Raw genomic sequence first — 60,948 nt, 5'->3', positions numbered from 1 at the left:
TCTACCACTGACGCTTTATTCAACTTCCTGCGTCCACTACCTGCACAGATACCAACTGTGCAGCTGGGTTGCAGGTTGCACTAAATGGTATGTGGGTCCATTTTAAATCCTGCCGGTAATATAAGCATAGAACAGCCACAGTGAACTGATAGGGACTGCAGAGTACAGGCCGGCACTACAGATTGTTATTAGGAGCATATACACAGAGCACAGATCACACACATCTGACTCTTTCTTCATACACTTAAAAGTCCTAGCCTTCGGAGTTGTTTTTTGAAGTAAGAAATCTTAGATGCAAATATAAGTTATTTAATAGCATAGTCTACTTTATTCTGGTTTAACTTTGCAAAACTACATTTGACGGCTTTCTGACACTAGCTTGTTTTACTGAGAATTGTTTTTCAGTAAAGAGGGATTTAAAAAAAGACCACAGATTAGGAAGACATGACATAACATAAAACAAAAAGTATCAACAATTGAAAAATGTGCCCTACAGGAAAAAAAATGTCCATTGTTTTTTTACATCGTGATTCCATACCATTTCAAAAAATGCATTAAAAAGATACACCTTGTCAGTTCTCAGTTTATATCGGCTCAGAAATAAACCAGCTTGTAAGGATATGGTATATATGTATTTTATATGGTTAAAGGTAGGCATGGTATATGGTAGGCATGGGGAGGGGCGGTATATGAACAAACAAAATAAAAATCCACAACACATTGTACAGGATGGTTAGGACGATGACTTCGCACACTCTGCAACATCCAACTTCTTGCCGCTGTTGCACATTTTGGCCAGATTCTATGAAATGCAGAAACATGAATTACAATTTAAGCAACTTATGAATGGAAACAAAGTTTCTTTCAAATAAAACTTACATTAGCTGCTCGGATGATGCTGTTTGGAGACTGAAGTGCTGCGAGGTCTGTTAAGATCTTCTTGAGATCATTGTTACATAAATACTCTGAAAAAAGTGAATTGAATATCAGTCATGTAGTGAACAGGGAAACTGGCTTCTGAGTACACTGACTTTGTGCTGATGAGTGGGTGTAACCTGGTTCAGGTGATCCTTGAGGCTTTAGCTGTAGGTATGGATGGTCCAGCAACTCTGCAAGAGAGATTCTCTCTCTGGGGTTTCGTACCAAGCACCTCTGAGCAACCAGAGAAACAATAGAGCTTAGTAAATTTTATATCACCAGTATACCTCTAAGATCTGACACTGTTTAAATCCATGGCCTTGATTGGTGAGTAAATAGGTATGAGTATTTTAGCTATATCTATAACAAAGACTCATTTTTTAAAGAGAAACACAGTCCAGCTTTGCTTTGAGCAAATTCATCATACAAAAATTGATCCAGATTTCTTAATCTTTCAGCATCAATATAACAGTTGGGCACAAACAATGGAAGCATATATCAGCCATTACACACTTTATTTACTTGCAAAGTGCACTTATTTATTTGTTTAATTTTTATAGAATACCTGTAAAAAGCACATAGGATATCTTTAGGATTTCTGTTACTGAACAGAATGACATATGTGGAAAAACCAGACTGATATTAATAACTGACCAGCAACTATTCCCCCAGAACAATTTCTTCTGATAAAAAAGAAAAACATACATAAACATCCTTTGCGTAGAAATGTCTGAAGTCAATATGGAGTTAACATGATCAGTTTAAAAGCTTTTATGCAAGCAAAGTTATATCTCTTGCAGCGATGATAAATTGACTGACTTATCTTTATGAAAAGGACAGTATGTTCCAAGCTCATAGACCAATATATCAGTTAAACACAAATTAAGTCAATATAAGATGGACCATTTCAAAATAGTGGATATCTTTAAGTGTAGTGAACTGTTGAGCATTTACTTGTATGTTTTATGTTCACATTACACTAATGTAGTATATTTGTGGTCTCACCTTCAAAACATCCAGCAAATCCTTCTCAGAGATGTCAGGAAACTGGATCTTATGAGAAGGATCGATGATAGCCTGTAGCTTGGTAATCTGATTGGTGATGCTTTGGAATGGAGTCTTCCCATAAGTCATATAGTACAGGATGCATCCAAGGGACCACACGTCACCTTTAGGACTAATCTGTGCAACAAATGATGTGTTTAACCTCATCACTGAATTCATAGCTTACTGTACAGGCTGTTGAATCTAATAGTGAGCAAAATACCTTTGAGCGTGCTTTTCCTGGTTTTGATGACGTATCTTTGATGGCTTCAGGAGGCATGTAGTTCAGGGTTCCAACCTATGTTTGGCAAATACCATGTGTTACAGAGTACAGACTGTGGGATGCAGGTTAATAGTATAGGCAAGAGACTCTATACAACAAAAATCTTACTTGTGAATCCTTCATGATGCTTGTTACATCTGGCTGGATTCTGTTTGCAATGCCAAAGTCAATAAGCTTCAGTGAACCATTCACGATGACAAAATTAGCTGGCTTCAAGTCACTGTGGACAATTCCTGCAAAGATGACATGCATATTTGTAACGGTTAGGAAGTATCACCGGTGTACCATTTATAGCCCTGAGCGCTTTAACAGGAGCACAACCATGTTTGTGAATGGTATGGACGGCCTCCAGCATGTTCTTCCAGTAGAACTTCCTATCCAATGGATTCACAGTCTTGCGGTTTCGCAACCAAGTGTTCAGATCCAAGTTTCCACACTCCATCAGCATGTAGATGTAGCTGTTGGTTATTTCACTGAAAACACATATAAAATAATCAGCATATTTGTTTCAGAGATCATAATTACAAGGAGAACTGACTTTCTCTTAAATCATTTAGTCTGGTGGCAGTGCAGTGCTGTTCAACTCAAAATGGTTTGAAGAAAACCAAATAAAAATGATATTTCATCTGTTCATTTGGCCTGGATGTCGTGTATTAGCAGTATTTGTGGCCATGTACTCACTAATCATAGAGCTTTATAATTTGATCGCTGTATTGCTGCAAGTGGTTCAGATGTCCAATCTCATTTTTGTAACTTTCTATTGTCTGAGCATCAGCCTCCTCAAGGTCCACGTATTTCACAGCAAACAGTTGCTTCTTATGATCGAGGACCTGGTAGACCTAGAAAGACAGGTATAAGCGTGTTAACTCAACCATGGACAATAACACATGGTTATAGTTAAGACATGAAGGAAAAATAAAATGATAAAAGGTATCTGTTTCTTTTTTTTTTTTGCATATATAAAATCAATAACATTTTACCTTGCTTGATCCACCACGTCCAATCATCTTGAGGATGAAGAACTGCTTGCCCTTAATGGTAATGGATTCATTTGATAATGGAGTAATGGATGCCTAACATTAGATTTAAAAAGAAAAAGATACATCCAGTTACTACAGTTCTGAATGATTCTTTGAGTAGCAAACCTTAAAACAGAAAAAGTCCTTTTATAGTCCCATAGAAAGCATTTTAACATCAAGACAAGCTATATTGATTTCTACATGTCCAGTTGTTTTTTTAATGCTTCAGAAAAAGGAACATTAAGAGCCCAGATCTCTCTTGATCATGTGACTGATTTCAGGTTATTGCTGTTGCTGTATATTTAACACAAACATCAATGACTCTTGGTTGAAAAAAACAGATGTGTTCAGACTGGTAACAGCTAGGTACATAGTAAAAGGCATGCCTCAAAAAAAAAAAAAAAAAAAAAAAATTTTAAAAAGCTTTTCAGTTGATTAGAACATACTTTACCTGTGGGGTTAGGAAACCTGCATCTTGCTTTAGAGGTGTGCTTGGCTGCTGAACAGGTCCAGCTCTGTGTGCTGCTGCAGAGGAAGACACCTCGGGCACTCTCTTTACAACAGGAGTAATAAAGCTGAGGGAAAGAAAGATGGAGTATGTGTAACTGGGCAGATTTCTATTGGTATAAATATGCACATAAAGAAACAACAATTCCCAGGACCTTTAAAGCTAATTAAGTGCAACCAATAATATTCTCAACATTACCTGCTAGCACAGGGGTTTCTGTCACTGCTCGGTGTCTGGCAGACTGTTTGCGGTTTCATCCTGGATGAAAGCTGGAAGGATGGAGTGGGAAATGGTTCCAGTACATGAGGAATGGGTCTGGGCTCAGGTGGGGTTGTATGTTTATCCTATGAACAAAATCATTTGGATTTGTTCAACACTGGGTAATGTTATAAGATTAAATCATGTTCATTTGAAACTCACATGAAATGATTATAAATGATACTGATATCCCAGTGATGAATTAATAATATTAGCAATTAATAAAGGGAATGTGATGCCCTCATTTGGTAAACTGTCCTCACAATTACAGAAAAGAGAAGACAGTGCCCAATTCTGCCAGCTAGGAGCAAGGACAGAGAACTAAATAAATTAACAAGGTAAGACTAGCCAACACTGTAAACAATACCCCCAAATAATAGAACCTCTTACAAAGGATAGGTAAAAATGCATCACAGAGAGTAGTAGCAGACAAAGAATTTTAGCACACCTCTGGTGACACATGCCGGCTAATGAGAACTGACATCTTCCGGTCTGATAGGGGCTCCTTGCTGGTGTTTTTAGGTTGCTCCACTGAGCGAAAAACACGAGCAGGAAGCTCAGGTTCATGGTTTCCACCATAGCTTGGCATACTTCCTCGCACAACTGTTTGTACTTCTAGAAAAAAAACAAAAAAAAACCAAAATGAAACACGAGTGACAACAGGAGTTGCAGACCGTGTCCTTTCCGATGATTTGACCTTTATAACGACAGAATCTTCAATTAATGTCTACCTGTGGTTTGCTCCTCTTCCTTGGTGAGCATTATCTCTTTCTCCCCAGCTTTCAGCTTATGCATGGCCACCTCCAGGTGCTCAGCTGGCCTGGCATTTAACGCCTGGGCTTTGTGTAAAATTGAGGTTGCTTTCATCACATTTCCTTGAAAGTAAAAAACGAAAGGGGGGGGGGGGGGGGGAATCCTTTTTTAACTGCGTTTTGCAATAAAGGATGGCACACTGGCAAATCCCCAACAAATTGCCTCCAGTTTGGGAGTCGTTCTGATCACAGCTGGACACAATAATATAGCATGTATTCCATGAAACACTATGAATTGCAAGTCTGATTAGTGTCTGTCCATTCTATAGGCCAGATCTTTGGGGAATTTTAAAAAAAAAAAAAAAAATCTAATACCTTGAGAGAGCTGAAACTGGGCATGTGCTATGTGGACAAAGGCAAACTCTTTGCAGTTGGATGTTGCAACTATAAAGTAGTCCAGTGCTTCCTCTGGGTCTTCAATCCTGCAGAAAAAGAAATGTGGTTACACGTAAATAGCACATGACAAAACTTTGATATACTTTTAAAAAATAACAGTAATATTAAAATAGAACACAGAATATTTTCAGGCCTCTTAAACATCAGACAAAGTGAAAGGTTTAACATCACAATAAGATGGATGCCTTTCACACAGTCAGTTTATACCATTAATACTGCATCACTCTTTTCACATCCAGTCAAATAACCGTACTGTGACAAAACTCAACTGCAAAAATAAAATTTGCATTCACACTCACCCCTTGAGCTCTGCATATCTGACCAGTATTTTGGCATAGCTGGCATTTTTGCTGTACTGTCTGATAGGCAGCTTGGAAAAGACTTTTGAATAACAGTGCTTGAGTTTATTGAGGAGGCTGACATCTATGCGTGGGTTGCCTCTTTTCTCCAGGTTCATCAGATAAGTCCAACATGACTCAGGGGAATTTCTTTTTAGAACCTGGTCAAAACTGTAAGTTACATCTGCCAGAGAGAAATATATAATTTAAACAGTAAAAATTGTCCATACAATAAACACACACTGTTTACAGAGATTTTTGTAATTCCTTAAAGAGCACAAAAATGAACCTAACATCTTTTCAAGGTTAGACAATACCTTCCAGTTTGGGATTATCTGCTGTGGCATGGGTGTGAAGGAATGTGGTGGTGGATTCTGCAGCTGCCTGGTCCTCCTAAGAGCGATGCAATAATTGAGGAGAAAGGTAACACACTTTCTTCTGCTCAGGGTGAACATTTTTTGTTGAGCACAGACAACAAAGGCTGACATTGCATAGACTGAAACTAATATGGTAGGTTTATACTCACTTCAAGATTGAGTAAATCTCCATCTGCAGCATTTTTCTTTGAGGATGACAGCCCAAATACAGGGTTCACGTTTGAACCAGATGTTTGCCTAAGGCAAAATTAAACAATTAAAGTATTTACCATGCATTACATTGTTATTACCCACACGCACCTAAAGTAGATTTTGTCTGTGAGGTATGGCATAAATGGCATGTGTGTGTATATTTATTTATTTATATAATTAAACCAAAAAAAAAAAAAAAAAAAAAAGAGGTTCCATATGGCATAGCAGACATAAGCACATTAAACATGTTCAGAAATAATACCGGAACAAACAGGCGGGGACTGATGCATCACTTTTAGTCAAGGGTTTTCCATGACTATAGTTGGCATCATCATCATCATCACCATCCTTTTCTGGGATTGAGAAGGGCACTACAGGAACTCTCCCTGGCTGTAAAGCAGATGATGAGAATACAACTTTAAAACTTCTAGGTCTAATTTGAAATAACTTCATGTCAAAGAAAAACATTCAATACATGTAAAAGTAATTTCTGGTAACGCAAGCAGGGTAAAATGTAACTCACCACGAAAATTGTTCTCTTGCGTTGAGATCCAGCTCTCCAGTCTGGCAGTTGGTCATATGATGAGCCACCCAGGGGCTCAGTCCTCAAAGCCAGAAATCAGCATAAGATGTCAGACATATCACAACAGAAGGGCTTATGTTACCTCTGACTTCTAAAGTTTTATACTTACCCTGAACCAGAAACACCGGAGAGCTGCAAGTCTCCTGTGCCATCTGATATCCTGCCTGCTTTTTGGAATTCTGAGCCTTTTTTCACAGGATCATGCATGTTAGCATTCTGCAACACTGGCATAAAGATAAGAAAATGAGATAAGCATTAGAAACATATAAGAATAGTAAATTAATAATGTTATATAAGGAAATTACACTGTAATGGTAAACTTTGAATTTCTGAATTGCCGTACACGAGTCTCATCACATCATGCCTTGGAGTAAAATAATAAATACTCACATGGTGCATTTTCCTTATCCTCTGAACAGAAGACTTGTCTTTTCCCTGACTGCATGCTCTGCAAGGTAGCTTCCAGCACCTTCTTTGGTTTGGCACCCTGTTCAATAGCATTCTTTAATATGTAAATGCCTCTCTTTGTGTTGCCTGGTAAGATGAAACAGCAGACACTGTTAGGTCTCAGATAAAATGTCATGGGAATGTATTTATTTTTTGCAAGAACAAGAAAATATACATGTCTACCTTGAGAATGCTCAAACCTTGCATGTGCTATGTGGACAAATGCAAAGTTTGGGCTGTGAGATCTTGCCACATTGAAGTTGTCTTCTGCTTCATTAATATCTTGAATCCTAATAAAAAGCAAAAATAATTAAATAAAATAAAATAACAGAAAGTGCAGCTAATACACATTCTTTTATGAAATCTTGTGATGCCTAACCAAAACTGGAAAGCAAACAAAGGTCTTAGGAAATAAGCCAAACTTTGGTTACTTACGCTTTCAGCTCTGCAAATCTGACCAGCATCCTAGCATAGCTCTCATTTTGACAGTATTTTCCCAGTGGCATACTGAAGAACACTCTGGTATAAAAGTCAATGAGTCTAGTGAGGTGGTTATGATTCAGGTGAGGGTCCCCTTTTTTCTCCAGGTCCATCAAATACGAGAGGCAAGATTCAGGTGAGTTTGACCCGATCACCTGGTTAATATTGTCTGTGTCATCTGTAAGAAGTGCATGGTTTCATGATAACTTCATAACATATGAACATAGTACGAACAGCTATATGAACCATTTACATTATTGCCAAGATTACTTGGTATGCTATTACCGTCACTGAGATACTTCTTAATTTTGTTGAGCCTTTGAAAAATCATGGCAAACTGCTGCTTTCTGTCTGTGTGCTCCTCTTCCTCCATCTGTAATGAAAGACACATATTCTACTGCACAACCGGATTACAGTATGTCTGCTCTCTTCACCAAAAACTGTTCAACACAACGAGCATTTAAACGTAAATGTACATCAGCCATGGATTTCACTTATATCCCATTAAAAGGTGCAGTCTTTTGAGTCGTTTGTTCACATTTTGGCATCAAAGTATTAGCGGCTTTGCTGAACTATAACGTTAGCTGGAACTTACTGAGAAGCAGGCTAGACTGACAAAGGACAACCTATCGGTCCTCTTTAGGTGAGAAACATAGTTACTCCCTTTGTTTACAGTTTGAATTAGCCTGGCTAGCTAACCTTAGCTAACATGTTAGCTGACGTAATTGCTAACCGTTGTATGCGAGTTCGTTCTTTTGTGATTCATGCAAAATCTAGTTCAGTTAAAACATATATATTGGCATCTTCAACTACATTAAAAGAAAAATGTTACTGTCACAAACATCTCACCGTATTGACGCTTTTATTAATCCCTTCTCTCTTACGGGACACGAAAATAAATTTCAACAGAACTCCCCGTTTTCAAATATGCTACTTCCCTCCAAATCCGTGCGTTGATTGGGTGGTTTGTGATGACGACATGGTGCATTCGCGTTACAGATTAAACTGCCGTTCATTATGCTGGTCTTGAAATTACACTTTTATCCATATAACTCATTTTCACAAACAAAGATGATAGCAATAATTGTCTTCGTGTGTTTGGGACAACCCATGAAATACTGTGAATAGTCTTTATAATCTGCATAATGATAAGAATGCAGACTATATATCGGAAAATATATTTAATTAAAAAATATCTGCGTGGAGAATATAAATTCTGAAAGGTGAATAGTTAAATGCATGTTCTACCATAGTGTCTTTAAAGATGATTCACATGTCCCTTGGATAAAGTACCAAATGTCACTTCAATCTGCATGAGGTGAAATAAGTCTACGGAAAACACAAGGCACATGATGCAACACCAATTTCCAACAGCTTCTGAAAGTAACAGGACCACGCTGTACTTCCCTGTTTCCTGCTCCTCCCAGCTCAAAGATGGCAGCCACGGGACAGAGATGAGCGACGACGCTAATTTTAGGAGTGTTGTCATCAAACCACATTGGCGTTTACAACTCTTATATGCCTACTTTTGACACGACAGGGATCTGATTTGTCACCGTCAATGTGTCCACTTACGAAGACGGTCAGAGGCTTCAGAAATACCATGTTCTCCTGGGGGCTAAGCTAGCAAGCAACGATTAGCAAATAAATGAACTTGTGTGTTGAAGCCCACGAAAAGAAACTGCTGCTCTGCAAACGCTGTCCTGACGTCTTGCAAGGCGAGTGTTTGTTTACACGCTGTGGAAAAAAAAATCATGCGTTTATGTTACAGAAATATCGGTAGTGGTTGTGTTATATCCATCGTTAACCTAAGCCTTATTGCGATCTCTTGTTTGTGAAAACTTCCTATTAAACAGAAGAATATATATGTCGTTGGTGTGTCTGCGATTACTTGTGAAATTTCGCAGTCTCTTCTCTCATCTTTCCAGATGATGAATCCAGTGGTTGGACATCATGTTCATATACGCCAGCAGGACTCCGGGCAAACTATTTCTCCTGCAGAAATATATGTTTGCTGAAGACTTGGGGTCACTACACTAAAAACAAGACACACGCACATCGCAGCAAACCCAAATGCTAATGTTTTTGTTTTTTCTTTCCCATCAGCTACATCTCATCATGGCCATCACTCAGTTCCGTCTCTTCAAGATCTGCACATGTCTAGCCAGCTTACTTTCCTTTTTTAAAAGGTTGATATGTAGGTAAGGGCTACAGAACACTTAACAAATGTCCAGTGCCACTCATGAATGCTATATTCAGCATAACACTGATTTCTAAACAGAGATACATTAAAAACCTTGTCTGAAAGAAATATATTTGTTTAAAAATACCACAATAAATTTGTGGTACTTGACCTGCGTTTTGGTAAAACATTCCACACCCACCTAGCTAGCCCTCAATTCTTGCTATAATTCTTGTAATCTCTAAATAATATTAACTTGGCAGAGCTTTTAGGTCGTGGTTAGTAAAACAGTCTTTACACACTAAAGAGGTCTGATTTGCTGACTTTTACACTATCAGATTAGTTTCTTTTGACTTTTTTTTTTTTATTATATTACTCTGCAGGACTGGCAGGGGTCGCAAACTCAGCGGTGATCAAATAACCCTCCCAACAACAGTGGATTTTTCAACATCAGTACCAAAGCAGGTGGGTATTGCATCAATTAGCAGCATCTGCCCTGTGGAGCTCAGAGACAAGAATTCTATATTTGGAAAGGGAAATACTGGAATAATCATCATTTGAGTCATCTCTGAATTTTAATGTACACGTGCTTCGGAAAGTATTCAGGCCCCTTCTCCTTTTGCACACTTAATTGTGTTGTGGTTTTGCTTTTCAGTGTTAAGCTTATCCCAGCTCTCTTTGGGTGAAAGGCAGGGGTACACCCTGGACAGGTCACCAGTCCACAGGGCCACATAGAGACAAACAACCACATATACTCACCCTCACTCCTATGGGAAATTTAGAGTCACCAACCTGACATACATGTTTGTGGACTGTAAAAGTCATATAACAACCTGCTTGGAGCAAACCGTATTTAAAGTACTCTGAGACATGGGGGAAAATATTCTTTGGTCTGATAAGACAAAATGTCATAGTTTAGGCAGAAGTCTAAGGGCTGTGACCAGTAAACACCAGGCACTGCTCATCACCTCGCTAATACCATCCCTACAGTGAAACCTGGTGGTGGCAGCATCATCGGCCACTTCTCAGCAGGAGGGAGAAGTAGGGTAGAGACTTACCCACAAAGACTCATAACTGTTATTGTTGCCAAAGGGGCATCTACAAAAAGGGATTTGAATGCTATCTAAAACCACTATATCTGTTAATACACATTCATACATACACATACACATTCATTTTCTACTGAAATGCATGACTTCAAATGATATTTTATGTTCTGGTCTGCACAGCCAGAGATTGAAGAATGGAGCTCCTGGGACGAAGAAGCTCCGACAAGTATTAAGATTGAAGGTGGAAATGGAAATGTTTCCCCTCCACCCAACGATGCAGATGATGAACCCGACTATTTCAAAGACATGGCCCCCACTATCAGGAAAACACAGAAGGTATGCCAACCGGACAGTGCAGCACAGCAAAATGAATGATACACAGGATGTCTTGAATATATTTTTGCCAAGCTGGTGACATTCATTACATGTCATTACGTTTGCAGAGCTGGTCTTGTTAGCTACCAAGTGTGTCATTATGTAGGGTGAATTGTATTTAGATTTAATGAAATCTAATGATTTAGGTGTTAAGGTGTTAAGTCTTCTCCTCTGTGTCTGGGCTCCATGCTACAGATTGTGCTGAAGAAAAGGGAGCCTTTGAACTACCTAGTGCCTGATGGCTCAGTGGGATTCTCCAGCAGACTGGCAGCCTCTCAGGATATGATGACCTTCAGTCCTCCCTCGGTGAGTTACAGTTTTACACTCTGACCTTGCAGAGCAGAGATGGGGACCTGCAGCTCAGTCCTAATACATACTCCGGCCCTGGGTTTTTACATGTTTCGATTGGACAGCTTTTGGAAATGTAATATTTGAATATGCTAGAAGAGAAATGGATTCAAAGTAAAACTTGTTGTGTAACTTGTTAGGTTTGTAAAGGCGTTAGTGAAAGTGGTAGGAGGTTAGACTTGTATACAAAAAGAAAAAAATCAAATTTCTTCATTTTTCCTTGAATCTTCTTGTGATGTTAAATGTGTTAAAACACATTTCTACAGCAGAAGCTCAGTCCTCAACAGTTATTACTCCCCATAGTGTGTGTCTATTAACTTGTACAGCCATCTATTGTAGTTACAGTAGCATCTTCACAGAAATGAATGGACACTGCTTTTGTACAGGCTGAGTTGGGAGAAATGGACAACTGGCAGGAGGATACAAACGCATGGGAGGATGAGTCTGATGCAGCCTGGGAGGCAGAAGAGGTGCTCAGGTAAAAATGACTTGAATCTGTGTCTACATACAGTGTAGTACATACATATGCACTACTGTCTGTTGGTCAGGTGTTATCAGGTCATCAACATTCATCATTATTAATCCACTTGTCCGTTTAAAACAGTTACAGCAACAAGTATGTAGGTTTCGGCTACTTTTGGGCAACATAAACAAGTTATTAACAACAACAAGCCATATGCTTTTAACCTGATGTGCAGAAGTTATGAGGAAAATGTTCTTATTTACCTGAAATTGTATTTCTGGCTTCATGATGAATCTACGCTCTGCTGCTAAATGCTCCAAAATGTTCACTAGCTTGTCTTGAACTGTATTTTATTGTAATAGGCAGAATTGTAACAGGTAAAGAATATTTTCCATGATCTGCTTCTTGTTACTTTTATTTAAGGACTGTAGATTTACCCAGTGGCCAGCAGGTGGCAGCATCCACCCTTTTTATTTATTTATTTTTTTCGGACTACCACTCTAGGCTTACTCACTCTCAGCTGACCTAGCTTCTGCTGATGTGCTCTGTAATGACATTGTTTGCATCCGTGCATTTGCCTTCGTTTAACAGACAACAGAAGATGGCTGAGAGAGAAAAGAGGTCCATGGAACAGCAAAGGAAGAAAATGGAGAAAGAGGTTCAGAGAATGATGAAAAAGGAGCAGAAGATTGCTGTCAAGCTTTCATAACGTTTCAGGATTGCTCACTGTCGGGCCATAGGGATAAAAGGCGCAAAGACACTGAATCGATCTTTAAAGTCATCAGGCTGACCAGGATTATAATCCCACACAAAGGTTCTTTCTTATCCAGCCTGTTTTCATCAGCAGCCATTTTAGTCTGTTTTCCAGTTGCAGCAGTATGAAATGCACCATCCTTGAGGACAAATAACACTTGGAATACTCACTGTTCATGTGGCATTTTGGTCTTAAAGGGAAGGTTGTATTTATACAATCAGTTTCACCTTAGGTTAAATGGTAGATGCAGCATTAGACAGCACCCTTTAGATAAAATTTGTTAGGTAGCTTAAAAAACATGTACTTTCTTGTTCTTTTTCCCCAGGAACATTTGTAAATAAACTGGTACCTGTGCTACCTTTCAAAACTCAAATAGGGAGTACATTCCTCCTCTTTGTCTTATTTATAACCTCAAAGGGCAAAGGCGTGTAAAAACTTTAACTGTCACTGTATACCAGTGACATCCCTTGGTTCGCTTGATTTCTTTTTATATTTATGTCTTACATTGTTTGAAGTCTGATTTTTTTTTTTTTTTCTAATGAGTGTTTCTTCAGGTTATCTCTCTGTGTGGTGCAGCCCTTATTACACTGGAAATCTGCATTAAAATGAAAGCTGAAGGGTTTCAAAATGAGCGAGGAACCGAACTGTGGGTTCCTCTTGTAATCTCATGGCTGGTGATCTGCCATTCACTCTCTTCTCTGTCAAGATGCCATCTTCATAAGAAGTGGATTATCTTGGCCAGTAACAAGATGGAAAATAAAGTCTTGCTTCTTTTCTCTGAAAACATAAGGCTAGCCGTTGACATTGATGGGTTTTTCTGACCATATTGTTATGCATAATTTTAACGAATTTAATGTCTGATGGTGTTGGAAAAATTGAATAGTTCCAGTTAGTGAGCTGTTGTCATGGAGACATTGGCAGAAATATGTAGACATGATAGTATGTCTTTGCTGACTTATGATAAAGGGTTTGAAATGAGGAGAGGGAGTTAAATGTCTGTACTGAATGTGAGAATTAGAAAAGCTCTGTGAGCAGTATGATTTCCTGCTACTTAAGAAAAATTGAGTTAATATTTATCGAATGGGTTATTGATACTGAGGTGCTGATTCTGTGAAAGCTTTGATAATGAAATGACTGTTCGTGCAAGATCATGGTTAAGAGTTAAATTTAAAGCAAGTGTTAATTTTCAGGGAATTTAGCAGACAATGTGGATTAGTCTTTACTTTAAAATTGTGCTTTGCCCTACAGTTTCCATCGAGAAAAGCTGCATGTTCCTCTGTCTTGTCATCTTGTAGTTAAATTTGTTTTCCAAAAATGAATCACAATGATCCAGCTGTTTTTCAATCCTTTTATTCACATTGGTGTGTATGACTTCATGTCACAGCATTTTGTAATGATTGAGCACAAACAGACTTTTGAGTCCACAGGATTAATCTAAGATTTGGCAGAGTGTATACCTGCGGTATCACGTCTTTTAAATATAAAGTAATTTGATTTATACCTTTAGAGCTGATGACGACTTTGGTCATGAGTTTGCTGCCTGATGTCTGGGAAACACTATCTAAAGTTATAGTACTGTGGTAGAGATGACATGATGGGTGGTTTGCCATTAAATGTTGTAATTTATGATCCTCTTATGAATTCTGATTTGAAGGATCCCCTGACTTTCTCTTGCGTCATCGAGGTTGACATTTTTGTTTTGACTAAAGATCAACTATTAAATGAATTGCCCTGAATTTTGGTAAAAATATTTGTCTCTTCAGTTTGTGTCCTATAGTTTCGTGTTGACAAACACCTACATACCTTTGAGATTCCCACTATACAAGCTGTTTTATGCTTGTTTGAAAATATTAACATGCTAATTGAAGTAGAAGATAGTAAACAACAGAAAAAGTTTTTTTTTTTTTATTGTGACCATGCTGACATCATCCTAAAGCATCACAACACTTTGCCAGTTGCCACCACTCATCTGACCCCAGCTGTCTGAGGACACTGCCTCCCTGTCAAAACCCTATGATTTTCCAAAAGGGAAAATGCCTATGATCAGTTTCCAGAAACAGAACAGAGTGAAAGTCTTTCGTAAAAGGTTTGAGAATCCTGCTTTATACCACGATTTCACAAAACTTGCACATTTTCAGACTTATTAATACCATTGGTGCTAATTTAGGCATTGACACAGTAATACATCTGATGATTATACAACTTAAGGATAATACCATATGGCAGTGTAAAAGACTTCACTGCAAGATGCCAAGTGTTAGTTCATTTAGACAGTTACTTTAATGTGCATTCAGTATGGGTGGATGTTATGTAATTACTTTAAAAAAAAAAAAAAAAAAGTGGTTGTTTTTGCCAGTAGACTTAAAACTGTTCTGGCTCAGAATCCACTGGTTTGTAAAGTGGTTCTAATGCACTTTACATTTTCAGCTCCACAAAACCTAAGTGACATCTGCAAATTCCAGCCAGGAAAGTTTTTTTTTTTTTTTTTAATGTAAGTAAATCTATCATGAGAACACTGGTTGGTTGCACTTGCATTCAAACATTTGCTTTTTTTTTTTTTTTTTTTTTAAATTAATTTATGTGAACATCGTGCACAGATGGAGAAACTTGGCTACATTATTACTTTGAACAGTCAAACCTCAATGGCGGTTCTTTCCCTGCATAATAAACCTGAAAAATCAGACATTACAGGCCACCACATGTCTGCAGAATAACATGCTTTAATAATAAAGGACATTTGATGTAAACCACCAGTGTTGCACATAGCTCAGGCACATAAGTGTCAGCTGCTTGGAAGCATCAACTTATACTTCTATGAACAATACACAGGCTGTATCAAATAAAGCTGTTACACCCAGGGAGGAAAAATATAGATACATCTTCACAAAACAATGACGGTGAACTCGCATTAAAGCTTTGGTTGAAGGTTTGTTTTTGAACAATAACCCAGCTGATACAGAACTCATCAAAAACAGCAAAAATGTTAACATAGAACTTTTTTTTTTATATATATATATTTTTTTATACACAAGAACAATTAGGGGACACCACAAGACAGTAACACTTAACCATCTACCCAGATGATTAGCTTATGATTGGAAATAAATAAATAAATACATAAATTAACCCTGTTATAAATATTCCCTCTTGTCTACATTAGTCTTCAACTCCTGATAACTGTACAGTGCAAAGTAACAGTGCTGATACCAAAATCATTGATAGTGTCAAAAGAAAAAAAGAGAAAAAAAAAAAGAAAAAAAAAATATCGAAGCTTTTTGAAAAGATGCTCTGGTGCTTTTAGTTCAAAGTTAGGCATGCGCATGTGGATTGAAAGCCATTAAGCATCTGCGCTGTGAGCGACATGACGAAGAGAGTGCAATCCAATGACGCAACAGCCCCTGATAAGAGCAGCAATGTTATACACCGGAGAGCTTCCGTCCACGCCGTGCCGTGAGTACAGCCAGGCCACAGTGGGTAACACAGGGGCTGCTACTGCCACCAGATCCACCAAGAAGCTCCTGCTCCAGTAACGCTTGCTGACCACATCCAGTCCTGGTGACAGGCATGGTTGCTCCTCACAGACACCGAAGTCTAGCTCCTCCATGAACCGTCGACTCTCAGAAAGCTCTGAGCAGCACATGCCAGAATCTGTGGAGATGTTGGGGGTCTCTTGGGGATCAGTGCTGGTAATACCAGGTAGAGGTGGTGTCACCTTTGGCAGATTGGCAGAGGGGCTAGGCAGGTTTGGGAGGTCTAGGAGACTGTGGGAGGCTGGGAGAGGTGCATCTCCAGCTGTTGTCCCATGCAACTTCAGCAGCTGGAGGAGCAGAGCCTGCAGGTCTGGAGACGTGGGCACGATGTCGGTCTGGATTACTTTATCCACTGCGGTCTGCAGGGGAGGTGTGCTTGGAGAGCTGCTGACAGTGGTGGGAACCACATTTGGTAAAGCTGGTGGGAGTTTAGTGGATTTATCACTTAACTGTCCCTCTTCTGACAATGCAGACACTGCAGGCCCAGACTCCGTCCCAGCCCTCAGCTTGCCACTGGAGTCCTGACTAAAATCCACCACTGTAGACATGAAAACCTGCTCCAGTATGTCTGCTCTGTTGGCCATCTCATCATTTACCAGCAGCCCACTGTCCGCCATCGCCTCTGCCCCTTGATCTCCTAGTTCCATCCCACATTCTTCCTCCCCTACCATCTTTTTCCCATCTCTATCGGTGCTGTCACAGATGAAATCCAAAGTGTTTTCATCTTGAAGGTTGGTGCCACTTTGGGCAAGCTCCATGCTATGTAGCAGGGATTCCAACTTCCTGTTTTGGATGTTGATGTCAATGAAGTACTTCTGTATTCCCTTATCCTTCTCCATCAGACTACTCTTCATGGTCTCTACCACCTGACGCAACTGCTTGATCTCTTTGCGAGCCTCTTTGAGAGACAGCTGAGCCTCTACCCTGTGACACTCTTCTTCTATCCAGTCTTCCCTCATTCTGCTAAGCTGAGCCTTAAGTTCCTCGATCTCAGTCTCTCTAATAAAGAGAAGAAAATGACCAGTTTCTTAAAAATATCTTATTTTAAATATTTTGAGAAATATGCTTATTCACTTAATATCATGGTGTTTGTTTTATATAATACTCATTGCTCAGTGGGTTCACATTGCAGGAGATATTAAGAGCTGAGCAGATTTTGCATTACACCCATAGTACCACTTAATCCTGACAGGACCACCATCATGCTGCCTTAAAACTACAGCCAGAAAAAAAGAAAAAAAAAAACAAAAACAGATACAATCACAGGAACTACTGTGCTGCCAAATCTCAACTAACCTGTCCCGAGCTCTGTTTTCAGATTCCAGCAGTTCAGTCTTCAGGTGTCTGATGGTCAGCTCCTTCTGCTGCAGAGGGGTGAGATACTGTTCAGGTTTGGGGGGTCTGATGCCGTGGTTGTCTCCACAGGAATGGTAGTGACCAAGGCTCGCTCTTCTGTCAGGCAGAAATACGATGATGATAATATTGAAGAAAGGCCAAATGTACCCCTCTGAAACCATCTCAATCAATGTCTAACAGCAGCAGCAGAAAATAAACCAATTTAATGCTTAAAAGTAAAATGGTTCCTTACAGAAGGTAATTAGTCTAGCTGAGAGAGTGCTGTCAGGACAGATGCTCCCTGAAGCCTGGAATTACAGTCTGACAAAGGATTACTGGCATGCAGACGAGAGGCAAAAACCCTAAAATGCTGGTTTATCTAAATACAAGCAGAGTTAGCAAGGAAAGAAATCACCTTATTAGAAAAACATTAATCTACAAGCTAATTGCATTAGCATTCCAGTGTCCTCTGCATGCCCCATGATCAGTGTCTCATCATGCTCAAAGAAGGATTCCTGTAAAGGATGAGAGGGTGGATTTTGACAATATGCTAAACAGCCTGGTAAGCCCCTCTCTTCCACTAACACAATATCCTAGCAACCTGGGATATTTGCAGCTTTGATGGGAGCACTCTGCTTCGCCAGAAATAGAAACAGCCCATGAGAAGGTAGCAAGATGTCATAGGAAAGCAGACAGCCTTAAAGTGGTAAGTGTGTAGGGTTATAATCTATTTATGAAAGCGTCAGATAAAGAGGGCAGATTCTGCTGCTGCAAACTCTAAAGGGCTTGGGGTTGAATGTTTTTTGTATATGTAATACTTCTGTGAGGGTCAAACTTGATGTAGGGCTGAGCAGCCAACAACCAGAAAGGCAAATTCAACCTTCCAAATTACATGCATCCTGAAGTACCATCAGAAAATCCTAGTGGTCCTAAACACTTTTAAACTTTAAGATATTCAGTTCACACATCAGTTCTGCTTGTCTGAATTATTTGACATTGTTTTTCCCTCCAAACCGAGATGAGTTCACTCTAATCCAGTTCCAGGTTGTCTGCAACTAGTACGGTCACTGTCTGGGTACCGCAATCAAACATTTGCTTTATTAAATCCTCATTAATCCCATCCACAGCAAAATCATGACCCATATAATCCCAGGCTGGTGCGAGGGAGGAGATGACATAACAGTCCAAGCTTAATCCAAACCCATATACACAGTTATGCTGCACATTGTCTGAGCCCCAATCCAAATCTGTCACTCTCTAAAAGCTTGCTTCCCCTTCAAACAGAGAAGGTTGGGATTGTACTGAATATTAAAGACTGGAGGGTTACTGAGTAAAATAGTTCTACTTCAAAACCCAAATCCTTGTTCTGGGATTATTAATATCTCATGATACCAAAGTAACATTTGGTACCTGGAGGTGGGGCTGGAGTTGCAGCTGCTGCTGTTGGTTGAGGAGGCCACTCTGGGAGGAGTCCTGTAGGGAGCGTAGAGATCTGCATTGCGGTTGGCTGTAGGGGTTCCGGCTGGCTTGAACACTGGGAGCGGTCTGATGTGGGTACTGCGACTTGGAAAAGAAAAAAAAAAAAAAAAAAAATGAAGTTGCCAATTCCACAAAGGAAAATTCATAACTTTAGGGCATTATGGACACTTTTTCCATGGTCCTATTGTAGCTTAACCCATTTAGTGTGGCAGTGACTCAGTGGAGCCTGCTGAGATGACGTTAATACCTTCGTGAAGGAGCTTTCTTCCCAGCTGAGCTGAAAGTGAGGCCCTCCCTGGTCTTTAGGCTGCCAGTGCTGCTGGAAGAACTGAAGTCTGCCTCACTACCTGCAGAGAGAAGCATTGGTGCATCAGGCAGCTGGAAGCTGATAGAATAATATTCCTCATCAAATAAAAAGTTGAACTTATAACACAAAACGCAGCTACAGCCTTATCTGGTCAGTGGCTATACTAAACCATAGCATACATGTGTCATCAGCTTGCTATGTTGTTTTTTCTCTTCTTGCGCAACTGTAACAAAGTATTTGAGCATGTCACAGATAAACATAGTTTTACCCCTGAAGTAAACACATTGAACCTAACCACCAAACACGTTACTTCCCTGCTTGTGGCTCGATTTTCACAGTTTTAAAAAAAAAAAAAAGCCAGAGCCTTTAATTCTCCACATTAACTTAAAATGAAGACACTAATCAATTGTTAGACTAATGAGAGTTAGAAAAGCAGGAAGCAGCAGAGGAAAAAAAAAAAAAAAAAAAAACTTCATGTGATTATAAATACCACTAATGCTTCACAATTGGCCATTAACACCCAGTCATTAGCACCCAGACACTTTATATAAAAGGTCTCAGCACTATACTGAAACTTTAAACATCGCTCAGCTTAACTGTTCAAACATATAAAAGCTGGTCACTAAATATGGCGTTGAAATCAACAGAGATTACAGTCCTACCTGAGTAGCACCTTTTGCCATCAAACAAAACCATATTACTGTGTCCAGTGAGAGCTGTGACAAACAGAACACTTTAAAAAACTAAGTGATCCTCAAACACCTTGTGAATCAACTGAGCGTGTGTGAACACTGATTCAGTGTAGTAACCGCCTGCTAATCAGCCTAATTGGCTAAGCTCCCAAACCACTTCCTCAACCAATCAGCTTTCTTCCCCATTTTGACTGAAAATCAAGCAGCAATCTGCCCCCACATCTTCATGCTTCCAGACCGAGACAGATTAAATGAGAGAAGGTTTAATTTTGGGATGAGGACTTTTATTCCACCCAGGGCACATGACATTATTCTGACCACAGGCAAACAGCTGCTTCCTAATCTGTTTAAGTCTAAATACTCAGGACTCTGTTACCTGCTGATGTGACACTCACTGTACTTTGATCTTTGCAGAACCATTGGCATGAAGAAGTATATTTATACAGCGTGTTGTTTAAAAAGACACAAAAATCCACAACATTCCCATATAGTAAATGATCAGATCATGTTAGTGCAGGTCTAAAGTTAAGACTTCAAATGTTGTTAATCCTCATTCTGTCTCTGTTCCACCATTTTATTTTTACCTCTGGCTTTCATGGCCGACCTCAGCTCCCTCTTGTGCCGCTGTGTGTTCCGGGGTTCGCCGCTGCACTCCGCCATCACCCTCACCCTCTTCACTTTGGTCTTGCGCTCAGGGAGTATCGGCGATCTGTGGGCACTCTGCTCAGAGCCTGACGGGGTTTTGGAGGGGGACACAGACTGACTAGTGGGGCAGCCGGTGTCATCTATTGTAGACAGGCACACAGACAATAATAACCAAGAACAGGCAGCAGAGGGCAGGCAGCGAACACAAGCAGTCAATCACAGCTCAAGGTTCAGCTCAGGTGTTATCGCACAGATACCACGACTTTCACAATCAGTCAACGCTTTTATAAAAGATGTGTCAAGCAGCTTTTGTTTTGCAGTTTACACAGTGTACACAAACATACATGCACACAGACATTCTACAGACAACTACAAAATAAACATAGGTGCATTTTCTGTTTGAGCTTGTATAATCCCCCATGCCTTGCCAATAAAACAAGGCAAAATACTGTCCCAGTCATGGCTTTGATTCTTTTTTATCACAAAATCATTTTGTGACTGTACTGCAATGAAACAGTCTTGTTTTTGGCAGCCCATAAATGTTGCTGTTGCTGAACACCTTACCAGAGCAAAAGCCATTTGTGCTGATGGTTCTTTTGGAGTGGTCTGAGCTGATGTCACACTCCTTGCCCTCCTCCTCTGAAAATGGTGAATCAGACAGAGGTGACCCTTTGTCCTTGGGCCGGAAAGGATGGAGGACCAGGCGCGGGATGCGGCTCCGGGGGCTTCCTTTCTGTGGTGACTTTTTTTCCTGTTCAAAGTTACATTTGTCACTACTACAGGCAGAGATAGACTAATAAAGAAAGCCAGCTACACTAAGTATTATAGTATTATTTTTAATTTGATAAAAGACCTATATAGACAAAGCATTTAGCAGAAAGAAATCTACCACCACTGACCTCAAATTCCTGGAATGGTCCCATTGTGCTTCACGTAGCGTTTTTTCCACCTGATGATTGAAAAAGGGGCAAGAATTTAGGTGATTCATTTGTTAAATGTGGCTGCATTGTGTATGTTTGTAGCACCACTCAAACCTTTTAACAAACAAGGCTCCTCTGTCTGGCTCTGTTGTACCACCATCATACACACATACACACACACGCACACACACACACTGCCTGGTACAGATGGCACAAGAAGCCTAGAGCCAGCCAAGACCAACACACACTGAACATTGGGCCTTATGAAACAAATTCTATGCATCGGCCCTAAAATTAAGCAGCTATTTTTTTCAAATTAAGACTACACAATTCTCATCTCTTTGTGCTTTTAAAATCATAGACATACAGCTGTAAAGAAGAAAGATGCTAATGTGCTTTTCACATTTTAGTTTTTCATTAAAATGACATCTGATTAAGCTGAGGAGATATGAAGCACAGTAGTAGATGAAAGGTGTCTAACTTAACTGTGTAATTCTGCTGAGCAAAACTACACTGACCATCTATCAGCTTCTGTGCTAAAATGTAGGGCTGTCTGCTAAAAGCTGCCAAGTGCTTCTATCAGTGACATAATGGGTGACGGAGCAATATAATACCCCCTTTAAAAATGTTTTGAAGTAGAAGCCAAGGCAGAAATAAACTGTGGTCTGTTTTGTATGTACCCATTTAAACAAGGAAGGAGCATTTCTTACTGATGCTTTGGATCTAAATAATGCAGAATTCTCCCTCATGCTTGAATAAACCTTTTACAATCACTTCACTTCCTCTTGCCTGTTGCTTGCCTCTCAGGACCATCAGCTAACAGGGCCAGTTGCATAAGTGCCTCTTTTTTTCTTTTTTCGCATTAGGAATGACGTAATTGACCCCAAGGTCTGTGAGTTGCTGTCACATCAATGAATCCAACCCTGTTTTCTCTGGCTTCATCCAGATGGTACCTTGATTAAAACTATGTCTGGCTGGATGTCAGTTCTAACTTCAATCTGCCATCAAAAATAGAATAATATCACACATGTTGACCTAATATAAGCTATGCTCCCTGTATGAACAGATCTGATTAGCGCAAATTCATCTCTCCTCAAACTGCCGAGGACCAAGGAGAATTGCAAAAATAGACCAGAGAGTCTTGGGAATCAAACTCCACATCCTATTTTCAGGCTAAAAAATAGATCTGAGCTCTGAGTGATCTGCACCACCTTGCATACAGTTTTACTTTTCCTTTCAGTTTCTGCAGTACCAGCATCATCATACTGTAGCAATGCACAGCCGCCTGGCACACTGGCACGACAGAATCAGATTATAGGCACCGAGCAGGGCCGAGTAACCACAGCTGTGCCTAGCAACACTCTTAGCAACTGAGGGAAAACGCTGCACAAACACCTCATGCTAGATTGAACAAATTAGGAGTAAAAATGCACAGAGGTGAGGCTTCTGCTTCTTGTGCTGAGATTCTTCATTGAGAAAATATCTAGTGTGTGCAGAGGTGATGTGGGGGTGCTGAGTGTTTGGCTGTGCAGAGTGTTTTTCTCAGCATGAATGAACATTCTGTTCTTGAGCTGGCATCTATGAGCATAATGAGCATCTGCATATATGTAACTAAGCACTAGTGACTTCCATTTGGTAGCTGATTTTAGCATAATATTACAGTACATTTTGAGGTTTCTGTGAAATATTGACCTGGGCAACAGGTGCAGGTGTGCATTGGATCAATTTCTTAAAAATCTAAAACAAACATGTAATGTTAAAGAGAACAGTCTGATAACCCATAGAGCCATGATGACAGATGGTTAAAAATGTGTTCCAGTGAACTTGGATTGGTAATGCACAATGCACACTATAATGTGGGATTATTCATTCAGCCCTCTGTTTGACTCCAGACAATGTTGATTGGCTGCCTACTGAGCGGCAGGCTAAGCATTATCCAGGTTGCAAGCACAGGATTTTCAGCTCTCTTAAGCATGACGATGAGCTGACCTGCCTGTGAGCAACAGTTACTCCAAAAATCCATCCGAGGGAGAAGGGCGGGCACTGATTTAGAGGAAGGATGGGAGAAAAGCTGTGAGTGGGATGCTGGGAGAATGTGTATAACTGGTAAACAAGTTTTTAAGCTTCTGCTTGAGCTATGGCCTTTATCCAGATGGTCTACTTTAAAAACAGCATGGAGTAGGCGTAAATAATAATTCCCTTAAACCATCCCAGGCATGTTTTCTAATGTTAGCTAATCTGGAACTATTTATTCCATTTTGATATTAACCCTATGTTGCACTCATACCATTGTGTGTTACAGGACTGTTAATCTTCATAATTTTAGTGATGACGATATCTGAGGAACAATCCTAAGGAACAGAGGGCTGTACGGCTCTGGAAGGAGTCAACTTACATGAAACATCTATGTCCATTTGCTCTATCATTTATTATTATGCCACTCAATAAATGATTTTTCTATTCCATTTTGTCTTGAGTAGCACAACATTCACAACACTTGCTCTGTGACCCATAAACAAACTGCATCATCACTGCATGATGTCATTACTGACTAATCTCTTTCACTGTCCACAAGCATTCCAGCCAGCATAAAGCAAACTGAGACCAATGCCGCTTTCAGGAAATGGTTTCCTGGTGGTAAAGAAGATATTCATTAGAGAAAAAAAAAAACTGCTATGATAATCCCTGTTAGAATCATTCACACCATATGGTTTCACTCGGGGAACTTTATGGTGCAGTTAAAACCTTTGGAAACACATGAGATTCCCACAGTAAGCTAAATGTAATATGTGTTTCAGCTGTTAAAAACAACCACTGCTATAATCAGGGAACCCTTGAAAATACTCTGGTGTTTGTTTATATGTTTACATGTTTACATCCCTCCCTTTGTTGACCAAATCTCAATTCAAAGATATTTTTATTGATTAGATTTTTTCGGTCCTGGTACCTCCTGACAGTAACAGCATCTCTTCTCAGACTGCCATCAAACGGCATGTTTAACATTTTGTCGTGCAGGATGCAGCGATTATTTGTTTTGTTTCATCTGGCGCCCCCAGTTACTGGGGATGTTTCTTTCTTCTTAGGCGAGGGAGATGTCTCTAAAAATACCACACAAAATATGCTATTAGAATATAGCCAGTGTCGGTGTAAACATCCGGCTATACTCAGAACCACCCAGAACACCAAGGACTGCGTGCAAATATTACGATAATTTGGAAAAAGCCTAATTCCTGAACTTGTAAACAGCCCACCTGATCCCATCCTGTTAATAGTTTCGGTAGATGTTTTTAATCTAATAGGTAAAATAGAAACATCTAAAACTGATATTCATTAAAACTGATAAAATAAACCGCTTGCCTGGAATGTTTGATGGTGTTTCTCCTAAGAAGGATGCGCGTTTATCGGTGAAGCACAAAGGGTCGTTCCGCTGCCGGTGCCAGCCTCCGCTCTGATCTGCCGTTTGGATGTCGACTGGAGGAGAGCTGTGTGCACGCCGACGACACACACACACACACACACACACACACACACACACACACACACACACACACACACACACACACACACACACACACACAAGATTGGGCAAGAAGCGAGAACCCTGACAGCGCGCACACACTGTCCCAAATGTTACATAACGGGCGAGGCATTACTTAATCAAGAACCCTCTATAAGAACATGGAAAACTAGACCTATGGGGGGTTATGACATCACTGGGAAATGCAAAAACCGGCAAATGTTCAACAAATAATGTCAGTATACAGTATAATGGGTGTGATGTCCTTATATTCTACCCAAGAGGCCCGTTATATAACGATGCCAGCTACGCATAATGCACAGTAATGTGCGTGAATGCAAATACTGCCCACTGTCTGCCGAGTTGCTCTCAGTGACGGAGCATGTTGGCTCTCCATGGTGCTGAAATCGGGGAGGCAGCAGCTGCTCCTATCATATTTATCTGCATTTATATTCAAATCCAGCGCCTGCGATTTAACTGGAACTGCCAGTTTATCGCAGCGACATTTCAAAACATCATAAAAAGAAACCAAATGCGCCACTACCCGGAAATGTGCGCAGAAACTAAACTGACAATATCTGAGGCCCACAAGAATCAAACAGTGTCAAGTATCTGTGACATGACCTGCGTGTTAGTGTTCCGTATTGCCTACTTGCGTAGATGTTTATCATTTACAAGTGCGTCAACGTGGCTGGGAGGAAGCCCTGGACACTGGGTGGTACTGTATCAAGTTTCTCCTCCTGTCACTGAGGCCCTCTGCTGGAGTGAAGATACTACTGTATCTTCAATGGGCAACGAGTCCACAAAAGCATACACAATAGCCTGCCACTATACTCACAGTCATCATTTATTGTGCTGTACTGTGGGTTATATTAGGCCTAGAGTGACCTACTCCACAATTCACAGCTTGACAATATACTTTGTAACCACTGATCCAAACTTTAAACATTTAAATATATTAGAATGGATGAGACAGCCTGAAATCCTTACACGCTAATCATTTTACGTGTGTTCTGCATTATCACCTGCACTGAAATCAAGGAGTCTGACAAGATGGTTCTGTTGTTTTTCGGGGTTGTTTTTTTTTCTGTGCCAGGCAGAGCAGACAAAAATCACTGAAGACCATATGGCAGATGAATATTTCAAAGCAACATTACTCATAGTGGTGCCAAGAAAGAAATTATTTGATAACAATAATAACTATAGACACAACATGACAACCCATTTTCATCTTTCAGTCTTTCTGACTGTTCAGGCAGCATGTGAAAACTATTCCCCCATGGATGGACTGCTGAACAGGCCTACTGGCACAGGTCGAGGGCCCCTAGTGGAGAACCATGAAGGTGACTGTTAACCTCTGGATTGGAGTGTACAAAAGAAATACAGAGAAAAAAACAAACAGCTTCACAAAAACAGCTTCACAGAAAACACACAAAAAATGCCAAAAAGAGATAGAACTATAAAGAGACATACAACAACCACAAGAGCACACAAACTGACTACAAATCATGTGCTGTTTGTATATTATCTGGAAATGTGTATTACCTTAGATTACTCCAAGATAGAGGAAGATGCCCCTTGTCACTCCACCTGTAGCCATCAAGCACTAGCATCATTGTTTGTGCATCGCTTATATGTCCTAATGATCATCATCATTTTAAAGTTCCATTTCCCATTTTCCCAGCTTCAACAGCACTATGCAGTTGAGGATATAAAACATAGTCATACATAAACTTTTTCATGCCATGTATGTGTGCGCTCGTCTGCAATGGACTGGTGACCTGCTCCAGGGTGTACCGCTGCCTTTCACCCAAAGAGAGCTGGGATAGGCTCCAGCAGATCCCTGTGACCCTAGTTTGGAATAAGTGAGTATAGATGATGGATGGATGGATGGATGTGTGCGCTGTTGCTTTATTTAGGAAGGACATCAAGCTGCAATAAATCACAATGGCCAGTAGAGGTCTCTAGTGTTGTTTTAAAAGCTCTGTCTTCAGCATGTCCCAGTGAGACTTTACTTTTCACCAGTTGATTCACCATCCACTCAACACTAAGCCGACCACTGAAATTTGGTCTGCCTTGGTATTTTATCATTCATTCCGTTCGATTGATAAAAATTTCCTTTTAATACGGTAGAAAATCTATTATGTTTCTTTAAATGTCATAATGTGATCAGATTGTTTGTTCAGTCTCTCTGGGAGTAAAATCTAATCCAGTCCCATCTAAAGTGTCCTTGCTGTCAATGAATGTGTGATAAGAAGCATGACAACTCTTTTTCTGCAATCTGTTTGTAATCAGCATCTTACTGTTGGTTGATGCAGAAACCTTTTTTTGGTTCAGACATATGTGCGTTAACTCCCTGTGTGACACTCTGTCCTAAATAAGTCCATGTTTGAAGCAAATTTGACAGTAATTGCATTTCATCATAGTCTGACTCACAAAATGATATTACAGTTAACTCCAAGTTATTATCGTCCAAAATGAATTAAACTGTTACTCTCTGTGGACGGTGTAGACAGGTCAGAGACCAATAACAGCTAAATCTTTCCCATATGGACTCTTATGTCTTTATCATGTGGTGTCTGTTGGCCCTTGTGCGCGTCTGTTTGGAGGTGTGTGACATGAAATTGTTTGGGAAGCCCTGCACTGAACGACCATGTGGGCGTGTTTCTCTCGATCCAACAGTCTGCGCTCTTGTGTGGAGTCCAGAGCGCACTTCTTCTGGTGCGACCTGGGAGCGCAAAAGAAGCAGCTCTCCTACACTGACGCGCACACCATCTCCAGCTCCGGCGGCTCCCCCGATTTCAATTTCACTGACTGGGGAAGAAGAGTTTCTTTACCCCTTTTCCAGCCATGGACGCATTTCGAGTCGTAACGCTATATCTGGGCCTGGTCCTTGTTTTTCTTGGGAATATACCGTGTTTCCAGTCTGCTGCTATCATCTCTCCCTCTGGGCCGAGGAGAAACAGAGGAACCAGGATCCCCCATCAGGACGGACAAAGGTCATCCAAATTCCTAAAAGACATCTTCGAGTCTTCGCATCCTGTCGTGGGCCATCATAAAGACGACCTAAAGGACGCTATTGTGCCGCATGAGTACATGCTTTCCATATACAGGACATACTCGGCTGCAGAGAAGCTCGGACTAAACGCAAGCTTTTTCCGCTCTTCTAAATTTGCAAACACCATAACAAGTTTTGTGGACAGAGGAACAGGTTGGTCTCAGTCCGCTACCACCTCCATCGGCTCAGTATTGCATAATTATATGGCACTGTTTCAACTCACTGGTATAATATTCTCTTAGAGCTTGTTAAAATATGGCCAAAAACTAGAGTAAAGCATAAAAACTACAGAGCAACGAGGTCGCAGTGACTACTTTTACGCACGCGTCAAATCAGGCCAAAACACGTGTAAATGCGCGTTCACTGCACAGAATATCAACAAATAATAATAAACAATGTAAAATCTGGGAAAGTGCAGGATTAGTTGCTGTTCACCAGCAATGCTTTTAAGTTTCAAACGGCGCATATTCGCCGAAACACGTAACGTTTTCCAAGTATTAAGTTATATTGCACTTAGTTAACCTCTGGGTAACACGACAGTAAAACACTAATTGACGCGCTCTCTAAATGAAGGCTGTAAATCTCTGTCAATGCTGGCTGCAGCAAAAGAAAAAAAAACGTGAATAATGAGGCAACTAGTGGGTTTATGTGTGTTGTATCGTTTTCGATTTTTCTTCGTCTCTATAATCAAACACTGTGAAATAAGCCCTAAAGTTTAAGTCCAAACCCTTCCTCTAAAGTAAAGCTCAGTCTTTTACCGTAAGGGTGCACTTTGCGGCCGCCTTGTGCTGACAAAGGCAGCATGGGAGCTCGGGGGCTGAGCGGGTCGGTGTGAGAAGCAGGTGTTTGGGTCAGTTAACATGTGTAACCAAGTGATTTGACCGGCCTGCGAGAACAAACAGTCTGATAAACACAAACACATCCAAACACACACAATGGGACATAAGCCGAGTTAATCTTTGCAGGAGAAATAAAAGCTATCTTTGTTTGCGTTCCCTCCTGTCTCAAACACTCCGCGCCCCAGCTCTTGGACGCACACTGCGTACTGCAAAAAATGCTTTATGCTGCGAATTATTCAGTCCAGACCCTCTGGGTGAAATATCTCAGTGTGATTCGAGGATGCGTCGAGGTGCAGCTTCAGTTGTTTTCAATGTAAATCAAGTATTTTTAAGGACTTATGTTCAGTGGGTTCCTTATGAACTACTTCAGGGTTTGACACTTTCCCTCAGGAGCTTTAATGAAAATCAATGGCATTCCCTCAATGGGTTGGTCTTTTCCCAACAAATTAGAATTAAAAGGTGAATATAAAACCAAACGGTCCGTCCGTGTCTCCATTTCTTGCAGTGTGAACTGATCTGATAGCAAAAGCGCCTCACTCTCCCTTGTGATTTTGATGTGATGTGTCACTGGCTCTGACCCCGAGCTGGACCCTCTCGGAGCTGCTTGGCATCGAGCGGCTGATTGGAGTATTTGAACTCGGTGATCTAATTGAGTGTTCATGTCATAACATATCAAACACTGTCTATTTTCCCATAATGACCCAGCTCGGCACATCACCAAAAAACAACGAGGCAGGAAAAAAAATGAAAGAGCACTTCCTCCGCTGTGAAGTGGTTCGTATTTTTACTGCGGAGCCTCCCTTTGCGACCGCCACTTTAATTACGGAAAATTATTTTTCTTCCCTTTCTTTCAGCTCAAGCGCCTTTGGTTTCTTTTGGGATTCCTCCCATCATCCCTTACGTGTTGCATTGCATTAACCTGCACAGCGAACCTCAACTGGGAGTTTTTTCCTTATTTAAATCGCCTCCAACAGGAAAAGATATACACACGGGGGGGGGGGGGCTTTTGACGCGTAAAGTAACAGGTTTGCTTCTTTTGCGCATTATCCAGCCATTAAGAGGCAGGTTTAACCGAGTGCATCTGTATGGTCTACGGCATCTCTGCTTTTCACACTTTTGTAGGTGAATGAAATACGTGTATAAAAACTAAAACTGTATAAAAACTAGGCAGGGTGTTTCCTGGAGGTCAGTAAAAGGCAAGATCAGAAAAGAATAACCCGAATCTGGAAATTACTTTTGGCACTTGGGGTAACTCATTAAAGCGCAGATGGTGTGGCCTCTCTCTCCTTCTCCCTTTCTCTCCCCCTCCCTCTAAACAGAGACATAGATGACAAAACATGTTTTGCATTTGTTCACATACAAGTAACAAGGTCAAACAAAAGTGCACAGGAATCTGCTTTAAGGAGGCAATCAACAACAAAAAAAAGATCTCCCTATTTACATTTCAATTTATAAAGAATGAAGAAAACTTTGGACATTTTTAAACTGTCAGCACGAATATCTCTCAGTAACATCCACAATACGTTCAGTCTGTGCAGGCGCGTTTTGAAGGGAATGTTGTCGTTGGCAGGATGAGATGAAATATAAGAGGGGAAGTGCTTTAATGAGGAAGATGGGAATTGAAAACTGTTAATTATTTGGAGAACTTGTATTCGATTTGTTTGAGGTCTTATAAAAAAATGGATCCTAATGCAAACCATACGCGCAAAGTCACAGAAAGGAGCACAAGGTTTTAATCTGCTTTTACTGTTTGACTCGGCAGGGTTCACGGAGGGAAACAACTGGATTCAAATGTCTCTTCTGAACACGATTTACAAATGATACCACAGTGGCGTTTGGATGTAGTCATGTCACTTTAATTTAAAAAAAACATTCAGGCAGAAATGGACACAATCACCCGATGCAACATGTACCAGAATTCTGCTTTAGGGTTAAAACTATATTTTCAAAACAATTAAAAAAAATAGATATTCACTCAAAAGAGAAGGATTTCACTTATTCTAAACCTAAATTGACTTGTTTTAGAAGCTCTCCGGAATTAAATGCACCATATTTTAAATAAACTGCGACATAGACATTTTGCCTACACTAAAATTAAACACTCATTTTGGATAAAACCGCCAACACTGAAACCGGAAAAATAAGTGAATTACTACTCTCCTGTTTGCAAAATAATTTCCCTGTGCTAATTAAAAACGACTTAAAACGATACAAATCAACTTGCTTTAGTGGAATTCTTTGCAGTAAAATAATGAATAAAGCAAATGATTTCCAGACTTGAGCATGCTGTAAATTTTACACTGATATGCAACAACATTAAGCATGAATCTGATCCAAATGTAGTGAAAAACATTAAAAGTATTAAGAAGGATTAGACTCCCTGTTTGTTAACCTCATTTGAAATCTGTTTTTGATGCTTTGTCGCTCAGTAGTATATTCACTGGTTTCGCCTGGATGAAATATTTGCAGGCCCTCTGGGTCTCCAGCAGGGAATAATGCATTAATTGTGTATTGTTCAGTTGAGTGTACAGTATGTCGCCTTTGGTCCGTTGTGTCTGGCAGCACCCAGGGGCCTTCACATCACTAGGCTCCTTGTTTTTTTCCTTTGCCTATGCGAGAGTTCTCAAAAAAATAAATAAATAAATAACCACGTTTCTGGTGTCCTGCCTGCTGCAGATTTAAAGGCTTTCTCAGCCTGTAAGGACGGAAAAGTTTAGTTCCACTCTACCAAAGTGCTGGGAATTAATAACCAATCTGTCATCAAGTGAAATAAAAGGACAACAATTTTCCCTGAAAAATACCGGATCTGATGAAGAGTGGCGTAGAATTAAAATACATTGTTCTGGCCTCCTATTGCTGCAATATCAAAAACGAGAATTTGAGTTCTAGGACAGGCGATTAGTGGATTAATAGATACGGTTTTTGGAACAAGTGCCTGGTTAAGACACGAAGCTTGTTTGTCTAGCGTCATATCAGCTGACACTGTTCGTGTACAACAAATTCTCAGGAAATGAAATGACACTTCAGGAGGAATCCTTGAAGCGAGTTTTACTCTTATTTTTCAGGATTGGAAAGATTTTGTTAGAATCCAGTCAGGTCGAAGTGATTTAGAGAAAAATGACTTTTGAATGAAGAGCAGTCATAGACTGTAGCCTTTGAAAGTGTTTTGCAAGCACTAATGTGAGATTTTATTTCATTCTTGGGGGCTTGTCAGTTGTGGTTTGTTTCAGGCAGGTTTGGGGTAGGCACTGGAAGAGAGAGAGAGAGAGGGAGGGAGAGAGAGAGAGAGGGAGAGAGAGGGAGAGGGCCTCTGTGGGAGAATGTGAGTCCCCCCTCCCTGTCTGCATCCCTCTGAACACTGTACACTCTAAGTGAATCTGACTGCAATTATTTTCTTCTTTTATCCTTGCAGACGATCTTTTGCACTCTCCTCTGCGAAGACAAAAGTATCTGTTTGATGTCTCAACCCTTTCTGACAAAGAGGAGCTGGTCGGGGCGGAATTAAGGATTTTGAGGAGAGCGCCCGGGAATTTGCAGACTTCCCTCCAACCCCCGGGCCTCTACGACATCCAGCTGTATCCCTGCAGTTCCGACAGGCTGCTGGACTCCAGGTCTCTCGATCCGATGGACTCCACTAAACCCGGATGGGAGGTTTTGGACGTGTGGGAAATATTTAAAGCACACCGTGATCATTATCGTCACCCTCCCCGTCGTCATCATCATCACTATCATCAGGGGAACCAGTTCTGCTTCCAGCTCAGGGTCACTCTTGGCAAAACGGACACCGAGGTGGACCTGAGGCAGCTGGGGCTGGACAGGAACGGCCGGTCCCAGCAGGAGAAGGCCATCCTGGTGGTCTACACCCGCTCCAAGAAGAGGGAGAACCTGTTTAATGAGATGAAGGAGAAGATGAAGTCGCGGAGGTCGGACGGCGAGAAGGAGGAGGCGGCGGCGGTGGTGAAGGCCGCAGAGGAGGAGGGGCAGGCGCTGTCGTTGAGGGGGGTCAGAGGAGAGGGGCCCCGGCGGCGGCGGAGGACCGCGCTGAGCAACCGGCACGGGAAGAGACACGGGAAGAAATCTAAATCCAGATGCAGCAAAAAGGCGCTGCATGTGAACTTCAAAGAGCTGGGATGGGACGACTGGATCATCGCGCCCCTGGATTACGAGGCGTACCACTGCGAAGGGGTGTGCGACTTCCCCCTCAGGTCGCACCTCGAACCCACCAACCACGCCATAATACAGACACTCATGAACTCCATGGATCCCAACAGCACCCCGCCCAGCTGCTGCGTCCCCACCAAACTCAGCCCCATCAGCATCCTCTACATAGACTCGGGCAATAACGTGGTGTACAAACAGTACGAGGACATGGTGGTGGAGCAGTGTGGGTGCAGGTAGCGGCCATTACTCCTTAAAAACTTTTAACAGACAAACAAAACAAAGATGCGTCTTTATAGGTCCCAGGTTGAAGACGTAAAGCCCTCACAGGTCTGAAATGCTATGACGCATGACGCGCCTCGTCTTTGTTGCAAAGGGATGCACACAGAGACGATATCTGCTATTTATTTAGGCTCAGTACAGTCACACCCATTTACAAAAAGCGTTGCGTCTTTGTTCCCATCCACACCATAAGCGATCATCATCAAACAGGCTTTTTCTTTCCCAGAGAGTGATACGTGTCCATGTGGCACAGGGAACGGATACACGGTGTGTGTGATCTGACTGAAGGCGAGATGGGAACCTATTGAGTCTGACTGTGCACCTGTTCGCGCCGAGGCCAGAGGACAGTGGGCGTCGTCTGTCCGCGCTTTGTTGCAGCTCTGTCGCGTGATCCTGCCTGCCAGGCCGGACTCTTGGGTATGTGCATCCTGGCTGTAATTGCCACTGTTCAGCTGGAGTCATTACAGGCCAGAGCAAGTGTCTGTTTTCCCCAAAAAAAGGAGTGAATGTCTAATCTACCAAACACACACACACACTCACACACACACACGACTAGACTGGTCTGAGGATGGGAAATAAGATGGTGGTTATGACGCCGAGAAGAGATTTTTTTTTTTTGCCTTACTGGAGACCAGCTAAGGGTCGCAGGAAGAGGCGTCGTGCGCCTTTGCGGACAGAAAGGACACAGCACCAGACATGTGCCACAGTGGGACCACTGTTTCTTAAAAAAAAGCACACATTACTGAGGCGAACTTTTTTGCTCAAAAGTCTGCATCTTTACGAAATGCACTTCCACGACTGACATGTGGTCAGCGAGAGAGCTTGTCTTCTCTGATGTCGAAAATATGAGAGAAAGACTCGAGGCGATATTTAAATGCACATTAGCTTTGAATGCACTGCTGTTCGTTATTTTTTTTTTCAGCTGTAAATATTTGTACAGTCGAAAACTTTACAAAGTGCAACGAATGAAGAAATGAGAAATGGCATTTCTTTGTAAATATACAACATGCACTCAAATCGGTATAATGTCTATTCTATAATTATTTTATTTGTGATGTACAGAGTTTTCATGATAATCATATATTTCTTACATTGATAAGAGTAATTTAAGGTGTATTCGATCTTTTTTTTTTGCAGAGGGTGGAAAATACCATTATTAATGTCTACCTCATAATTGCATATAGGATCTGAGTTTTGAGGTGCATTCAGTTAGAGTGTAAAGAGCTTTTACAATGCTATATGAAATCATTTATATTCATATATTACTGGATAATATTCCACAACATTACTGTACAAATAAAATTCAAAACAAAGTCCACCAGTCTGGTACTTCTGATGATTAATGGCATAGAAATAATTTCATTTCTCTTAAATGTTTTAACCCTTTCATGCATGAGTAATTAAAGCTATAGTCAGAATTTTTTCCTCAGTGTTTTTATTACTCGTTGGTTTAGAAATTTTTTTTTTTTAAAGTGTTCATCACATGTCCACTTAGGTGGACTGCATGTGTTTGAGTTTTTAATTGAAGAAACACTTCGCAAAAACAGAGAAAAAAATATATGTGAAAACTATGAAATTATATTTAAAATTTTGTTACTTAAGTGTTTATATATTTGAACAAATTCTAGCACTGTTCAGTGCAAAGGAAAATCAGTCCTATTCCTAAGCTACTGAGGGTTGGCTTTCCTTTGGCCAACTTTTTCTTACAATGTGTGACCCAGTGGGTCACAGAATATTGGATGACACACTAGCATCTTTAGCGACTGTAGTGGGTGCAGCTACACAATCCCAACCCATGCACATACAAGAAAACTGCTTTAAAATAGCTGCCCACTGTAGCAGCACTATGCATGAAAGGGTTAAGATTGTTTATCCCTTAAAAAAAACCTCAAATCCCAAAATCCAATGAAGGCATTTAAGTGAAACACAAAACCAAGATTTTTTTTCATCTTATGCCTGGATTAATTTTTAAAAAAAGTAATACTACCGCAATGATTATACATCTCCTAGATTTAAATATAATGTATAACATACAAATGCATATAAAATGCATGTATTTTCTTCTTTTTATGATCTAATATGCTTAAATTACACCCATGTCCTAAAAACACATAACCTGTTGACTTAAAGATGAACTGAGTAAATGACCATTTTAGAAAAATAAGGGGAAAAAACTGTATTCTGGTTATTTTAGACTGTTCCATGTTGTTAGAGGCTTTCTGATCCTAAAAATGCATCAATATGAATGTCTAAAGTGCATGTGAAGGACATATACTTCCTCCTTTAGGTATGCAAGTGCATCTATTCTCCACCTTTATAAACAGTCTCTCATCTCTAGGCAACATATGTCACTGTTCAGTTCCTGGCTGGCAGGACTGTACCACAAAAACCAAATAACATATGGTGACCATCCAAGTAGAAGCAGATCCACTGACTGACTGTCACTGATATGGCACTGAATGTATGAACCCCAGCTATTTCCCAATGAATTAGCCCAGCCTGGGTCAAGTTTACTTAACACTTTAATGTTTCCCAATCTGTGGATAGAAAAAAAGAAGTTTGAAAGAAGGGATTGCTTCCATATAGGCTATCGACCTTGGCCTGGAAACAATTAGGAAATTGCTTTGAAATGTTATATGTTGTCCAGGCTCTTGTACAGTATCATGTCACTCTGCACATGTTTGCTAGGGGGAAACAGAGGATGCTAAGTGCACTCTTTAGCAGTCCCCACAAATGACTGACACAACAACCATTCCCCTGAGTATAACCAAATGGCCCTCCAGGCTACACGTCTGGAACACCATCGCTGGTGTGCTTACTATGAGCCTCGCTATCCGTCCTGCTTAGAAGTGCACCTCGGGGAGATACCTGGCACCACTGCGAGCCTCTTATGCAGCTGATAAAAACTGTGTGGTGACTCGTGGGATGTACCTTTACTTTTTGATTTATATTTATTTGACAAGTCCCCCGGTCTGTTGGGCACTGGCCTGGAGGTGAGACTGAATGTGAAGTGAACAGTTAAATGGTGATGAAAGGGAAAGGAATGCTTTGTTTACCCGCTTCAATCCCTCACTCTTAAGTTGAATGTTCCTATAAAGTTCTTCCATCACAACTGCCTTATTGTCTCTGCACTCCACGCTGAGGCATGAGAGACCCCCCCCCCCCCCCCCCCCCCCCCCCCCCAAAAAAAAAAGAGAGCTGTGTTTATTTGAAACTTGGTCTTAATATATTAGTCCAAGCAAACTGAAACTGGCAAGAGACAAGTCCTTTTCATCAGAAATGTGGAGAATGTATAATACAAATAGTCTTGACACCCCACATCTGTGTGTCGAGACTTCTCTTTAGAGATCTGCAAGGCTGCAGAAGTGAAGACCCACTAGGTGCTGCTCAGAGGGAAAAGCCCAGGACTGTCTCCAACATTAAAAAAAATAAAAATAGAATGGCCTTGGCTAGAATGGAGACATAAAAGATCCTCATACTTAACCTCTCTGTTATCAGTGATGTCCTCATCATCGCCCAGAAAGGCATAAATCACACTGATCTTTCAGTCACTGAGGACCTCAAAGCAAGCCGACTATGCTAAATGGGAATTCAGGGGCACATGAAAATTTCTCATTAGAACTTAGCTCTTGTTCTTTGATTTGCTAAATGCTTTCAGTTTAAATGTAGAAAGGGTCTGACTTTTGAACCGCTATTCATAAAATCTAGCAAGAACTTATTATTTATCTGTCAGTGAGCATTTCTCTCCTCACAGATTTTTTTTGCCTCTAGAGGGATCCCTCCTTCTCCAATTTCTTCTAGTTCCCATCATACTGTAGTTCCCTCTATAATAAAGCTTGACACCTTTCTCCAGCCAAGAACACAGGTTTGTGCACTGTGCACTGTGTTGTGCACTAAGAACTTAGATCTTTAAATATGTCAAACATATTGCCATGATTTATTTGTGGATTATATTTTCTGTTATTAACCTGAATCTGAACAAGTGGCAGGCAACCTCTGAAAAGTAGTGCAACAAAAAGTATAAAGTTAAGAAAAGAGAAATACTCAAAAAAGTTAAAGTACCTCAAAACTGTGCTAAAATAGTGCTTGGATAAATATGAGTTCCTTTTCTCGACTGATGGTGTGCTATTTATTTAAAAGACTGCTGCAGACTCTACAGTATGTGGTGTGTGCATTTGTAGGCAGCAGAGTTCAGGGATGGTGTGTTTCTATATATGTTTGCATTTGTGTGTGTGTGTCTGTCTATGTAATGTTGGACAGAAGGGCAGCGGTGTACACAGATGGACAGATGAGCGGTGCAGAAGAGCAGCAGATGCCTGAAGTGACCCCTGCTGCCTCCTTTCCTTGAACTACTGGCTTCAACACAAAGGCTGGGCCAGCCCCAAACATTACATACACTTGCTTCTGCCTTAACGCCAGAGGACACCACTTATGTTTTCCTCCTGGGATCCATTTTTAAACTTATTTTGAGAAAAACAAAAATGTGTTTTGAAATCACTCTTCAAGTGACACATTAAAAATAGTGGCTGCACTCAGCAGCTGCTGTTTAAGCAGAGAGAGATAATAAACCCCTGAGCAGCCACAGTGTAACAAAAGACTGGGGTGTTTTCCTCTAAAAGAGCATCTGCCTGTCTCTTCCTCTGCCTAGTCCTCTGTGGTCCTGCAGAAGGCCACCCTTCCCTCCTGTCAGAACATACGGTCACAGGAAGACAGCAGGCACCTCCACTTCACCACAGATAACCTGCTCGCTAATTGCATTAAACTCACCCAACTGGGTTTTTGAACTGTGAAGAAGCAGCCAGTGAGTTTTTTCTAGTGTAGAAGCTATATGCTTTCACACGCTTTGACATATGACAATTTTCTGTGGCTTTTGTGTCTGGGAAAGTCTATAGATGCTACATTTAACGCATTTAAAGTCAACTTAATAGATCTACTTGGATTACCTGCCTAGAGAAGCCAGTTTTTCTTCTGTTTATTTTCTAAAGGAATGTCTGAGGGTGCCCTCTCACCCCGCCTCGTCCATTTACTGCCCCTGGTCTATGTTACAGATGGTGACCCTGGTCTTTGCCACCCCTGATTAACAAGTACACCTTCAGATTCTCCTGCAAATCTTTGCAGAAAGGAAGATTGTCTTTTTGTATGTTCAGAGTCCATCTGTTTCGTTGTTGTGGTTTAGTGTCTCTGTGTGTTTGTGCAAGAGTCTGAATCAGCACAAGTCTAATGTAAATTTACTCAGTCAACTCTGACAATACTTATGTTTGGGAGCAAGGCAAGGACATGACCTCGCTGCTGATTCAGATCCATGGAGGCTTGTGTAGAGGAGAGGAAAGGTCATTGACCAACAGGCGCTGGACAATGGCATTCACTGGTCTGGACACTCAGCCCTGCATTGCATGCTGTGACTTGCAATGTCAAAGGAAAAGACAGGAATTAAATAGCAAAGTAGCCCCAGAGTATCCCAGAGTAACTGTTATGGCTCTTAACCCAAAATCCCAAACTCAGCTGAGCTATTCCCTCTCCCTCTCTCCCTGATCCATGCTCCATCAATGTCCATTCACTTCTTCACTCCTACATGAGACATACACTAAATTAAAACAGGACCTGGGAGGTAAAAAAAAAAAAACAAGTTTTGGTCCTGCATTGTAAAACGAGACATGTAGACAAACAAACATGGGTCAGGGGCAATGAGGCAGCAAGACAAAGATCTAACTTTGGAAGAGGGGGTCATGGTGGGGGGAGGAGGGTGGCAGGGTGCAGAAGGACTTGATGGACAACTCCACAACTCAGCAGAGGCAGAGCTTTCACTAAAAAATGGTGTCTGGCCTATCTCAAAAGGTCAGAGCCCAGAACGCTAACACACTACATTAATCATGAGAAGCTGCGGCTTACCTGTCTAGCGTTTCAGCTGTGCCGGACAGTTAACCTCAATTATGCTTGATTACGAGGTGTGGAAGACACCGGGCCCGGGCTCACTTGCCCAAAAAGATCAGGCATCAATAATGCAATTATAGATTAGATGAGACTGTCTGTCACTGTGTAGAAGAGACAGAACTGTTTCTTGGTCTGGGGTCAGTGAACAGGTAATGGTGGAAGCTTTTTGCACTGGCATCTACTCTTTACATTGTGGTGCTAAACTGGAGTGAAGCACAAATATGAATGTGTGTATGAGATACAAACACATAGACTAAAGCATTGTGTGGTGTACCAAAGAGAGCTTAATGCTGTCCCAGCCCCCTCCTTGGTAATTGCCCCATTATGTGTTGGTGGTGGATGGAGCCATTACGAATGTTTTATGATGGGACCATTTTCATTTTGTCTTCCCAGTGAGGGACAGATTTACGGTGCAAGGCAGTCTTATGTTCAGGGGTAAAGTACCCCTGACCATTGCATTCCCTAATACACAAACACACATGGTTTGTGTCTGCACACTACAACAGAGAAAACCATGCATACTTGATACATAATCTTTATTATGATTTGTCATAATTGTAAGTTTGACCTGCCCTCACTTTGCCCAGCTCTGTGCAATGCCCACAGTTGCTGGCAGTAGCTTATGAGATGAATAAATGTTTGATGGCCCTGTGGAACAAGGCACACTTCCAGGCCGGTCGTCAGTTTGTTCCCAACAAGGGGTGCGAGGGAGGTTGCTGAGGGAAGACCTCCTCAAAGAGTCCCTGGTCTGCGGGGAAGCAGCAGGCCTCGAGTAAAACCGAGTCTGACACTTTCTCACCAAATGTTATCCTACTAAAAGGAACCATCATAGAGGGCAAAGTAAACACCAGTTAGCTTTTCAGGATGAATCTCTTTTAGCTGGCAGTGAAGTGTTTGAAGTGCTGAAGGCTCTTTGGCTACGTGGTTTCTTTCCAGAGGCTGTTTTGGTGTGGTTCTCCTGTGTTCCCGCTTGGAAATCAAATCTTTAGCTCAGTAGCTTTTATGCCAAGAAAAATATTGGTCATAAATTGGTGCCTGAATAGGCAGTCTAATTACAGGGCTGTGGACTGAAAATTTACCCTGCAACTCATGGCTACAATTATTAAGGTTAACAATAGGGACACTGGAGTAGTGTTCACAAAGCTTCAAAGAGCTTAACTTATTTTATGGCTCGTTTAAGGAGCACAGAGAAACAGGACTAGATCCCCGTCTGTGTCAGAAATAGTTTTTCTTCTGTGTACAAACTGCAGAAAGTTGTCAGGTACAAGTCTTTCAAACAAACAAAGTCAGCAGAGGAACATTCGCTATTAATCATTTACCAGAATAACACAAAGAGAGCCGGAGAGACTAGATAGTTTAGTGCAGCCAGGGACTGGAACGCCGCCTCATCATGTTACACACACTGCCCACTGTGATCTTTCTAACACCTTCCTCATATCAACTCTACCTGCTCACTGGTTATTGATTTTTTCACCTCAGACAAGACACTCTTGCCTTCTCATTCTTGAAAATCCCACCATTGTGGCTCCAAACAGCAAGTTTCTACTGCAGCTGTTTGAGTTACATTAGGAAATCCAACCTGGCTTGAAAACTCAGTGCATGGATGCGGAGCTGAATGAGTGATGTACGGCTGACCATGTCCGAGGTTAGTTCCTGTCAATTCTCTCAAATACCACTGTTTATTCACTACAACATAAATTCCCCTGCTGTGGCATGAGGAATGGAGTGAGGTTTGTTTGACCAGATGTAACTTTATCAGGGACTCTCTCTCCCCCTGCTATTCTCGTGCCTCTCACATCTTTTAGGTCAGGCACAAAAAAACTGAGCTCTCACACAATATTTCTGTTTGCTGTAGTCTGACCTCTTTGTGAACTGCGGTAAAGTGAAAGGCACTTTCAGCTGGGGGGAATCGGATGGCAGTAACCATATGCCTTTCAACTGATACAAAGGTGGGAAAGGGGGAGGCCAGGGGTGTGTGTGTGTGTGTGTGTGTTGGGTAGGGTAGGGTGTGGAGGGGTGGGGTGGGGTTGCAGGCCAGGCTGAAAAGGAAAGTGCCGTGCTGCATCTTTTTGTGTTGGTAAAGTGGTGGCAGTTTAGAGTTGGGTGGTTGGGGGGGTTGTTGGCTGGATGTGGTGCTGAATTCAAGGCAACGTCCGGCTGACTGCGTGTTGAGATGGAGCCCTCTTATGGATGAGTGCAATGAGTAAACAGCATTCCTTTCTCTCTGTCTGACCCTGTCTGTCTCTCTACTTTTGTCTCTCTTTCTCGTCTTTCTTATAGTCTGTCTATATTAGCAGAAGCACCCCACCCCCAGTTTGTTTCTACTATCTGATGTACTCTAGAGTCACTTTTCATCTGACCTCTCACTCACCATCAGCCTCCTTGTTAAAAAAATAAGTATGTACACTATAAACCCCCCAAAATGTACTGAAATCAACTGTTTTCTCATTAACCCAATGTAAATTCCACATTTATTCATTCAATTCAACATAAAATTACCTGTTCATTTTCAGACCACTTCAGACCTTATAGGTTCAGCAGAGTCCAACTTTCCTAACTTTAAGTAATGACTTGAATAAATGCACTGCTGAGAGTTCACTCAACTCATTAAATAAAGTTTCTAAACACATGTGATTTGTATATTAGCAGACCTCCCAGCATGCATTGTTTGAAAGTTAAAACTCTCCAGAGAGACTTCTTTTTTGCAGTTTGAAAAAAAGTACATATGGCAACTTGAATGGTTGTTTCTTAATGAAAACAGTCCTACATGATTAAGGTTAGTATCAATTTCAGTCCCTAGCCTCATACATTTATAACTTAACAAGTTTATCGAGACCAGCCTTGCATGTTGACTTTGTGGTACAATGTAGGTCCTGCAGGAGCGGCTGCAGCTGTAAGTTCTTCATGTCAAATGTAAATTGAAAAGATTATTGATTTTTTATTTCTCTCAGGTTCAGATAACTTATCTCAGTTGGTTTAACATTTTCAAATATACAGTTGGACTAGATATTCAATTCATATTCATTTAACTCACATTTTTGAGTGAACCAGCCTAAATTCAATGTGTACCTACTGGTTGTTAGGTCCATCCATCCATCCATCCATCTATCATATTTTAGGGTCGACATGGGCTGGAGTCCAGCTCACACTGGACAAAAGGCGGACTACACCCTGGACAGGTCACCAGTCCATCACAGGGCTGACACATACACACAAACAGTCACACTTACATTCACACCTATGGGCACCAATCAGCCTTCCTCAGAGGACACACTAAAATGTCTAGAAATACCATTAGCAAAATAATGTTCCTTCTCCCTTGTATCCTAAAACATGAAATCACATTTCTGTTGAATTTATTCGATAATTTTTGGAGTCGACTATTCTACCGAATATTTTAACGATTACTCAAGTAATCAGATAAATGAGACTTTTGTGTTTTTAAACAATAATATTATTGTGTAATACATTACAGATATCACGTTACCTTGAAATGACGTTACCTTGTGTCGGCTCCTCTGGGTGAGCCGGTCTGGTTCACAACTGGCTGCTTCCTGTTCAGTGTTGAAGCATTGACGAAGTGCTGTTGTGGTTCGTCACTTCTACTTTCCAATACACGCATTGTACCGTGCTGTCATCTTTTTTACGTTTGAAATGATCCCACACGTTGGACATTTTTTGCCTTTTACAGACGGTTTCGCGGACAGTTTTTGCAATACCGCCAACTTTTGATACGGAAACGTATTGTGCGACAGTGATGATGGTCCGTGTGGAACAATGATCCCTAGGCCAAACTGGTCCGATAACACGAGTGATAGTAATTCAACAAATTTTACAATTTTTTTGTAATCGAATTCCTCGAGCTCCTCGAGGATTGCAGACCTATAGTCGGATTGTCATGTGATAATTCAACACAAATGTGATTCACTGAGATTCAATCTGCCAGACTGACAATGTCAACAAGATCCAGTTTGTAAACTTAATGTAAATGTGGATTTTTGTAGACATGTTTGTGTTTGTATGTTTGTAAATGTAAATGTTCGTGCATTTCAGCTACATCATTAACACAATGAGAAAAGCAGTATGTGTTCAACCGAATGTGATTTTTACTGATCACTGGAATGTAAGTGAGGGATCTTAAGACACATTTAAAGAAACTCCAGATTGATGAGTGGCTTGTCTGACTAGCCCAGCTTTAGCCACAAGGTCAAAGTGGTCACTGCACACAGAGTACTCCAAAGACTTTACTGATGAAGATCAGCATGTTTGACAATATGACAAAAGGTGTGTTCAGACTGAAAGTTAAGTGAACGCTCCCCTCACATTATCAACACTACTTTACTGCAAGACTTCAAATATTTTAAACCTGTGCCGGTCCATGTTTACCTCAGTTTGTTCAGCTTTTGGTGAATTCTCTTCCCTTACATTGACTTTGGATGCATTTACAATTTGCCTTGTGTTCTGCCTGCACACCTAAAATTCAAACCATCTTAGATGCACCTATTTTCACAATTTACTTTTTTAAGCCCTGTTTCTTCCATGTGTCCCAGCTTTATAGAACAGCTGATGTATCCTTTTGTATATTTCAGTCAAATGTATATATTAAAGATAGGATATGAGGGAAATCCTGCCATGGCATTTGAATGGTTAATCTTATCTCCAGTACGCTGACAGGGAGGGGATTGAGTTATAGGTTAATGATTAAAGGAACGTTTATGTGGCTGATGAACTGTATGGTATGTGTTCACATGCTTTTCCTATTTAGTCAGCATAACTCAAAGTCATATAGATTAGTTTAAATCAAGATTACATAATAGGATACAGAAACAAGCATTTTGTGATATGAAATTAAGCACAAATGCATTATCAGTCTGAAATCACGACCAGCACAATGTTGATACACATGCATATAGACAACTTAAAATGATTTGCTGCCTTATTACTATACAGTCAGTAATCTGTGTGTATGTGTACAGTAGATATAGGGAGCCAGTGTGTTTAGTAGGAAAGGAGGACAGGCAGGAAGAAAGTTTGTTACAGAAGCAACATTAATCTATTCCTCTCGGCTCTCTTTGAAGAGCAGCAGCAGCTATGACAGGCTAAATGTTTCCAGATATGTCACATTTCCACAAAATCTAAAAAGGCTCTTGCAAGCTCTCATCCTTTCATGTCTGATTGTGTGTTGGAGATCCTATGATAAACAGACGAGGGTGGTGGTTGGAGGGGAAAGGGGGTTGGGTGGAGAGAGTTTGGAGGGGTGGGGGTGGGGGGTTGGATGGGAACATACTCGTTGCTTGGCCTGCTTTGCCACCGGATCCAGATGATTTTGCAAATGACCTCTTTGTCTACTTCAGAGGGGTTTGTAATGTAAGTATGATTTAAGATCCATGGTTTGCAGGGTATTGCAGGGTATTGCAGGGTATTGCACTGAATCTGATTAATCTCAGGCAAACAATTCCATCCACTCCTGTCACTTATGCACTTACTGGTCGTAGAAATGCATATCCACCCTCAGACAGACATTTAGCAGATGCTGCAGAGCTTCTGTGAACCACTAAACACGTGAGATGCAGCTCATCACCGTCAAATCGGAGCAGAACTGGGCAGAGCAGGTACATTTAATACTATATGTCCCATGGAAGCTAAATAGACACTTTCTGCTGGAATTGGAAATGGTTTTAAAAAACAATAAAAAAAAAAAACTTGGTCATCATGATGAAATATGTTGGCTGAGCACACACACATACACACACACACACTCTCTTCCTGTCTGTCTCTGTCTTGCTCCGCCTCATTCCTCCAAGGCTTTGTGTCCCTGTTTGTCAGTCCCGTCCTGCCATCTTTTCCAGCGCTGCTGAAGTGTTTTGTGTTTCAACACTCTGTTAGAGAGTCATAAAATTCTTGTGGAGAAAACAGAGCACTTCCAGCTGAACTCCAGAGAAGGGGCAGTAAAGAGAATGTAAAGTGGTGAAGGCCAGGCAAAGAAACTAAATGGAAAGGGAGGAAGAAATGCTGCTCTCATAAAAATGAAATAATAAAAATACCAGAACAGTAGTGGAACATCTTTTCAGCATTTTATAATAAAACCTTTTAACAAGACTGTGTCTTGATGGATTGGATGTATTTATACAGCACTAGTGCCTCCCCAGTGGCTGTAATCAATAGTTTATGAATTAAATCTTCAGCTGTGATGAAATATGAATAAACTCTTTGAGTATCTTGTCTTTTTCCTGCTTGCTGCGAAGACACTGATGCTCCCCACTCAAAGCCTTAACCTCTGCGCTGCGGACATGAGACTGCCTCTTGTTACATTCAGCTTACGTAGGAACAGCAGACTGGCATGCACAGATATAAAACACACAGATGCAAAGCATTTGTGCTCATAATCTTCCACCTCTAGGGAAGCTGGTCTTCTCATAGTTTGAGGACGGTGCGGTCACAGATCTCCTGGTGAGTTTGGTATGAGCCATTAGGAAAGGAAGGAGGAGGAGGAGTAGAAGGAGGAAGAGGAGGAGGAGGTGGCAAAGGATGAGGAGGTGGAGAAGGAGGGCATTCCTGATTTCCAGCCAGGCCGCCCGGCAAAAGCCTGCACCTCATCTGTCCCACAGAGGCAATGCGTTCTGCAGCCAACAGGGTGTCCTGTGACTGGCACATCTCATTAGCGCGGGGAGGGGGGGGTGAGTGAGGGTGAAATTGAGAAAATGAGATTGGAAAAGCAAAGTTACTTTGTTCGTAGGCCTGCAGCCTATTTGCTTTGGTTTTAACCGGGGAGGGTGAATTCCATAAAGCACCATTTCAATCCATCTAACACAGCGAAGTTACCAAAGAACCATAACTCATCATCAAAAGACACATACCAGCAATTCCTTCCTTCACTGTCCAGCAATTTGGGATGTGAAAGGACTTTGTTCCTGGTTAAACCCACAATCCAGGGCACATTTAAGTTGTATCACTGTAGCATTTCCTTTCGCAGAGTGGGATCACCAGTGGATCACAAAGATTTTGAAAGAGGTCTCAGTCAGAGTTGTGTTCTTATACAGCTGAATAAACCAAACAGACTTAACCTGTTTTGACACTAGCTTCATTAAAGTAACAATACTGAGTTGACCAGAAAACAAACAACAGATGCAGAAATATTTCTTCTGCTAGACTTCTAAGATAAACTGTTATAAAACCACAATAACAGAATTTATGATTTTTATTGATAATTGTTTTTCTTTTCTCTCCTGTCACATTTGTTCTATGTTATTTTCATGGTTTTATGTTTTTTTTCTGTAACAGAAGGGAACAAAGAAATCCACATTTATTTGTGATTTAGGAAATCAAGTGCTGCCAAAAATACTTTCAGAACAAAATTGTTGATATAGACTACATGAAAAGCCGAGTTTTTCGAGTTGCATGTCTCTGGACTGTGGGAAGAAACCAGATCACCTGCAGGAAATCCACACAGACAACACATTGCGGCTCCACACTTTAAGCACCAGCAGAGAATTTCAAACTGTCCCCTCGAAAATATTCTCTCCATTGCATAATGTAATGATTTGTCCTTGTCTGAAGATGAGAGCCCCCTGACAGCCATAATATACAGTCAGCCATGACTCTTTGGATTGAGTTCCTGGACTCAAACTGAACTTGAGTGCATCTGTGCACAGTAAACTTTTCTGTTTTCTGTTTAGTCTGGCCGCAACCCTCTACTAAATGATTTTGAACCTTGCCTCTTTTAAAAAAAAAAAAACAAGTAAGAAAGAAAAACGCGCTTCCTTAGACAGCGAGTTTTGTCCAAAAACGCCCAACTGGTTTAGAATGCAGTGAAAAGTGCAGAATGAAATAACAGAGAAAGGCATTGCAGCTATTAATTTGTCTCAATAAATGCATGAATTTACAGACATGTCAATTTTATAAGTCTCTGGATGGAGTGCCAACACTATCCACTAACAACAAGCTGCCCACATAAAATGGCTCAACTGTTTATGATTGACTGTGCTCAAAGGAACAACAGTTAAAGTTTGGCATACAGTGTCTGCCTACCTAAAACAATTTTTATAGTTAGTGTGTGTGTGTGTGTGTGTGTGTGTGTGTGTGTGTGTGTGTCGGTGTGTGTGTGTCGGTGTGTGCTACTACTACGAACATCTGCTTAGAATGAGAACCCAGATTTAGTTTTCTTTATGCATATGCAATACAGATGCACAAGGTTCCATACATAATTTAGATTTCACTTCACTTTTCGAAATGAAACAACTACAACTGATTATTAAACCTCGTGATCTCTGCTTGTAGAGAAAATTACATGAGCTATTTGAAATCGATAACAGAGCCCCCCTGCCCCTGGACAGAAATGAGCGGGACTGTTGTGGTTGGCTGTTTGCTGATTTATTGCCCTTATATACTACTGTGAGTACTTAAGCTGCCTCAGAAAACATGTGGAAAGAAGTTGCAGCTCCTTTCTTTTGTTTTCCACACAGACCACATTGTGCTCTTCACCAATCATATCGCAGGCTTTGCAATGTCATTTGAGGTGGGAACCCGTGTAGGAGGGCCTAAGCTGAGGCGGGTGGGTAGGATGGGGGGAGTGAGTGAGCAAGGGGTGGGCCCAGGCAGGAATTAGTTCTTAGCCAGACACTAGGCTGAATAAATAAACCCGGAAACATTAAAAGCCCTTTTCCCCTTCACCTTTGAACTTGTGCATTAGATTGTGTAAACACACATTGGGACATTTAGATACAGCCTGTCCTGGACACTGTGCTACACACACACTGAGGGTTCTTTCTCTTCTTCAAAGGCAGAGCTACCCTATGTGTGGGGCTGCGAAGGATCTGGAATAAAAGCAATGCTGAATATATATATTGCAGGAAACGTTGGGTTTGTTATCAAATGCGAGCCTTCATCTCTGCCAGCGCATCTTACCCTGTGATAGTTCAACTTGTGACCCTTTCAAAGAAACTGGTGTCTTATTTGCGTCACTTGCCTCCAGCTGCATATGTCATCCGGTTGTGACGCTTGCAGCCAAAAAGTGATTGACGTTGCTGTAGATTAGCAAAGATTATGAGGAGAAAATAAGCAAAAAAATAAGCTCTGACTAGCAGATATATATTTTTTCCGATTTCCTCTCTTGGCAGTCAACTCACAACTTCACCATATAGGTTTAAAGTAGGAATGAACTTTTTTCAAGAATTTTCCAGAAATCAGATCTACTTCCTGAAACAGAAATAATGATAACGATAAAGTTATCAAATGCATGTGGCAAAGTCATTGCATAAAGTGTTGCCACAGAAGTAGGTAATTTAGATAGATTTTAGTTAGATTTGCGTTGGCAAATAATACTGCTCTGATCCAGCTGTGGAACACCGAACACAAAACAGAGTGGCTGATATGAGTGTGATTAAATTACAAACAATAATGCTCCCAGTGTACAGGAACAATTACAGAAAAATGACTAGATTCAAAGTTTACAGTGCACATATGCACACCCATCCCTACACAGAACGATGGTGTGATGGCATGTTTTGGAGTTACATTTTGAATCCGTTTAAGGTGGAGACTGAACACAGTCATTTCACCAGTGCCAGATTTAAGTAGACGATGGATGGAGCTACCACTGTGATCGTCTGAAGAACTACTTGGGTGGGCAGAGAGGAGAGCAGGTTTGCAAATGGGTAGTCAACATGAACTCACATACACATAGTCACGCTGCACTAAAGGAAAAGAGGCCTAGGGCGGGAAACAGGTAAGAATGTAAGTGTTTCAGCTTTCCAAAACAAGTTTGGCTTTTTGGGGATCATGTTTTTCTCCCCAAATAGACGATGAGTCCCTGTAATGTGAAGTATCTGAGTAGTCCCCCACAAGGAGTCATCAGCAAACCACACTCCAAAGTAAAAGTGAAAAAAACTCTTCAGGAAAAAAAAAATATTAACTTGTTACTCCAGATGAACAAAGTACCTGCACTGGTCATTCAAACCTCCAATTGATTTCCTTAGTAAATAATAGTTCCCTCATGCATGTGTACAGTATTTTTGTGTGTGTGTGTGTGTGTGTGTGTGTGTGTGTGTGTGTGTGTTCCTGCCTCTTGGTGTGTGTCAGCGTGTTTGTGTGCATATGACCTGCATTATCCTGCTTACTGTGGTTACAGAGTCCTCTCTTTTTTATTTTTTTGGACTCAGGAGCTGGAGCCCTGAGGCAGACAGCAGGGGTTCCATACTTAGTTTCCTGTAAAAAATACCTCTGCACTCCACATCCTAATTAATGTGAAGGGCATGCCCAAGATCCCTATAAAATCATACAAGACTATACCAATTTCCTGGTAGCTTGTTCGCTACATGTGCTTCTTGTTCCTCGGCATAAGAGTTTCCTTCCCTGCAAACCCCATGAAGATTTTTACACCACCACCGGCCCTGCTCCCTCTACCTTGTAGTCTTTTTTTCAAGCATTTTTCCTCAGTGTGATTTGTAGTTTATAACATGATACAGGGAGATTAGACCTTCTGTCCATTTTACTCTGAAATAAAACATGAAGATCTCATGAAAAGGGACAATCACAGCATCATGAAAAACACATGGCGCCTGCTGGTTGAATGAGGAACTGGCTTAAATCATTTGGCCTGAAAAGGAATATATAAGTGTTTTGTGTGTGTGTGTGTGTGTGTGTGTGTGTGTGTGTGTTCGGGAAAGTTTGATTGTGTTGGTGAGTTGCTGCTAAGTTATAAGAGGCCAAAAAACAGACTTATTGAAATTTATAAAGCAACACAGACTTGTTGCATGCACGGCTGCACCCCAACACTCAGAAACAGTAACAAAGGCCTCAGTCTGAAATGTAACAGATCCCTCTAAATACACACACTCACACACACTCACACTCACACTCACACTCACACACGCATATACACACATACACACAGGCATGAGCACTCAAAGTATACATACAAACCCCTATATCAGTTAACATATGGATTAGACTGGATGACTTTTAGTAGATAATCATTTTGCTTGACATGGGGTTATGAGCTTTATTGAAGACATTGTGAGACTCAACTATCATTCTGACTCAACTGATTGGCATTCATGTTACAAAATGAAAGATTTCTTACATTTGATTCATCTTCCAAAAAGTAAACTATATTGTATTAAATTTCATGTGGCATAAATTTACATTAACGATGAACCTTAAAGGGGCAGGAGGTAATATTTTACAAAGGGTTTTATAAAGGTTCTTTAACATTTACAAAATTAAATGCAACTGGATAAAAAATATGTTGTGTTCACAAAGTAAAAGACTGGAAAGTCAACCAGTGTTGCAATTTGGGGATGTTGAAAAAATTCATCTTCATGCAAATGTCATCTCAAGCAGATGCAGTGATTCCTAACCACCTGACTGAAGTTGATTTCCATTGTTCACAGGCAGACACTGTGTGCTCTGTATGGAGTAAAGGTCAGAGTCGTACTTGCCTTTCAGGTCATTTTTATTCTAAGCCTCACCAAGTCTTTTAGTTGCCTTCAAAAACCTGATATAATGTGTTAGGTGTGTAGTGAATAATGTGACTTGATTGGACAGGGGTGTTGTGGATGTAGTAGGTAAAGCCATTTTGTTCACTGATCCTTAGGAGCAAATGTAGAAAGTTGTTCTTCTAATTCACATTACAGCCTTTAAAAATTAAACAACATGACTTCAAATGAACTGGATGTTTCCAGGTTCCTCATCAAGAGAAACTTTGTATAGTGGTGACCAACATTCGCTCATGGCTTTTGCTTTTATGGCAGCCCAAGATGAATCATCCCCACTCACAGAAGTCCTTTACACAGACCAGGTCCCAGTTCAAGAATGTGTGTGAGTCAGTGCCGCTCATCGGACGACTGTCTACTGCCTGCCTGCAGCTTCTCTTCTTGATCACTCCTTGGAGACCCATTCAATCAAACCCCCATATATTTTGTAATTAACTTTAACTGATGATTTAATGCAATGCTTGTGTTTTACTGTCTCCTTTAAATGCTATTTATCATCCGGGTTTGGAGATCTGAAAACCGAGACTATTGCTTTGACTGAGCCAGTCAGGTCCGACTGAAGCTGTTCTTAGCTGTGATTCTGCTTCCCAGCCCTACTTAACAACCTTCTCTAAGTTGTAGGAGGTTAGTAAACACACTGGCCGCTGAGGACACCAGCAGAAAAAGATTTTCACTGAGAGACTGATGACAGTGCTAACAGGCAAACTAGATGGAAGTGAGGGGACTGTGATACCACGGGAAAGGAGGAAAAAATCATTTGACACACTGAAAGGAAAAGGTGGAGATGCACATCATAAAGTTTGAAATGTCTTTTTAACACTTCAGTTACCCTAAAGCAAAGTCAAAATTCAGTGGTTTAACTTGTCAGTGTATTTTTGATGCAGGTGCAGTGATGATGTACTCCTCTGAATATTTATCAAAGCATCAACAAGGAAGTAAAGCAGGAACAGTAATGTTCAATGTGTGCCTATTATTTCCATGCAGAGTGGTCTTTACACATCAGTGTCATTCTACAGAGTCATATGAGCCAAAGAATAACTACAGCTGCCAAGCAGGCTGCTGCTTTTATCAGTTTGCCCCCCAGATGTGTGAGTAGGCAACGTCAGATGTATCCCCTCCCCCCATCCTCATTTCTTTCCAGGTGCTATCGGAGGTCCCTAACACACTGAAGGCAGACAGCATATGCAGTCAGAGTTCTGCAGAGTCTGTGTGCAGTCAAAGGTTATATGTTCCAGAGGCCTTTAATCAAGAAATGTTCTCAATTTCCCCTCTCCGTGTTCCTCTCTTTGACCTCAAAGTTCCTCACAGCAGGGCTAGACGTGTACTGTAACACCCAAGACAACGTGACTCTTTAATCTTCTGCTCCTCATTAGAATTACTAATATGTCTGCGGCTGGCGAAAGGTGTGTGACAGCCTGTATGTGCAAGTGTGTGCATACATTTGGACACATGAATGCATGTGCGTTTCCATTTGGCCGAGCATGGAGGGAATACTTGAATAACAGCCTAATAAATATCAGGGTTGGGTTTATTGGTTTTGAAGCATATTTGCCGTTTGTTGGGAAACACTAAACCGAGGAAGGTTCCTGGCAAAGTGGCAGGGTGGTGCTCTTTTCTGGGTCATGGCGAATGCAGAGGAAATCTACTCTGACATTAACAGGCTGCTATAGGAAGTGTTTTTGGATTAAATTTACATGGCATGAGAAGGCAGCTGGTTTGAGCCAGGGCTGAGGGCACAAGTGTGAAGAAGGTTGGAGTTGAGGGGTCCGTGGTCCATGGTGCATCTGTACCCATTTGATAGGTGAAGATGATACCAAAGCAGAGAATCTGCCGGTGAAGGTGCCTGTGCAGCTGCAGTCTCTGTTAGAGATTTAATTATGCCCTGGGCAGCAGGGCGCGTCATCAGTCACAGATGACAGAGCTGGAGGATGAATCATGGTATGGACGAATGCCGAGACTTGCCGGTTTTGAGTTGTGGGGAAAATATGGAGAGGGTTGGGGTATGGGTGGGGTACTGCTCGTAGTTCATTTAAAGCTTCTTAGGTTCTGGCATTCTGCAGGTGTTCACCCAACAGAGGTTGTGTTAAAGGCGAAGGCACAGATTCCCTAAAGCCAACAGTGACCACTGCAAGAGATGGTAGTGAAAGCCTATTTCCAGAGAGCATACAGTCATACAGGACAAGGCCGAAGACCATGTGGCTTTTGGTTCTTGTGGTTCTATAGCAGTTGTCTCTGACCCCTCTAACAGTGTCACAAAATAAATGTGATGGGTTACAGGACTTACCACACAAAATAGTCTCTTTTTTCTGACATCTATTTAATATTTGCACCTGTATTGTAAAAACTGGACACTTTAACATTTTAAGGCCTGGAAAATAAAAATTCAAAAGACAAACAGTGGGCAGAAAAACATCACTCTTCACTAGAACTACTCTGAAAACATATAGGGACATGCTAAGAGGCCAAATGCAGACACTGCCTCATTGTAAGTGGCTACAGGGCGAAACAGGTTGGAAACCGCTTGCAAAGCATTTTGAAGAGGAACACCAGTATTTCTTCAATAAATGTAGTTACTCTGTATTAGATTTGTACATGGATTTGCATGTTTTAGGCATTAACTAGAAACCACATAGTTTACAAACACTGTAAATTATTGCTATCAATTTTTAACTTAACTTTCAGATAGATTTTCCTTCAATCAATAACTCTTCTTGATACTGTGACATCTACACTTTGATATACTGGCCAATGAAAAGCTTTGTATAGGTAAATGATGTTTTGCATTGTCCTAAAATACTACACATTGCAAATTCTGAAGTACAAGGATATTTTATTCCCAGTGTTGCAGACATTTCATGGACATTCCATACACAGATGTTTCTACCTGCACAGTGCTGAGTTGCTCCTGTGACCAGGTGACCTCCATAATTTATCATCTGTTACATCCTGCAACTTGCAGAGAAACTTTCAGTTTTCCACTCTTTCTCCTGAATTTTGAGAAGCTCTTTGTCCTTCGGGAAGGGTCACAAAACCTGGAAATCTTAGGAAGGAAGCAACGCTATCTGTACTCACCCCCTTTCTCTACTTCTCTCCTCTTTTGTTTCCTGCGCCTTCTCTTTCTGATAAAGGGGAGAAGGGATGATAGAGGAAGGAATAAGTAAAGCCTCAGGGTGGGGGTCTGTGCATATGAGCACACGTGTGTGTGCATGTGTATGCTGTGGGAGGGTTAAGCATTTCAGAGGCGGTGGTCTCCCCTACTGGGCTGTCTCTCATCACGCTGTTGACCCCCCAGGAAGCTTTAGATGTCCGTCTGGCTTCATAATTCTCTTATCAAGCTAATCTGGGAGATAAAGAAGGGGGAGTTGAAAGTGTAAACCCAGCACCGTGGCCCTGGAATCCAGTTGCAGCGGGTTCATTCTTTACCCGCCTGCCTGGGTGACTTGTTAACTTTCTGTCTGCTGTGCCCATGTGTGTATTGCTCTGCACAGAGACCTGTACACCAGAGCTTTTGTTTGTGTGTGTGTGTGTGTGTGTGTGTGTGCTGATATGGTTGCCCCCATGTGCAGGTCTGCTGGAGTATGATTGATCTGGGCAGAGGTAGTGGTCACATCCTGAACTGGAGTTAGTTTCCTCTCCTCCCCAAATACAGACCTGGTGTTTATCATAGGCTCAGTGTCATGTTTGTATGTTTTCGTAGATCAGTGCTGTTATGGGAGGTAGTAGAAGGGCAGAGAAGTTTGGTCTGGGCCTGAGAGGAAGAAGAGGAAAGGAAGGAAGAAAAATGAGAGGTTGAAATGAGAGGAGTGCTTTCTTTCTCTGTCTTTCCTTCTTTCAGGCATAAATCTCCAGCAGACAGAGCGGATGCAGCTACTCAGGGAAAGTGCTAATTAATTGACTGAGGCAGAAAACTTTTGGATCAAACTAGCAGATTTATATAAGATGCTGTCACTAGTGGAGGTGCTGTTTGATGTCACTTGCTTTCTCTGTTTGTTCACTCCCTTTCATACAAAATGCACCAGGGCTCGACTGAAGTAAGAGCCTTCTTTTGTAAAGAAAATATACTGTGTCAGTTTCCCATGGAATTGTTGAATAAAACCCTGAACACTCAGCTTCTTTAATGTCGATGCCTTTAAGTTAGATTACTTTGTACAAGAAGCTTCAAAAACAAAATGAACAGTCAGACTCCAGTTGATTAGAATCTGGGTTGTTTTTTCTTTTATATCTATTTTATACATGAGCAGTCAGACCAGTTTAAGACAACCCCTCAGGAGAGTGGTGGTAAATGACAAAACATTTTTAAGATTATTTTTTATGCCTTCTGCCTTCATTTGACTTATAAAGACAGAGGGAAATACAGAAAACACATAGGGGACATATAGGAAAACATAAGGGGCCTGGGGGGAGGAGAACATGCAATAAACATCCCCGTTCGCATTCAAACCATGGACATTGTGGTTATATGCTGTTATGTTACCGGGGCACGCCATGACCATCTATAGCTTTGTGCACATGCATTTTACCTGATTTATTACTAACAACAAAAAGTCAATGATTTTATATTTGTCACATTTACAAAAATGTGCAGTGAAATATTGTGTTGTGATGTGATGCAGTGCAGTCATTTTTAAGACTAATTTGGAAAATAAAACTGGTTAAAAGTCAAAAAATGTTTTAGAAAGGCGTCAGTTCAATTGTATGATCGTTGGAGTCAACGTAGTTTGTGCTGCTGCTGAATTGTATTATTTTATACTGACGGGTGTAGGTTATCTATTATTATTTATATCAGTACAGCTAGTGAAAATAACAGACTGTATAGTCCCAAATGAACTGGTTGAGATGCTTATTTACGACTTCCTTCTTTATGTGACCACTCATTTTTCTTGCCGTTGCACTTGATGCTCCAAGGTTTCAGCAGGAATTTAGTTGCTATAGTTTCATAGCAAACAAAAATTAGAACCACAACTACTAAAATGTGACCCAAACTGTAACAAGGAGGAATTATCCTGTAATTTTCTGCCTCGTCAATTAATTTGAGGTAGCAGCAGTGATGGCAGTAGTAGCAGTTGATGTGAGAGTATGATTGTGACAGCAGTATCTGTGTTTGTAATAGATGTTGTCCACTTTAATTTTGATAATAGAGACTCAACAGTAACAGTAATGTTCTTATGTCTCAACCTGACCCTAGTCTGCATGACTGCAGGCTGTTCAAAGTTTCCCTACATGCTTCACACTCTTCCTGCCTTCTGTGTCATTTGCAAGAGTAGTTTCCTGTGCTTCACTGTTCTGAGTAACTGGCCAGCAGCAGGATGACATAGTTCCAGTAATAGGTACCTTCTTTTTGGGCAATTAATAATCAAAGGTATAATTTAGATGCCCCAGGTTTACAGGACGCTTTATAAAATGCCCATGCTCCCTTGAGCAAAATGACTCATGCACTGAACATGTTTTTGGTTTGTATCATTCATTAATATGTGGTCTTAAATGAACCCTTGTATTCTCTTTTGTATGTGAAGGCAACAAGTGTCTTCTTTCTAAGAGGCTGAATGTCTAGGCTGTATTTCTAATGGGGATATAGGTGACAATAAAAATATGCAGAACAAAATAAGAGCCGAAAAACCCTCCTGAAATCCTCATGACTTCCTAACGATTTGTAAACTCTTTTCTTGATGCACCCATTTCCTGCACTCTTCTTCCTCCGCACTGTCTTAAGATTATAGAGCAGGCTAGCTGGATCTTCTCAGGGATATCACAGGAATTGAGTAATGACAAAATCCTGCCCTATAATTATCCTCCGCCAATGTTTGCTGCAGCAGTATTTTTTTCTTGTCTGGTTTTTCTTTCTATCCATTTTTTTCTGCTGTGCTGTCACTGTCTTGGTCCTTTCATCTGCATCCGTAGCTGATTATGGGATGGTGTAACTTGGAGTGTGTTCAATAACCCAATGACATGCCATCACTTACACGCCACTCTCTTCTTCATGTAATGACTCTTCAGCCACATCCCCACAGGCCAAACTGTATCCTCATCCCCTGACACGATTTAATCTCTGTGATTCATATCTGACAAGTCAAAGCGTAAGTTCTCACCTTTGAAGTCAAGGAAACTACAACTAGAAGCTACTGCTGAGTCAACTCCAAGTACTGACTCATAATGTTAAGTATTAAAAAATAACTTCACTTCACGTCACTATTTAATAAAGCTAAAGTTGAATTATGTTTATATATATATATATATAAATATGCTAACAGTCTAACAGTTGTTTGCAGCTCCTTAATTTCAATACATGCATAGATTATTATATTATATTATATTATATTATATTATATTATATTATATTATATTATATTATATTATATTATATTATATTATATTCAGTATAGACTTGTACATGCAGATACATACACTAGTGCAATTAGTTTGTTAATTTACCACCCTCTTTTAGACCAGAATCAACCAATTCTGTGTCAAGCTTTTTGATGGTGACACCGCAAATGAGCTTTGTTTAGAAGAATCAATAAAATGTGGGGACTTCAAGCTTTCAGACAATACATAGTCTGTCCAGGTTGTGTGAAGACAAAACAAACCTAAATTAATGCCCCCAAGGACAAAACATCCCCCAGTTGATATGGCATATTTTACCAGGTTAAAATATAACTGCGTCACAACAGGTGGTTTTCATGGATAAGCCTTGCACCATACCTTTCTGGGCTTTCTTAATGAACCTACCGGGGGGGAAGTAGCTGTGTTGGTTGTGTTTTAGTAATTCTATTTTCTAAGATGTGCATGTGCTTTATACTCTGTGGCAATAGTTCTTTGTAATGTAATATCTAAAAAAACTGTTGATTGATTGTGAGAGACAGAGGACTGTTTGATGTATTACTCAGGTTAATGGAATATATGAAGAAAAAAGCTCTTTAATGTGATGTATGCACTTATCTTGCCATCATTGGTTGACTGTAATGTAACGTATTGTACTGTAATGTAGAAATTGTAAATGTTTACCAGTACACCTGTGGTGGGGCACTACTTTCACTGTACACCATCTGATAAATTCATATCTAATACTCAAAATGTTTATTATGGATACTTTTCGCCAATATTCAATCAGAAATAATGTGAGTCATGTCAGCCATATGTTTCTCATGAAGTTGAATCTTGAGGAATGTGAACTTTGGTGAGAAGCTGCAATGATTTGTGAGGTGTGTGGTGGAAGGACAACAGGGGGATGGGAGCCTGTAGGGGGATATTTCCCTCAGTGCAACCATGATGCTCCTAACCTGTTTACCTACAACTTTTTCACAGTTTTACACCCACTTACTTAGCCATATGTTTTAAATGTCTGTGTATATCTATTTCCGTGTTTGTGCACAAGCGTGCATGCATTCAGGATTTGCTTTTGGCAGCTACAGTATATATGGCCAAATATCTACATGTTTCCCAGGCTTTCAAGCCAAACCCAGTCCCCACAGTGCGACCCCTGACACATGGGTCCCAGCCCATTTTGAGCTCATATAGGATGAGGCAATGCAGAACCTGGGGAGGCTGCAGTAAGCAGACACTAGTCGGAGCGAGGACAAGCTCTCACTTGCTCTCTATGTCTGCTCCTCTCCCTAATCCTTTGTCTGTATTTTGCACAGACACAACTGGGGGAAATGCATTGCCTTGATGACAGAGTTAGTTGGATTGGGACCCTGTCCTCCTCTTCCATCTCTCCCAGATGGTCAGTACTTTGGACTGCACAGTGAGAGAGAGAAAGAGAGAGAGACTGTGAGTGAGTGAGGGAGTGGGGGTGATGATAAGACCTTGCCTGCTTGCCACACGCCTCAGTCGACTCCAAATCAGAGCCTTGACTGCAGTGGCTCACAGAGCTGCAAGGATGTCTCTCTTATGCTAATAGTTTCCCCAGCTCCACAGCTGAGCTACAGGGACAGTGTGAGACAGTGTGAGGCACAACCAAACTAGGACAGAGCTTTTAAAGTTGTTCTCTGGCAATAATATTCAGTTTTTTCATAATTAATCCCATTTTTCCATTTTACTGTTATCAGTTGATAATATACATGGGTGATTTCATAAATATATAGTTTGTAAGTTTTTACCTTCACACTTTCCTAATTATTTGAAATCATTTCTCATCAACAGTATAATAGGGATCCAGCTTACCACCTGACTATCAACAATTACTCTGAAAAAATGCCCTTTGTGTAGTAGGACTTCTCTGTCCATGCAGTACACTGGGGAGGGAATGTGTTCTGACATAGTGAAAGCACAAGGTTAGAAACTGAATACTTCAGTGTTTTCTTTAAGCTTTAAGCTGGAAAATATGTGGAAAAAGCTGAGAAAAGTGGAAACAAGCAAAAGTTGCTGTCAGTGTCTCTGTTATACTAGAGGACAAAGTCATTCTACACTGGTTGTTCATTAATAAAAACCAAACCTGCAAACATGAATTACAAGGAATAAGAAGCCAAGTTATGGGCATGTTCAACAGCAGATCTGACAGAGTGAATACTGGTTAGCTGGTGTAAAAGCAAACTGAATGATTACAGGTAGTGAACAGGTGAATATGGAACTGGGTTGAGCAGATCACAGAAGCAGGAAAACTGAAATAAAGACATGAGCAGACCAGGTAAAACAGGTGAAATTAACTAACCTAACCAGGAAATAAAATAAACAAGGGCTAGACAGGAAATGTCTCCAAACAGGGAGTAATATGAAGTCATTAGGAAATCATATAAAAACTCTGACGGTCGCTGTGATTACTATAAAACAGAAATGTTAGTTGTGTGGGTGAATTACACAGTTTTGAATTAAGGTATTGAATGAACTTATTGTGAGTAAGATGAACTGTTGCTGAAAACCCTGACAGCTTTACAAAAAAAGTAGTTGAACAACTATTTTTAGGCTTGGCAGCTAAACATATTACTGGATGTTTTTTTTTGTGTTGTCTCAACTAGGTTTGCACTACTTGAAATATCTAATTGATATTGCTAAGTCTCCCTACATCATTAAATTGAATTAACTGCTAAATTAACTTGTCAGCCCAAGATATTACAGTATTTTAAGCGCAAGAAAATGCAAACAGCTCAAGAGCCTTATATTTAAAGAGGTTTACTAAACCCATGGTGAAAGTAGTCATGCTGTTTTCTGTGTGTGTGTGTGTGTGCGTGTGTGTGTGTGTTTGTAGCCCTGCAGAAGATCCCAGAGACTCCACCCTTTGACTAAAATGCCGCAATTAGTGCAAGTGCAGCCGGAACCACATCATACATAAGGCTGTGATTGCTGAAGAACACCATGGCCTTTGTTTCTAAGCAGCTCAGTGAGGAGGGGCCTCACAGAGAAGTTTTGGTTATTTCTCAGTGGTCTAGTTAAAATGACTGACCCTGCACATTATTCTGTGTCTCTGTTCATAACAGCAGGAGATAAATAATATCACTCTAATTGTACAGCCATGATGAAAATAGAGAATTCCTTCTCTATTTTGTAATATCATCTCCCACAGAGCAGGATCGTAGCACTGGCTGGATTGTGTCCAACAGTCCATAAGATCTTAATGTCTTACCTCCAGTACCTCAGTATATCTGTCCCATCATCCCTCACCCCCACAGAACCATATTATATGCTCCTCACTGACCCATAGACGATCAGGGATCTGCTCTTAATCACATGTCTCTCTTTATAAGCTCCCTGTCTTATTAAAACACTTCATGGTTGTATTCAGGGGCTATAAATCAAATGTTGTAATATAGGTGGAGAGGGGGCTCATTGGTGAGGAGTGCCGTGGTGTGTGTGTCATGACATGAAGCAGTCTAATTTGTGTCTGTCTCTCTCTCTCTCTCTCTCACACACACACACACACACACACACACGCACACACAAACACACACACACACACACAATTATGTTTCATCAAGGGCTGAGAGGAGACAATGCTCTGACCTGC

At 40.9% G+C, this 60,948-nt stretch overlaps 4 protein-coding genes across 5 annotated transcripts; 2 read left to right on the top strand and 2 right to left on the bottom strand.

Annotated features, from left to right (window-relative positions):
• Positions 1–530: 530 nt before the first annotated feature.
• Positions 531–8,630, bottom strand: ttk (ttk protein kinase). The gene is made up of 25 exons (XM_026294490.1): positions 8,505–8,630; positions 7,941–8,028; positions 7,611–7,833; positions 7,359–7,465; positions 7,119–7,262; positions 6,838–6,952; positions 6,669–6,750; positions 6,408–6,535; positions 6,103–6,190; positions 5,894–5,969; positions 5,538–5,760; positions 5,158–5,264; positions 4,762–4,905; positions 4,479–4,645; positions 3,971–4,116; positions 3,716–3,839; positions 3,226–3,318; positions 2,927–3,084; positions 2,567–2,718; positions 2,354–2,478; positions 2,186–2,260; positions 1,924–2,100; positions 1,056–1,152; positions 880–965; positions 531–802 (listed from the first exon to the last, which is right to left on the bottom strand). Exons 2-25 carry the CDS (start codon positions 8,026–8,028, stop codon positions 734–736), a joined length of 2,994 nt encoding a protein of 997 aa, XP_026150275.1. The 5' UTR covers positions 8,505–8,630; the 3' UTR covers positions 531–733.
• Positions 8,631–9,072: 442 nt separating this feature from the next.
• Positions 9,073–14,158, top strand: ebag9 (estrogen receptor binding site associated antigen 9). Its single transcript, XM_026294319.1, has 7 exons — positions 9,073–9,373; positions 9,762–9,856; positions 10,221–10,302; positions 11,067–11,222; positions 11,457–11,567; positions 11,996–12,087; positions 12,664–14,158. Exons 2-7 carry the CDS (start codon positions 9,774–9,776, stop codon positions 12,779–12,781), a joined length of 642 nt encoding a protein of 213 aa, XP_026150104.1. The 5' UTR covers positions 9,073–9,373; positions 9,762–9,773; the 3' UTR covers positions 12,782–14,158.
• A 1,292-nt stretch (positions 14,159–15,450) lies between these two features.
• Positions 15,451–25,211, bottom strand: sybu (syntabulin (syntaxin-interacting)). 2 transcript variants are annotated; one of them, XM_026293887.1, is made up of 8 exons: positions 25,092–25,211; positions 21,714–21,763; positions 21,379–21,565; positions 20,754–20,954; positions 19,418–19,517; positions 19,102–19,254; positions 17,653–17,808; positions 15,451–17,355 (listed from the first exon to the last, which is right to left on the bottom strand). In XM_026293887.1, exons 2-8 carry the CDS (start codon positions 21,735–21,737, stop codon positions 16,164–16,166), a joined length of 2,013 nt encoding a protein of 670 aa, XP_026149672.1. In that variant the 5' UTR covers positions 21,738–21,763; positions 25,092–25,211; the 3' UTR covers positions 15,451–16,163. The 2 variants fall into 2 exon arrangements, with proteins under 2 accessions (XP_026149672.1, XP_026149673.1); XM_026293888.1 differs by lacking the exons at positions 20,754–20,954; positions 21,379–21,565; positions 21,714–21,763; positions 25,092–25,211 and adding an exon at positions 20,140–20,182.
• A 2,736-nt stretch (positions 25,212–27,947) lies between these two features.
• gdf6a (growth differentiation factor 6a) lies at positions 27,948–34,553 on the top strand. The gene is made up of 2 exons (XM_026293891.1): positions 27,948–28,462; positions 32,561–34,553. The coding sequence occupies exons 1-2, from the start codon at positions 28,102–28,104 to the stop codon at positions 33,544–33,546; spliced, it is 1,347 nt and encodes a 448-aa protein (XP_026149676.1). The 5' UTR covers positions 27,948–28,101; the 3' UTR covers positions 33,547–34,553.
• The last annotated feature ends 26,395 nt before the right edge of the window (positions 34,554–60,948 follow it).

This window comes from Mastacembelus armatus, chromosome 16 (assembly GCF_900324485.2).
Source record: "Mastacembelus armatus chromosome 16, fMasArm1.2, whole genome shotgun sequence".
NCBI classification, from domain to species: Eukaryota; Metazoa; Chordata; class Actinopteri; order Synbranchiformes; family Mastacembelidae; genus Mastacembelus; species Mastacembelus armatus.
The sequence above is the reverse complement of the archived record's forward strand: the minus strand, read 5'-3'. Positions and strand labels throughout refer to the sequence as shown.

What these genes read in the sequence shown, in the direction of transcription:
- ttk (XM_026294490.1), bottom strand. Translation starts at nt 8,028, where the DNA reads ATGGAGGAAGAGGAGCACACAGACAGAAAGCAGCAGTTTGCCATGATT. An exon ending in GCATCATGAAGGATTCACAA is followed by an intron (nt 2,261 to 2,353) that starts GTAAGATTTTTG and finishes TGCCAAACATAG; the next exon opens with GTTGGAACCCTGAACTACAT. An exon ending in TCAAGGATCACCTGAACCAG is followed by an intron (nt 966 to 1,055) that starts GTTACACCCACT and finishes CACTTTTTTCAG; the next exon opens with AGTATTTATGTAACAATGAT.
- ebag9 (XM_026294319.1), top strand. Translation starts at nt 9,774, where the DNA reads ATGGCCATCACTCAGTTCCGTCTCTTCAAGATCTGCACATGTCTAGCC. An exon ending in TTTAAAAGGTTGATATGTAG is followed by an intron (nt 9,857 to 10,220) that starts GTAAGGGCTACA and finishes ATTACTCTGCAG; the next exon opens with GACTGGCAGGGGTCGCAAAC. An exon ending in GAGGCAGAAGAGGTGCTCAG is followed by an intron (nt 12,088 to 12,663) that starts GTAAAAATGACT and finishes TTCGTTTAACAG; the next exon opens with ACAACAGAAGATGGCTGAGA.
- sybu (XM_026293887.1), bottom strand. Translation starts at nt 21,737, where the DNA reads ATGGGACCATTCCAGGAATTTGAG. An exon ending in GACCATTCCAGGAATTTGAG is followed by an intron (nt 21,566 to 21,713) that starts GTCAGTGGTGGT and finishes AACTTTGAACAG; the next exon opens with GAAAAAAAGTCACCACAGAA. An exon ending in GTCGGCCATGAAAGCCAGAG is followed by an intron (nt 19,518 to 20,753) that starts GTAAAAATAAAA and finishes TTCTCTCTGCAG; the next exon opens with GTAGTGAGGCAGACTTCAGT.
- gdf6a (XM_026293891.1), top strand. Translation starts at nt 28,102, where the DNA reads ATGGACGCATTTCGAGTCGTAACGCTATATCTGGGCCTGGTCCTTGTT. An exon ending in TTTTGTGGACAGAGGAACAG is followed by an intron (nt 28,463 to 32,560) that starts GTTGGTCTCAGT and finishes TTATCCTTGCAG; the next exon opens with ACGATCTTTTGCACTCTCCT.